This window comes from Peromyscus maniculatus, chromosome 2, assembly GCF_049852395.1.
Source record: "Peromyscus maniculatus bairdii isolate BWxNUB_F1_BW_parent chromosome 2, HU_Pman_BW_mat_3.1, whole genome shotgun sequence".
Taxonomy (NCBI): domain Eukaryota; kingdom Metazoa; phylum Chordata; class Mammalia; order Rodentia; family Cricetidae; genus Peromyscus; species Peromyscus maniculatus.
Window position 1 is genome coordinate 64,740,350 of NC_134853.1, and position 72,089 is coordinate 64,812,438.

Below are 72,089 nucleotides of genomic sequence, written 5' to 3' on the forward strand. Positions count from 1 at the left end.
AAACAACTACTTTATAACTGGTTAAATATTCAGAAAAAAAAATATAACACAGAACAGAATGAGGTAGAACCATGGGCCCTAGCCCTTCACTTTTCCAATTCATGCCAACAAAAGTGAAAAGACTCCTAAGTTGGCATAAACAGAAGAGTTAGAAACCCCTCATCAACCCTGACCTGGGAGTGACAGGTGTGGAAGGCCAGAATCCCTGGCAGCCATCCTCCCTGTGACGTGGAAAACCTGAGAAAATGACATCAGTGCTTGCTTGGCATTTGCCTTCTCTACTAGGACTTTTCATATTCTTAGTAGCTCATACTTTTATGAATTAGAAAACAGAATTTTAAGGAGGCTAAACAGTATCTGACATTCACAGAAGTATGAAGGTATTGTTTAACTCCATCTCTTTGTTTCAATTTTTTACTTAAAAATATCCTTATACTACCTCTTGCTTTGGTTCCACGGCATGGCTCTTTCTTAAGAGAGTTTGTTTCTCTATGCATTACTTACCAAGAACATACAAGTACAGAGGAGTATACACCTCTTCCCTGAGCTAAATACTTAGATGCACCTCGTTATTCTATGTCTAACTCAGTACAACAATCCCAGACTTACTGCATGATTGACAGAAAACATATCTAACCTTAACTCAACATAACTGGTGCATTTTCATTTCCTGACTTGACACCAATTACTATCCACCCACTAGGCATGCCATTCTGGTTCGTATTTCACCTACCTTTCACTTACAAACCCAAATACTAACTTGTTACTAACAGAGTAACTTGAAAATGGGTTATTAGAGAACATTTTGCCCCATATCTTACTACATCAATTGTGGGAGGGAATCAAGTGAAAATCCCCAGCTGGGGAGTTTTCAAAGCTAAATGGAACTAGAGAACAGTATTGCCTGTGCATTTGGAGTCTTCTAGTATCATGATTAAAGTGCACCCTTTACTAGGTTCTAAATTAAAGCAATACTACTTTGCTTCAAATAATTTAATCATGTGACCCTTTCCTCCCCTCACCATACTAGGAAAATCCAGAGTAACAAAAGATCTGTGAGATTATCTTGTCTGTTACTGTATTTCTGCAGTAGTGCATATGAAATAGTAGCTTTTCAATAAGTATGTACCTGTTGAGTCCAAGAAACACAATGGGCTGCTATTCTAGAGAATTCTTTAGTCACACATACAAGATATTCTAAACTTATAAAATTTCCTTCAATAGTTACAAAGTCATTACACTTGTCACTGGTGCTTTGTGTGCATATAAATAAAAAAGTTCCATGAGCAATGAAAAGCTTTGTTCACTTTAATTTACTGCTAACCTATTGTGGGATAGAAGAAATCTTCATTTCTAGTATTTTCTTTGTACTTCAACACAGGTTGAGTATCTGCTTTGGTAATGTCTTTACACACTTACAATTAGCAAGCTACCAAATTCTAAGAAGCCCAATAAGTTGATTTCTTTACCTCACTTTTGCCCAAACCATCCTCTTTTTCCAGAGTTTTGGTCATTTCCTATTTCTCCTTGAGGAGTTTTGTTCAACTATAGTTTTTGAGGAATTTGTCTTTTTATCTAAGTTGCAAAATTTATGTGTTTGAAGTTATTTTAGGACTGTTTTATTATCATTTCAACATCTGCATGATAGAAAGTGATGTAATCCGTATGGATTTTCACGCTGTTGTGTTGTATATTTCCCCATGAGTTTTGGTAAACATTTATCACTATTTTTAGTGAATGAGATTTTGTGTTTATTGATTCTTTTTCTATTTTCAAATGTTTAGATTATGAATCTGCTCTTAATTTATTAGTTCCTTCCTTCTACTTGATTTGGAATATTTTTTTCCCTTTTTCATGCTCTAATTCCTTTAAATGAAAATGTGGGTTATTTATTTGAGAGCTTTTAGTGTGTGGGCAGTTAAAGCTCTGCATTTTACTATAAATGTTCATCTGACTCCTGCAAATTTTGGCATGCTGTGTTTTTTCATTTTGATTCAGTTGAAAATCCTTTCCCCTCCATTCCTGGAAAGACGCCTCCGTGGTTGAGAGCACTGGTTGCTCTTACAGATGGCCCGGGTTCAATTCCTAGTTCCCACGTGGTGGCTCACAACTGTCTGACTGCCAGGGAATCCAATGCCCTCTTCTGGCCTCAGTGGGCACCAAATACACTTGTGGTGCACAGACCACACATGCAGACGACAAAACAGCCACGTAGAAAAAATAAAAGTAAAATTAAAAATCAACCTCGACTATGAATTGAGCCAATCTCAAAGGGGGGGGGGCGTGCTTTCTCCCTTAGATTTCCTCTTGGACCTACATAACATTTAGAACTGTGAACTGTGCTGCTTAAATTCTCTATTGTTTGGACATTTTTCTGTTACTGATTTCTAGTTTGGTTCCATTATCATTAAAAAAATTCTTGGTGAATGCTTTTAAAGATGTTAGGCTTTTGTGTGGCAAAAGGTTTGGTCCACCTGCTTAAAAATTTCAGGTACACTGAGAAATTCTGCCTTGGTTATGTAAAATGTTACATGGCTGTAATTTAATGGAATTGGTTGTAATCTTGGTTTTTCTTTATTGATTTTCTGCTTCCTATTCCATGTGTTCCCTAGATAAAAGAGTGCTGACATATGGAGCTAGGAACAATTTGTCTTCCTCTCTGGCAGCTTTTACTTCCCTTAACTTGAAGCCTTCCTTCCAAAGTTGTATTCACAACTGGAACAAAGACTCTCCTTAGTGAGTCAGGCCTTCCATTGTTATGTCATTTCCTCCCTTTCCACTAACATTCTATGTGGGCTATTCATGGTCTGCTTTGTTAGATATTACAAGACCTACTTCACCCTCTGTCCATTAGGGATTGTTCCATCTATTCATTTCTATTTCTTCTCTTTGTAGAAATATCTTATAATTGAAGCAAATTTCTCATAGATAGCATATAGTTGGCTAATGTTTTATGCTTAGCTCTTTCAGAAAATAATTGTCTCTTTATTGAGTACTCAGATATCTTGAGTTTAATGTAATTATTGATTTTTTAAACAAATCTACCATTTTGCTTGTTATCTGATTTCCCGTTTACTTAAACTTCCTATTTCTTTTTATTGAATTTTATAGATTGCTTAAAGAATTATAATTTAAAAAGTACTTCTTTTTATTCTCTCCTAGAATTGTTCTTACTCTCAGTCAGCATATTTTTAATGATTTCCCCCTCCCCATGGCATTATAATAATATACTTATTTACTTTTCACAGTATTGCAAGCATAAAATTATTTTTAGTTTTATTAATCTTATTTCTAGTTGAATATAGAAAGCTTACCACTATATATCAGTGCTTTTAACTTCCTCTCTTTCTGTTACATTACTATATTACATATACTGCATTTTTCATTAGTTCTACTAGAAAAAAATAAACTGAACATAAATGCAATCTATAGCTCAAAAAAATCTATTCTTACAAAAGGATGAGATCTTAGTATTTACAATAGTAACACTGATGAAGCTGAAGATCATTATGTTAAGTGGATAAGCGAAGCAGAGAAAGACAAATGCTGTGTGATCTCACTCATACTGAATCTAAAATGATGGTCCCTTAGAAGTTAAGAGCAACAGCGTGGTATTTAGAAACAAGAAATGGTTCCAGGAAGGTGTGACTGGAATCGTCAATCACTGGGTCATAAGTTATTGTTAGATAAAAACAAAATATCCTGGTGTGGTATTGTGCACTGTGGTGATGGTAGGTAAGAGTATATCTATTTTTTTTTTTTTTTTTTTTTTTTTTTGGTTTTTCGAGACAGGGTTTCTCTGTGTAGCTTTGCGCCTTTTCCTGGAGCTCGCTTGGTAGCCCAGGCTGGCCTCGAACTCACAGAGATCCGCCTGGCTCTGCCTCCCGAGTGCTGGGATTAAAGGCGTGCGCCACCACCGCCCGGCTGAGTATATCTATTTTTAAAAGGCTAACATAGTGATCTTAAATATCACACCATAATGAAATCATGTGGATAAGTCTGTTTACTCGGATTTTAATATTGCATAATGTATTGCATGATCATGTGGCATCCTGTTAATAGGTACCATGTTTATGATCAGTTTTTAAACAGAGTCAATAACTAAAGAAAAGTCCATATCCAGACATAACATAATCACACTACTGAAAACCAAACATAATCTGCCTAACCCCCCAAAAAAAATACTAAAGAAAAAGTCAGAGGAAAAAAATAACACATTATAGGTGAAGAAGCCATGCCATGCATGGATGACAACATGATTTCCAGACAGCAGATTTCCTAAGTGGGTCAGAAAAGCTCAGGACAAAAGTTTCAAAGAGCTTAAAGGAATGAATTATCAAACCAGAAATGTGTGCTGGTCAAAACCGTTCCTGGGGAGCGAGGGTGAAATAAAGACATTCTCAGATGGAGCAAGGCGAAGATAACTGACCACCAGCTGGGCCACTGCAAACCAAACATTAGAGCATAAACACATGAGGAAAATTGTATCACAGAGAAAACTGGGTCAGGAGAAACGAGGAAGATCAAAGTTGGTAGACATCTTGCAGGATGTATTTTGTCATGTCGTCCTGTTTAAAATACATGTGAAAGGTGAAACAATGAGTTCAAATACGGCTGGAGAGATGGCTTGGCACTGAAGAACACTGAAGGCCCGGTGTGGTCCCAGCACCTACATCAGACGGCTCACAATTGGCTATGATTACAGCTCCAGGAGATCTGACTTCCTCTTCTAGACGCAGGGGCCCAGGCAGACACACAGTGCACATCGTACAATAAGTCTTTTAAAAAATAAATAAATCTTTAAAAAAGAGTCTGGTACATTATGCCCCCTGTTTTATTGACCTATAATTCATTAATTAAAGAAATGCATATAGTTACAGTGTACAACATGTTTTGATGAACATACACACTGTGAAATAATTATCACAAAGCTAATTGGCATATCTATAATATCACTTAGTATCCTTGCTTTTATTTTTATGAGAACATTTAAGATCTCAGAAAACTTTCGAGTATGAGAAAACGTTATTAATCACAGTTGCCACGCTCTGTGTTCGACCTGCCGAACCTCTTCATGGTGTTTCATTGACGTCCCCTGCCTGCACCTCTCCACTTTCCCATAGCCAGTCCTGGACAGCGGCCACTCTGCTGTATAATTACTGGGGCCCAGAGCGTAAAGCCTGGCTATTATTCTGAAAGTTCATTTTCATGAAGAGAAAGTGTCAGAGTATAGAGAGAAATTGAAAAAAAAATAAGTTTGGGCCAAAACTAGAGACAGAAGTTCTCAGCCTTTACCTTGCTTATGGCAGTGTCAACTTATGGAAAAATTTTTCAAAAGCCAGGAAATATGTATATGGGGAAAGACGTAGTCTCCTGGAAGATGTGTCTTTCTTCTATTGCTTATGGGATGCATTCTCTTGCTCCTCAGTATTACAGCACACAAACACACACACATACGTACATCACACACATACAACACATACATACACACACATACGTACATCACACACATACACCACATACATACACACACATACGTACATCACACACATACACCACATACATACACACAGATTTTCTTTTTATGGTGCCACAAAATTGTCTTCCAAACACTTGTATGCATTGCATTCCCATAGCCAATCTTTAAGAATTCATTTTTCTCCATATCCTTAGCAACTTTTGTTGTCTTTTGGTTTTTCATAGTAGTCATTCGACGTAAAGGGAGGTGACATCTCATTGTGGCTTTGGTTTGCATTCCCTGGTGATATTAAGTACTGTACCTTATTTCTATTGGCCAGTTGTCTATCATCTTGTTAGAAATATCTGTTCACACATTTTGCTTATTTTAATATGGCAGTTTTCTTGCTATCAAGTTGTTCAGGTGTGTGTGTGTGTGTGTGTGTGTGTGTGTGTGTGTGTGTGTGTGTGTGTAAAACACTCTATGGACTCAGAGTTCTTCACTCTATTGATTATTTTGTTGTGAAGATGCATTTTCATTTGCTATAATCTCACTTATCTATTTTTTATTTTGCTCCCCACAATTTAAGAATCATTTTTTAAAAATTTCTGTCCAAACCAGCATCAAGAAAAATTTCCTTGAAGTCTGGGAGCTAGGCCAAGCTCTACTCTGGTCTCGGTGATCAGACCTCCAGTATTTGTCTATAGTCACATCCGGTCGTGTCCAGCTCTCCTCGAGGTCTCTAACACTCTCTGTTTCCCACGGATCTGTCTTCCAGTTTCTAGGGCTAGAATCCTGGGGCCTTGGCTTTGCTTCCCTCTGTGTTCTTAGAAAACCAACCACTGGTAACACAGAGATACAAGAAGCCTCATAAATGTTTCCAATGAATGGAACTAGAGCCACTGAATATTCACACGAAAAAGAGTTCATTGGACACCACCACACATTATAGATAAAAACTAACTAAAAACAGGGAGAGAGCTCGGTGGTTCAGCATGTGTGAGGTCTCAAGTTCAGTTTCCACCCTAGAGAAGCCATTGGTCATTCGGTAGCTCCAGGGAAGTGAAGTAAGGTGTGTGTGTGTGTGTGTGTGTGTGTGTGTGTGTGTGTGTGTGTGTGTGATTTTTAATTATATTTTCTTTCCCTTTCCCTTTAAGACTAAAAGAATTTTAAATGTGTAGATTTCTGTAGTGGGCTTAGTTTTGGCAGAACTAGTTTAAGTTAGTTTAACTGAAAAGACTGATGGACCAAGTGAATTCTGAATATCATACCAAAATCATTTCTCATGTAATGGATAGCTATAATATATAATTCTGCAATTGTATGTTATTAAGACAAAATGGATTTTTGCTTCTTCTGGCACTCAGTTTCAGGACTAATATGATGTTAAATCCACATTTATAATTGGCAATTTTATAAGCAACAACTAAGATATGAGAGACAAGTAAAGATATAAATCCCAAAATGCTTAAATATTCTATTTAACTGTTGAGGGTGTCACCAGGTTTAAGGTTAAAATTTTGCATATAAATTTATTTATTCCAGCTCTATTTAGAAAAAACAAAAATAATTGAAATGGCATCAAAGGCCTAAATTCAAGAGCTGAAACTATAAAACTGTTAAAACATAGATTTAAATCATTACAGTTTTGGATTATGCAATTGTTTTTTGATATGATAAACAAGTAATACCCCTCAAAATGAAATTTATCAGTATTAAAATGTTTGTGCTTCAGCAGTGAATGATAATGTGGACATGATTGCTCCTAGGTCTGGTTGAGGAGAGGACTTTATTGTAGACATGAGGGAGAGCACAGCCAGAGGCATCTGGAAGGGTCCCGACTGAACATGGCGGGCAGAATGGGCTGGTCCACAAGAGGAAGCAAGGGAGAGTGAGAAAGGAAGGGCAGAGAGAAGGAAGCAAGCAGACTATGAGGCACTGAAGCCCACAAGAACCAAGAGCAAGCCAAGAGATGAGAAAAACCCAGAGGGCAAAGAGCCAAAACTGTGGAGTTATGTAGGAATCAGAACCTAGGGAAAGGGAAGAGGAAGCAGAGGGAGGGGTTTAGGGTGGAATGGGGGTCAGAAGTGCTGGGAGGAGCCACAGACACTGAGTGAGACTTGTCCCAGGTTTCTTTTGGACCTGTGAAACAAACATGTTGAGAATGTGGAAAGACAGTCCACGGGATCGGAGAAAAGATTTGTATTTTGTAAGGTGATTGAGAGTTTATACCGAGATGCTGTGTACCAGTTTCCTCCAAGGTTAAAACCTTCCAACTCTGAGAGACACTTTTTAAGACACAGGAAGGAAAAAGTGGATGAAACAACAGGGTATTTTAAAACAGATGTTTACATGGAGATGAACCATTCTATCTGGGAAGAGGAGCTCTTTAAGACCGGAAGTAAACGACTCAAAATCGCTTTAGGAAGTCCCTGGAACTGACCATATTCACTAGGCTCCTTTCTCCCTAACAGTATGCAAGCAAGACTGCTGGAAGTTACTCTCAGGCAAGCTCAGCTGCCTAAAAGCAACAGAGTTCAGCCTCACAGCTGTGAGGAAACAGAGTAGTTGAGCTGCCTAGAAAATGCTCAGACCAACTGATCTACCTGAAAAGGACACTCTCCAGCCTGTTGAGCTACCTACCTGCAGGCACAGTGTGCTCCCAGTTTCCAGCTTCTGTTAATTGTCACCCATGCTAGATTGGACTTTGCTGTGCAGTTGTCTTTGAGTTATTTCTGCTCCTGTAAGTGACCCCTCACCCATATTCCTTTAACACCAATGACACTCACCAGTTAGCCAAGTTGGACTTTGGTACTGTCCACACTTAGATCTGTCATCAGTTCTCTATCTAGGGTGAGTAGACATTTGCCCATGTTTCCCCAGGAATAGTATCACACAACACAGAACACAAAGAGCACTGCTTAACTCAACAATAAAAATCAAGCAGGTTAAATGAGCAGCATAGTTAAAGAGACTTCTCTCCAAAGAAAAATTTATAAGTGATTAAAGCAACATGTGAGTTTGTCCTCTCTCGCAATGTGTCTGCACCCCTGAAATCCCATTTCTGGTTAGACAGTTGCAGAAGAATAGGGAATGTTGCTCTACATTAGCATTACCTGAGAAATGCAACTCACACCCACAGGAAGACAACGGTCAGACCTACTAAAAAAACTGTAAACCTAAAGGTTAACAAGTATTGGTGAGGATGTGGTAAAATGGAATCCTTCACCACATCAGTATTGGATGAACACAGACTAGCCAGACCCTTTGTAAAATTAATTGACAAGCTCTTTGAAAGCTAAATATAGAGTTAACATGAAACTGAGCAAAACTACTCTTTGTTTTATGTATTCACAAGGATTAAAAATGTGCATTACATACACAAACACAATGTGTACACATGTGTTCCACAGAATTTTTCACGGAAAAAGACAGTACAAACCACCAAATACTTACCAGCTTATGAACAGGTTGAATAAAATGCAAGAGAGCTATTTATGTTACAACATGGGTGAACCTTGTGAATATTACTCACTGAAGAAGCCTTTGGCAAATTTTCATATACCATTCCATCTATATGAAAATCCAGCAGAGACTAACATAGACACAGAAGGCAGATTAGTGATTGAAGAGGCTTAGTTGAAAGGAAAATAATGATTCTTAGTCTGAGAGGGCTTGGGAAAGAGAACTGCAGCTTTAAAACTGGTGAACACCTGGAACCCAAAAAGAAAGAAACAAAACCACAAATCCACAAGGATTTGCCCGATGTCTCAGGCTCTTGAGAGTGTTTCTTTCTGGTACAAAGATGAAAAGCAGTTTGGTGGCTCTTCATATATATATATATATATAGTTTCTAATATAAAGTTCCAGGGTTTGATTGATTGTATATATGACTGGATGATAAGGAAGGAAGGGAAGGAAGAAATATGAAACATGATTAGTCGGCCAGCATTTCCAGTTTGGCCCTTACAGTCCTGTTTCCCAGATTCTTTGGTTTTACCAAGTTATTCCTTTCTCAAATCCCCCTCAAGAGATCTCTTGTGAATAAAGCATTGCTTTGTCTCTAGAAATTTCAACTTGAAGGTTATATTTTCAGTTTTTCAAACGTGACATCCTTTGTTCTCTTTGTTTGGTTTTTCTTTGTTTAAAAGGTATTCCTCAAATGTCTGGTGATTCCTTGATTGTCCACTTTTGTTCACTGAAATTTACTAGCTGCAAGCTTTATGAAGCAGCCAATCCACTGAAGGAAGTCTCAATTGTAGATATGTGAAAATCTTTCCAAGCCTGGAGGTAGAGTGGATAAAAAAAATTTCTGGGATCTGGTTAGATGAGAAGCACTGGAACAGAACCTCTCACTCCATGCTGGACAAAGACATGCTGGACTGCCACGGCCCTTTGTATGTCCCTCTATGTTGGGTGTCATGTTGGAGCTGTTCATACCTTCATCTGGGTTTGGCGCACTGGTCTTTATCCATGCCTTCTTGATACCTTTCTAGAACATCAAGAAGTTCATTGATCTAAGAGAGTTCCTGTTTCACAAAGAGACTATCTAAGTGATCTTTAGAAGGAAGAACCATCAAGGACTCTGCCCTGCTTTTAATGATGTTTTCATCAAGTTTATCCTCAATTAGTAGAGCACGTGGACCTCCAAGTCCTGGGAGCACATCCACTATGAACTCTCTCACATGTCATTAGTAGCCCAGTCTTCACTTCCATTAGCTTTAGTTGTTCCTGCCTTGATAAATCAGTTGCAGCTTTGCATTTGCCCCACTCCAAATGTCTTCTGTCCTGCCATCTTATTTTCTTCTGTGTTTCCCCATGTGGATTTGAGACCTTATTTTCATCCCTGTAATAGCATTTAATGTGGTCTTCTAAGACAAAGGAAATAGGATTTTTCAGTGGGCCATTTTTAACTAGAAGCTTAATGTATCGTTTTATTTCAATAAATGGGAGATAACAGACCTGACACAGACCAACAAAATGCCTCGACTCTTAGTATCAAAATGTATCTTTCCACGTTAAATGATGCAATCAAGACAACATGATAAATAACAACCCTGCCCCAGTTCTCTGAGGAAGTTCAAGCAGCAATGGAGTCAGTCAAAGATAAGTCTCCCCGTTTAATGCATTATTTAAGGTGACAAGATCCTGTGGGAAACTGGCCCTGTTTTAACTGATACAATATGTGAGAATGAGTTCCTGAAAGGACTGACTTATTGTTACAGAGAAGATTGCTAAACTCCGCACATCCTTTCTACTTGAGAGATACCTTTGTGCTCAGCCTGACCCAGTGGACTTCGCTTGGATGAAAACCTTGGCAGGTATCCAGCACAGGTAATTTGTGGTCTAAGAGAGATAATTTCTATCACATCCATCATTTTCTACTTTGTTCCATGAAAAGAATGCCCTGACCACGGGAGACTCTTGGCACAGGAGCAGGGTGAAATAAAAAGTGAGAGGAGCTGGTGTGAGTGGGTCAGCTTCAAGTTGAATATGTAATGTGTATTTGGTGATTTTAGGAGGCATCTGCAAGCCTAAAATAACACAGACAGTCTTGGTGGTCCTTCCTCTGACACTCCATTAACTTGTTAATAGAGTTGCTGTGCGACTTGTTTGTGGGGCTTTAAACAAAACATTTCACTTCCAGTCACCAAAAGGAGTGTGCTTGAATGTTAGTCTCTAAGATTGATGACCGTGGAGGTCATGAACTTCAGCAGGGGAATTAGCAAGCACTCGGAAGACTGTCAGGCTTGCAGAACATTTATCTCTGAGATAAAACCTTGTATTTTATTTTCAAGGATATCCAGGAGTAGGCAAAGGTAACGTAATTATTCTCTGAGGAAGTACACAGCCATAGAACAATGGAAACACTTAAAAGGTGCCCTTAGCCATTTTACAAACCAAAGGCTGAAAAGGCTCTGTTCATTCCTTTATGATGTCATTACAAAAACACCATGGAAACCAGGTTCATGAATGTAAATTGCCGGGGAAGCAATCGACATAATTAATGGAGGAGAAAGTGTTCTTTTAAAAATGTTCTTTACAGTCTGAACTTGAATATAGCATTGTTTAAAATGTGTGAATAATGGCATTCAGATTTGGCTTGGATATATTTTTCTCTCTCTTAGGTATCTATGGAACTTGAATGAGAATTAGGCTCTGAACCTATCTTGTTATTCAAGAACAATATGGTGCATATGACAACAGAGGTGCCTGAACACTTAGGAATCTTGATCCCATTCTTGTAGATATACCATATTCCAGAATTTCTCAATACTTTTCAAATAAATTTCTAAACTTAAATGACATGATCTAAAATATCAATTTTAAAATTGATATTTTATCTTCTTAATATCCATGCTTTTTATCTGGTGAACAAGAATGACCACAGGCATATATGTCAGTTTTGTCTACAAAGGTTTGAAGTCATACTCTAGTACTGATTATTAAAACTAATCAGTTTTCATTGATAACTTAAATAGCATTGACAAGTATAATCTCAAAACAGTTTCCCATTGTGATTCAGTATATAAGTGAAGCTCAATTGGCTTTGGATTATGTCTATCAATTTTGTGTTCCCAAACCTTGTAGCTGGAGAGTTTGCTTAATGGCGGTATCTAGTTTACCAGGTTATTACAATAGTTTGGTGACGTGGTATATATAAAAAGGCTAACAGTTGTCCCTGAGATCTAGTAAAATTCAATAACTTATTGCTATTAATAATGTAATTTTCAGTGAGACTAGCATATAGTTGAATACAATTTTGTACTCTTGAAATCTTTCTAGTTATTTGTTCAACTTTCCTATGTTTAGATGAAGCTCTTCAAAAATCTGGAGTTATATTTTGCATCCCAACAATTGTAGCTGGAGAGTTTTCTCTCCAGGTCCCACCAAGCCCCGGCAGTCTGACTGACCACTTATAAAATAAACACACAGAGGCTTATATTATTTAAACTGTTTGGCCTAATGGCTCAGGCTTCTAGCTATCTAGTTTTTACATCTCAAATTAACCCATTGCTATAAATCTATATATTGCCATGTGGCTCATGGCTTATCGGCATCTTCACATGCTGCTTGTCATGGCGGTGGCTGGCAGTGTCTCCCTCCACCTTCCTGTTCTCTCAATTCTCCTCTCTGTTAGTCCCATCTATACTTCCTGCCTGGCTACTGGCCAATCAGTGTTTTATTTATTGACAAATCAGAGCAACACATTTGACATACAGACCATCCCACAGCAAACAAGTTCTTCCTTCACTTATACAACTATAGGCAATGCCTTGTGAACCTAATATTCTCCACAATGATTTTATAACTGGGACTCATAAATACAAATAAAAAAATAAAAGAAAATGTAGAAAATCAGAAAAGACCAATGAGATGGTATATCAGATAAAAACACTGACCACCAAGCCCTTGATTCCCACAACCCACTCCCAAAAGTTCTCCTTTGACCTACACACACACACACACACACACACAATTAATTCATAGGTTAATTGATTTAAAAAGTACTACAGAAAATCACCAGTGGGACACACAGTCATTACCAAATGAAGGCACACTTTTTGATGGAAATAAACGCGGTGAACAGGGATTTAAAATGCAGCTTCACCATAGCAGTTTTTATAAAGTTTCTACACCGTAAACATTAAATAGAAATCTCATCAATGTGGGACTGTTACAAAGAAAACTCATTGGTAAATACCAAATGGCACCAAAACCTATGAAAAGCTTTATTAGGTGCTTTATCCCTGAAAATTGCAGCATGTCACAGGAGACTTGGTTTTTATACTTGTCCCAAGTAGTGAGATCAGTGAGACTTAATCCTGGAGACCAAGGTCATATTGAATTTGGGAGACAGTAAAACCAAGCCTGGCAGACTCCATCTCTGCAGGCTGTCTCAGTCTGTATGTAGGCCAGTTCTCATTGGACCCCTCATCTCAGTGAGTGACAACAGAGGCTGGGTTGAGGACTAGGTCTGGGAACACTGTATTAAACCTAAAACACAGCAGGGTTTCATTTTGACTCTCCAGCTGTACCTACACCTGGTACTTCCTTTACAAAAAGTTACAGAGTTCAAAGTTGTGTGTATATGCATGTACATATATCCATAAACCATGTGACCTCAGTCATAAGACATGTTTACTGGAAGGTCCCACTAAGAGGGAAGAGAGCTGTTGAAACATCACGTCAATATCCATGTCCTAATTTTTTTTTTTACAAGTTTAGGAAGAATGGGTCTATTAAACATGAAGCAGGACTCAGATAAAGCTAAAGGGCATAGAGTCTATTGTTTAGGAAGGAATTCTGTCAGGCTCAGAATGGGCTGTTAAGATCTTCCCCAAGGAAGGTTTTAAGTCTCTTGCAGGGAACCAGATCTGCATCATAAGTGATAGGAGAGCCCTGTTTGTATAGACTGAGAATGCCTGAAGAGATGCCACAGGGGCTCATGCCTGGTATGCAAGACGTACATTATAAACCCAATCCTAGGTGACACCATTTCTATCTACCCCAAATAAGGTTGAGCCTCTAATACATCACCAGACACAGGCTCACCCAGTTCCCTAGCAACAGCTAAAGTGAAGGTCGCTAATCTGTCCAACTCATCAGTAAAAGGGATTGATGGAAAGCCTTAAATAAGTCACCTCACTAGAAACCTCAGTGTGCTTAAGAGTCCTTTAGGCCAAGGTAATCCTGTCATCTCTTTTGGAATAAGAGATTTTAATTAATTAACTGCTTTAAAATGAATCCACACTGTCTTGCTGGGACAGTGGGGTTTAGAGAACTTGGTCATGTTCCTCAAATGTACTGTGCTCCTTACAGTAGCTTCACTGACTAGCAGTTCATTCATTTTCCTGGGGACAGCAATATTCATATTGCACAACTAACCTCATTCAGAAATGTGATGACTAATTTATAATTAGTCAGTATTCAATTTTTAAAAATATGATTCTTTCCATCTTTGGGCTATTCCAGGGTTCATCAAGTTGTCCTTTAATTGAATTTCCTCTTTGGCTGAGAATCTATTCTCATCTTTTCCAGGAAAGCAAATGAAACTATAGTGGAATGCTTAACATCCCTGGATCCTAACCACAATCTTATTCTTCATAGAAAGCAGGCTTTTGCATGCTGCTGCTTTGACAGTCAATAGGGTGTCCCTTAAACAACTAAAAAAAAAAAAATCGGAAATTATGGCAGGCCACCTTTGTTCATGGATACACAGTTTACTGATTCCTTGTAGCACTCACAGCATCCCTTTGTTTTAAGCTGCCTACTATGTTTCTAGGGTAATCATGTCCAGGAGGCACTCTCTGTGGAAAGGAATCTTTTAGCTGTGGCAAGGAAGCATTTCATGGAAATCTTGCTGGCAACCTGCCGCAAAAGATAGAAAGAATTGAAACTCTAAAGACCCAGTCATTGGCCAAGACCCCTTTCCTTGTCTCTGTACCTACCTAGGGTAGTACAGACTGTGGCATCTTTTTTTCTTTTTCTATGTTGAGAATTGAACTCAAGACCTTGTGCGTTCCTGGCCAGGGCTCTACCCAATCACATGTCTGTCCAGGCTTACATTGTTTTACATTGTTTTCCTTGGTTTAAGGTCCAGGCCTCACAAAACCTAGACCCACTCCTGCTTTTGGAACTGCCTATTCATTTGGAAGCCAGCAGCACTCCTGGCCTTGTTAATGGTGGTAGAACAATAGGCATCACCTGTCTTCCTGTTAGTCTGTTCACACCTGGGGATATATTAGTGGTGCAAGAACCAGTGCTATTTGTCTGCACTTGACCTCCAATTGTTTTTGTCTTGGGCATCCTGCTGAGGACTACTCCTTAATTGGCTCACTGGTGTCTTCAAACATCTAGTTCCTCACATCCCTATTTCTTCTGATTCTCCCAGCTTCCTGGCCTGCTTAGGTTTTATTTCTTCCCCATGGAACACACTTTGACTAGAAATGTTACAGGGGAATTTCGGTGACTCTCCTAATCTGTAAAACAATTAATTAACATTCTCAGAGCATTCCCTGTGGGCACACCTTGGCATGTAAGAGGCTCCTAGCTCTCCTGCCTTGAGGATTCCTTCATCTTCAGAACAGATCTGCTTGAATATGCAGGGCATTTTCCCTTCCTTTCTCTGGTTCATTTTGAAAACTGAATCCGTCTGGAAAAGACCAAAGCTGTCAAATTGGGTTAAAAAAAAAAAAAAAAAAAAAAGAGCAATGTGCTATTCACAAGAACCTTCCTCAGATCAACTGATGAGGAGCAATTGACAATAAAGAAACAGAAAAGGCAAATGTGAATGTTAGCAGAGGCCAGAGTGTTCGTATTTTGTCAGAAAAGCTTAGATATTAAAAGTGGTACAAAAGGGAGAGTATGTGTAAAATATATTAGAAATGTAAGAAAAAAATTGATAAAAATCAAATGATCCCATAAATGTAATGGAATCACTAAGGCTTAATGCTCAAAATCAAATAATGAAAATGAAATAATAGTGCTGGAAAAACTTCTGTATATATAGTGACAGCAGGACATCATCACAGCCTATATCTAACGCCACCATGAATCCTGTACTCTCCCTATGCCCATGAGCTATACCCCCTTATAAAAAGCAAGAGCCTTCTTTCCTTGTTGTCTTTTCCTTCCACTTTCACTCAAAGGCAGCCTCTGTGCACCCCCTAATAAGCCTCTCCCATGAGCTCTGTTGTGTGGTATGACTTTGTGGCTCCCTTTTGCTCCAACCCACCAAGGTACCTTCCACCATTAAATCATTACAAGCTTCCACCCTTTTCTGCTGTGTCTACAGTGCTCAACTGATCAGTGGTAGGATTTCCTTTAGTCCATTCTGTAACTGTGCTCATGTAAACCACTAGTGGTGCTCTTTGGACAGCTTAGTGAGAAGTTAAAGGAACAGCTGCTATTTGGGGGACCTTGTGCAGTTCTAAACACAATGTCAGAAGAATTATAATATTCCATAAAGGGCTGGCTTACCTCTCTGGACAAAAGATTTCTGCTCACAGATACATTTCCAGGGGAATTTCCTCACTGCCAGTTTCCTCTCAGCTGCAATAGTTATCACTTATATAATCTTAGGAAGGAGCTTGTGACTCTTGTAAGTTTCAGGAATGTACTGAGACTTGTCAGATGTGTTAACTTCTGGAGACTTATGAAGTTAATTTACTTCTGGAGCCTTTTAACATTCTTTACTGTCTGAGATGAAAAGAGACTTCCTCTGGGTGGAAATGTTTGAATTCAGAGGAAATAGCTGCTCAACACAAACACTTCATGAAGAACATAAGTCACAGAGAACATAAATCACAGAGAGTTTATTAGGTCGTTAATGAGTACAACTGAAAAGAAATTGCAAAGGATTTATAGTGTGGGGGCCTTTCATCATCCTTGTAAACTTTCTTAGTCTTTATACTCTATAATTGTTATAAATCATTTTGGATACAGATCTTTACTAGTGTACTGATTTATTCCAAGAGAAGCCTTGCCCCCTACTGTGAAGCATGGCCTGTATAATGTCTAATCAGTTTTAAAACTCCAGTAGTTCCCTGTGTCTCCCGTGTTCCCTCGAAGTGCTCAGGACAGTTCCATACTTCCTGCTTCTCTTTTCTACATGTACTAGTGTGACTGGAAATAACCTGATTGTATTTAGAAAAATACTAAAGATTAATTTCTCCATAGACTGAAACATGGACATCATTTTGATTGTGGGGACTAAACTAGCCTCTCCATCTGATGTGTCCTGCTGAGCAGGCTGGTGGTCATGCCTAGGTTCTTCAGCCTGTTGCTCAGCTCAACAAGCTCTCCCTGGGGCCCTACCTTTAGTGATACCTAACAGCAGTGAGACTGCATGCTGTCCTGATGATTAGCACATAAGCCTGACTGGGACCACCACCTCCTGACTTCAAAGCACAGTTGGACAGGTATCCCCATAGAAAGATGTCCTTGTGCAATCTCATCCATGTAGTAGATTATGAGGCACACAAATAAGAGAAAAAGCTAGAAAAAACCTATTGTTGCAGTTCAAGAATGTTTCTCACCCTTTGGTAACAGAGGAGAGGTTGCAGTTGCTTCTATAAAGTAGTACCTTGACAAGATATTCCTAACAGGAAGAGCAGCACTTGCATTTTTGGGCAACCAGCCATCTTAATGAAACCAGTTGGCTCATGGTCAGGATCAACTTAGCAGGAGCAAATTGGAAATGGAAACCAACAGCACCATCATGTGGAAAAGCTGGTGACAGTGGAAATTTTGAAGGCTTCTACAGTTTGTCCACAAAACCTAAAGAAAATCAGAGCCTTGAAGATAATTCCTAAATCTTCTGTCCAAATTCCCTTTGCAGAATTAGTCCATCATAAGGTACTATAAAAAGGGCTATCTAACTGATATAGCCCACAGTATGCAGGGGTCCAAGGAGAGCACCATCAGTGGATAACAGATGACTGATAGCTTCCTGGGGAGACAGGGAAGCTACAAGAGACACAGTCATGTGTAAACTCACACTACAAATCCTTCCCCTCTGCTCAGGCTTTATGGGCACTCAATGGCCAAACACAAATTCAAAGATAACTTATTGCAAATTTCAGAATGGAAACCGCAAATCACAATGAAGTCCTCATGAAGTCCTTTCTACCTTGGAACCCTCACTACTGCTCAAGGGGCATCCTTGACTATAAAGTACAGATTCCCATGCTTGGGGTGGGGATTACAATGCAGGTGAAGAGTGTTGGACTGAGACCAGATGGCCTTTGGCCTAGTTCTGACTTAGCCACTGATTATGATGTTACCCATCACATGACTACCCTGCTTCAAGCATCAGTTTCCTCAACTGTGTGTGCAGGGATTTTAAATTCTATTGAACTAAGTTGGACTCCCTGCAAGTGACACTTCAACATCTGTATTTTGACATGAGGTTCTGGGTTTTTGGTCATTATGAGACATAGGCCAGCAGCTTTTAGCATCACCTAGGAGTTGGTTTAAATAACCTGGGCCTCCTCCAAATTCATTTCAACAAGACCCTGGGGGAGATTATAATTCACATTAAGATCTGAGAGGAGCCTCTTTACATCAGCAGTCAGATGTAAAGATCAGAAATGTAGAGTACCTCTAAGGTCTCGTCTGCTACCAGCATTCTGTTTTTTCTATAATATCTAAACACCAATGGCAGTTTGTGTCCATACTGGAGAATAAGGGAAATTCAATTAAATAGGGTCTTATTTTCATTAATATTTTTGGCTCTAAATGTGTATTTATCTAAATGATTTTCTTCTGTTTTTAATACAGTTCTGAATGACTTGTCAATCACTTAAAAATTAGTTACTTTTCCATGGTATTTAAGAACAAGATAAATCTTACACCGGTATTTTCAGCAACTGGTATTTACAACTTAAAAATAGGACTTACTTTTAACACAAAATAGATGAATTAATTAGTCACTATTGCTATGACGATATTGTGGAAGGTTTTTTTTTTTCAAACTTCTCCTTGATCTTTGATTTCTGCATCTGTCATTATGTTCCTAGAAGCAAGGTGATTAGGTGAAATGTATCGTGAAATTTTGTCATTTATTGTACTTTACACAAATATGCTATTTCTTATGGAATCTCTGACCATTTTTACATCTTATGTATTTTGTGTCTGGTGCCCTCAGACTGCCAATGAACCCTGAATACAGGAACCCATGTGTTCTCAGCACAGCCTGAATTGTGTATGCCAACATCAAAAAGCAATTAAAATTTTTCCTCTCATCCAATTTATGTTGATTTAAGGAACAAGACATTCTTCTAAGTTATGTTGGTAAAAGGCATTGAGATGATGGGCTTTCATGAGGTGAGATTGCTGTGTCTTAGGTTCTTAATTTTCTTTCTTTTTTTAATTTTGAAGCTCCTTGGAAGCTGGGCTGTTTCTCAAGATGGGTGTAAGAGGAGGTCATAAAACAATTTAGGAAGTAGCACCACTCTGCATGAATTATTGGCTCAGATTCCAGAGAGAATGCCAGCAGGCTGGCTTACAACAAAATGAGTTTTGTTCTTTTCTCTCTTGCTCGTTTTGAAGCATCTGCTGAGAAGATTACACCTCTTCCCGTGTGCTCAGCACAGCTCCCACACTAAAAAGAAATTAGAATGGACCTACTGGGTTAAACTTGTCCTTGGTTTGGATATGTTATTTCCTTTGCCCTGTGTGGTGGTTTGAATAAGAATGGCCCCCATAGGCTCATTTGTTTGAATGCTTCATCATCAGGGTGTGGTGCTACCTCTGAGGGATTAGGAGGTGTGGCCTTGTTGGAGGAAGTGTGTCACTGGGGGTGGGCTTTGAGATTTCAAAAAGCCCATTCCAAGCCCAGAGACTTTCTCCACATGCTGCCTGTGGATCCAGATGTAGAACTCTCAGCTGCATGTCTGCCTGCATGCTGCCATGCTCCTTGGCATGAGGATAATGGACTAAACTTCTGAAACCATAAGAAGCACGCCCCAATTAAACACTTTCTTTTATAAGAGTTTCTGTGGTCACGGTGTCTCTTCACAGCAATAGAACACTGACTAAAACAACCCGTAATTTAGCTTATACATTAAGAGAAGATAGAGGAGGAAGAAGAGAAGGAGGAGCAGGAGGAGAAGAGAGGGAGAACGGCATGGGAAGGGTTAGAGATGTTCTGAGAGCCGCTCAACTGCTGCCTTCTGAGTTAAACCAAGAGTGTTGCATGAGTGAAAAGGATTGGTTTTGCAAAAGAAGGCAGATAAAGTCATTCCCATCACCAGCACTAGAAAGGCCGAATATGTACAGTGCCAGCCTTACTTACCCCAAACAATGATAACTGCCTTCCATGGGTCCTACTCTGGTAGTGCCCATTCCTAAGGGAATGAGAGGTCCACAAGATCAAAGGGGAATGGGTCATAAAGTGCACACCACCAGTCAATCCTCTTTTTCTAGAATTGATTTGGAGTACTTGATAATCTGAAATTCCCACCAAGACCCTCCTGAGACTGCTCTCAGGTTGTGAGATCTCTCTCTCTCTCTCTCTCTCTCTCTCTCTCTCTCTCTCTCTCTCTCTCTCTCTCTCATAGATATCTGATGAAGATCAACTATGTCTCCTTAGGCAAAAGGAAGCCTAGGGGCAGCAAGGAAGGGTTAGACAGAGGCTGGGTATATAGACTAGAGAGTTTCCAGTCTGTAGACTCTTTGAATGCAAGACAGAACCAGGACTGGGGAAAAGAAAAGGCATGAGATGCAGATCATGTCTCCATATGGACAGCCACACAGTTTAAGTTCTCAGCTCAAAACTGGCTTCACAAAAGTACACCTCTCAGGATACAAGTACAGAATATATTTAAAAATTTACTATATTTATTTGTTATCTAAGTACTTTAGATTCTCTGTGCGTCCAAAGCCCGCAATGTGACATGGTGAGGCATGTCTGTAAACAGATAGAGATATATTCTCCTATGAGGTCAGGCCAGGCTTACACAGATGATTTGGGAAGCATCAACCCTGTGTTTGAATAACATCTCTACAATTTAGCTTGTTAGGAACACGAGACAATTCACCAGAAATCCCCATCATATAACAAAGCATTACCTTCAGTGATTCATAGCAGTCATCTTTACTTACTCTTTATTCTCCTTCACTTTACTGTAGAAAAAAAAGCCACCTGTAAGTTCTGGAGCTTGGTTTGAAATGTTCCTTGTAATTTGCAGTTTTGCCCATTTCTGTTCTACATATTTAGCAAATTCTATGCCTGCTTCTCCTCAGGCATCCACTGGATTCAAGGGTAAATGCATGCATTCTCTTATTCTCACTCTTTTGTGATTCCACAGCTCTCGCCCTATTTACCTTTTGGGTTGGCTTGGTGAGCTGGTGTCTGCAGACTTGCCAACACTGTAAAATACTACTTTCAGAAGGCTTATTGTCACATGGTTTAGTTAGCGGTAAGCCAGTGAGGAGCCTGTCCAAGCTTCAGGCAGTGAAATTAAAGCACTGACTATTAATCTCTGGTAGTCTTTATGTTGACAGGTGTGAGCATAAGCAGATGCACACTCAGCTTGTACTGTGTTCTCAAGACAACAGTTTCTCACAAACCTCTCTACAATCTTTCTTTGCATGGTCACATTGTGCCTCTGGGTGTACTTGGCTTCTACATTGACTGGTACCTCTCCTGAAGCTCCATCCCATCCCAACCCCCAAGAAAAGCTTTCTTCTTCTCTGAAACTGGGTAAATTCAAATTCTTATAATAAATCTTTCTCTCTAGCTCCACTCCTAAAAGTGAACCCTTGCTAATGCATTGCCCTCTGAATCTTTTGCTCACTCTCTTATGTTCCTAGAAATCCAAGGCTGATTCCCTGTTCATACACTCCTTTCCCTCTATTCTTGTAATTTTCATAATTCAAAATCATAATCATTAATCACCTCGAACCCCATTTTGTTGTATTGTTGATCCTGTGACCACTTTATTTAAAAAAGCAAAACTTTCTGAAAAAAAAAAATTCAGTTTTGAAGAACTCTTTCATCTTCTTAATACTAATAAGAGAACATAATTTAAATCTGGGTAGGTATGAAACTGGTAAGTATTTCACATCATCAGGGAGATGGAATGTCATCTTAATGGTATGACATTTTTCCTCATGCCCATCCAACACCTTAAGACCATAATTTTCTAAGACAAGACCAATGTAGAGTAGCCTTTTCAATTCAGGAACTATATTACATATATAGAAAAATGATTCAATATGTTTTCATGACATGATGATGGTAAAAAATTAATGAAATCATTTTTCTCATTACTATTTATACACTTGGCAGGTGCTGTGGAGTTACTCTATTATATACACAGACACTTTATAATTATTGTAAAGGGTGAAATAAAAATATTAACTAGGCTGATTAGACACAGGTCACACCAGTCCGAATAACAGGCATAGTCCACATCAGTCAGAAGAACAGATTCTGTTCCCAAAGACCCATTCCTCAGCCCATGTCACCCTAGCTCATTGCCTGCCCTGCTTCTGGGCCCTACCCCTAACCCCAGTAGACTACCTTTGCTCAGACACAGGCCACACAAGTCAAAACACACTTTCTCCCAACTCTGGCAGACTTCAGCTGCTCAGGTGCAGACTACTTCAGTCAGAAGAACAGAGATTTCCTACTGCACCAATGACCAAGCTAACCCCAGAATGCCAGCTACCAACTTATACAGAGATCCCCTACTAGATCAGAGGTCACACCAGCCACCAGAGATCCAGGCCACAAAGATTAGAGAACCAAAGAGACAACAGAAAGCAAGAAACAAAACACCCATCCAATAAAGACAAACTCAGAAATCAGGACCTAGACCTAATTATCCCAAACCCAGAAGCCTACATGCCAATGTAAAACCACAATCAACAACATCCAGGGCAATATGGCACCACCAGAGCCCAGCTATCCCCCACAGCAAGACCTGAATATTCCAGTGCAGGCAAAGCACAAGAAAACAACCTTAAAAACAACTTTGTGAAGATGATAGAGGTCCTTACAGAGGAAATGAAAAATTCCATTAAAGAAATCAAGGAAAAGATAACCAAAAAAATTTAGAGGAAATCAACAAATATCTTAAAGAATGCCAAGAAAAAAACAAAACAAGTAAAGGCAAGTATTCATGACATGAAAATCAAAAAAAGAAGCAATAAAGAAAACATAAACTGGGGAAATTCAGGAAATGGAAATTCTGAGTAAATGAGCATGAACTACAGACACAAGCATCACCAACAGAATGCAAGAGATGGAACAGAAAACCTCAGGCATTGACAATTTGATAAAGGAAATAGATTCATCAATCAAAGAAAATGTTAAACCTAAAAACTAACACAAAAATCCAGGAGATCTGGGTCACCATGAAAAGACCAAGCCTAAGAATAATAAAAATAGAAGAAGGAGAAGAATCCTAGCTCAAAAATCCAGAAAATATATTTAACAAAATCATAGAAGAAAATTTTCCCAACCTAAAGAAGGAAATGCCTATAAAGGTACACGAAACTTACAAAATACCAAATAGATTGGTTCAGAAAAGAACGTCCCTGCATCATATAATAACTAAAATATTAAACATACAGAACAAAGAAAGAATATTAAAAACTGCAAGGGAAAAAGTCCAAGCAATATATAAAGGCAGACTTATGAGAATTATACACAACTTCTCAGTAGAGTCTCTAAAAGCCAGAGAGTCCTGGAAAGATGTCTTTCAGACTCTAAGAGATCATGGATGCCAGCCCAGAATAATACCCAGTAAAACTTTCCATTGTCATAGATGGAGAAAACAAAATATTTCATGACAAAGTCCAATTTAAACAATATCTACCTGCAAATCGAGCCCTACAGAAAGTAATAGAAGGAAAACTCCAACCCAAGAAAGCTAACTACACCAACAAAAACACAGACAGTACATAATCTCACACCAGCAAAATCCAAAGAATGGAAACACACACACACACACACACACACACACACACACACACATACACACACACACACATACTACTACTACTACTACTACTACTACTACTACTACTACAACTACCAACAACAACAAAACAACAGGAATTAACAATCATTGGTCATTAATATCTCTTAATACCAATGGACTCAGTTCCCCAATAAAAAGACACACTCTAAACAGAATGGTTATGAAAACAGAATCTAGCCTTCTGCTGCATATGAAACACAACTCAATATCAAAAATAGATGTTACCTCGGAGTAAAAGGTTGGAAAAAGATTTTCTGATCAAATGGACCTAAGAAGTAAGCTGGTGTAGCTATTTTAATATCTAACAAAATAGACTTCAAGCCAAAATCAATCCAGACAGATGGAGAAGAAAATTTATTTTCACTAAAGGAAAATTCCACCAGGATGACATCTCAGTTCTGAACACTTATGCCCCAAATGCAAAGGCATCCACGTTTGTAAAAATCATTACTAAAGCTTAAATCACACACCTAATTCCACAAATTAATAGTGGGAGACTTTAATACACCACTCACCAATAGATAGGTCATCCAGACAGAAACTAAACAGAGAAATACCAGAACTAACAGACATTTATGACTCAAATGGTACAAATTGGAAAAGTATCACTATTTTCAGATGATAAGATAGTATAGGTAAGCAAGCCCAAAAATTCTACCTAGGAACTTCTACAGCTAATAAACACCTTCAGCAAAGTGACTGGATACAAAATTAACTTAAAAAATCATTAGCCCTGATCCATCCCAGAGCTCCCATCCTGCCCAGAGGTGAGTGACTGGGTTCATCCACAGGGAGGCCTTCCTCCCTGGGCCGCAGCCATTCCTGGGGAAGACCTGCCCAACTCAGCCCCAGTTGCCAGCCAGCAGGCAGGGCTCCGGTGGGAAGATTCCCCTTCTTCAAGACCCCCCCCCAGTGGACCCTGCAATCTACATGCCCTGTCCCCACACTCATCTGCCCAAGACCCCCCTCAACTTCCTGAGACTTAGAGACCAACCCCCAGCTCCCATCCTGCACAGAGCTCCCATCTGGCCCAGAAAGCTCCCATCTGACCCAGATAGCTCCCATTGGGCCCAGAGAGCTCCCATCAAGCCCAGAGAAGTGCCATCTGGCCCAGAGAAAGAGAGAGCTCTCATTGAACAAAGAGCCATCGCTGGACCAAGAGTAAACTAAGGAGACAGGGAATCTGCCAGCCCTGATTAGACCAAGAGTGGTTTCTGAGGAGTAGAATCCACCACCTCTCATTGGACCAAGAGAGGCTTCCTGAAATAGAGAATCTGTCAGCTCTGACTGAACCAATGGCCCTGATAAGACCAAGAATGAATCCACAAGGAGATGGGCAGAGGTCAAGGCAGAAGTACATACAACAACATAAAGAGCAATACAGCATCACCAGAACCTAGCCCTCCTCCAACACCAAGAACTAAACATCACAAGGTGGAAGAAGCAGAAGAAAACAACCTTAAGAACAGCATCATGAAGATGCTAGAGGCCTTTCAAGAAAAAATGAAATTGAGGAAAAGATAAACAAAAAAGTGGAGGAAATCAATAAAGAAAATTAGAAAAAGTCAAACAAGAAATGGGAAGAAATCTATAAAGAACTACAGGAAAAGACAAATAAAATACAGTGGAAGAAAACAGTCATCCCTTAATGAAAAAGCAATGAAATAGGTAAGGAAAACAGTTCAAGACCTGAAAAGGGAAATAGAAAAAATGAAGAAGACACAAACAGAGGGAATGCTGGAAATAGAAAATCTGAGTAAATGAACAGGAAACACAGATGCAAACATAACCAACAGAATACAAGAGATGGAAGAGAGGATCTCTGGTGTAGAGGATACAATAGAGGAAATGGATTTGTCAGTCAAAGAAAATACCAATGCCAAAAAAAAAATCATAACACAAAATTTCCAAGAAATCTGGGACACCATGAAAAGACCAAACCTAAGAATAATAGAGATAGAGGAAGGAGAAGAATACCAACTCAAAGGCACAGAAAATGTATTCAACAAGATCATAGAAAAAATTTCCCAACTTAAAGAAGGAAATGCCCATGAAGATACAAGAAGCCTATAGAACACCAAAAAGACTAGACCCCGCAAAAAGTCCCCTCACCACATAATAATTAAACAACTAAATGTACAGAATAAAGAAAGAATATTAAGAGCAGCAAAGGAAAAAGGTCAAGTGACTTATAAAGTCATCAGAATAACACCCAATTTCTCAATGGAGACTTTGAAAGCCAGAAGGACCTGGAGAGATGTATTGCAAATGCTAAGAGACCATGATGCCAGCCTAGACTAATATACTCAGCAAAACTTTCAATCATCAAAGATGGAGTCAACAAGACATTCCAAGACAAAACCAGATTTAAACAATACTTACCCACAAACCCAGCCCTACAGAAAGCACTAGAAGGAAAATTCCAACCTAATTAAGTCAGATACACCCTCAAAAACACAGGCAATAGATAAAGCCACAGCAGTAAACCCCAAAGAAGAGAAGTACACACAAACTACCACCAAAAGATAACAGGAATGAACAATCACTGGTCATTAATATCCCTTAATATCAAAGGACTTAATTCATCTATAAAAAGACACAGGCTAACAGAATGGATATGAAAGCAGGACCCATCTTTCTGCTGCATACAAGAAACACACCTCAAATTCAAAGATAGACACTACCTAAGAATAAAAGGCTGGGAAAAGTTTTTCCAATCAAATGGTCTTAAGAAACAAGCTGGTGTAGCCATCCTAATATCCAGCAAAATAGACTTCAAACTAAAATCAATCAAAAGAGATCAAGAAGGGCATTACATACTAATCACAGGAAAGATCCACCAAGATGAAATTTCAATTCTGAACATTTATGCCTCAAACACAAGGGCACCCACATATGTAAAAGAAATATTACTAAAGCTTAAATCACATATAAAACCCCACACATTAATAGTAGGAGACTTCAACACCCCACTTTCACCACTGGACAGATCTCCCAAATTGAAACTTAACAGACAAATAAAGGACTTAACTGATTTTATGACTCAAATAAACTTAATTGATATCTACAGAACATTCCATTCTAACAAAAAAGAATACACCTTCTTCTCAGCACCCCATGGAATCTTCTCTAAAACTGACCACATACTTGGCCACAAAGCAAATCTCAACAGATACAACAAAGAAATTGGAATAACCTTCTGTGTTCTATCAGACTACCATGGTTTAAAGTTAGATTTCAACAACAAAAACTACAGAAAACCTACAATCGCATGGAAACTGAATAATGCTGAACTGAATCATCAATGGGTCAAGGAAGAAATAAAGAAAGAAATTAAAGATTTCCTAGAGATCAATAAAAATGAATATACCACATACCCAAACTTATGGGACACTATGAAAGCAGTGCTAAGAGGGAAATTTATAGCACTAAATGCCCACATAAAGAAGTCAGAGAAATCTCACACTAGTGAATTAACAGCACACCTGAAAGCTCTAGAACAAGAAGAAGCAAAGTCACCCAGGAGTAATAGATGCCAGTAAATAATCATATTGAGAGCTGAAATTAATAAAATAGAAACAAAGAGAACAATACAAAGAATTAATGAAACAAACAGTTGGTTCTTTGAGAAAATCAACAAGATAGACAAGCCCTTATCCAAATTAACCAAAAGGCAGAGATAGAGAGCATCCAAATTAGCAAAATCAGAAATGAAAAGGGAGACATAACCACTAACACTGAGGAAAGCCAGAGAATCATCAGGTCATACTTCAAAAACCTCTACTCCACAAAACTGGAAAATCTAAAAGAAATGGATAATTTTATGGATCGGTACCACATACCTAAGCTAAAACAAGACTAGATAAAATATTTAAATAGTTCAATAACCCCTAAGGAAATAGAATCAGTCATTAAAAGTCTCCCAACCAAAAAAAGACCAGGACCATATGGTTTCAGTTCAGAATTCTATCAGATCTTCAAAGAAGAGTTAATACCAATACTCTTTAAATGGTTCCACACAATAGAAACAGAAGGAACATTACCAAACTCCTTCTATGAAGCTACAATTACCCTGATTCCCAAGTCAAACAAAGATACAACAAAGAAAGAGAACTACAGACCAATCTCCCTCATAAACATTGATGCAAAAATACTCAATAAAAAATACTGGCAAACAGACTCCAGGAACACATCAAAACAATTATCCACCATGATCAAGCAGGCTTCATCCCAGGGATGCAAGGATGGTTCAACATACAAAAGTCTGTCAATGTAATACACCATATAAACAAACTGAAAGAAAAAAACCACATGATCATCTCACTAGATGCTGAAAAGGCATTTGACAAAATCCAACACCCCTTCATGATAAAGGTCTTCAAGAGATCAGGAATACAAGGAACGTACCTATACATAATAAAGGCAATTTACAGCAAGCCAACAGCCAACATCAAATTAAATGGAGAGAAACTCAAAGCGATTCCACTAAAATCAGGAAAAAAAGAAAGGCTGTCCACTCTCCCTATACTTATTTAATATAGTACTTGAAGTTCTAGCTAGAGCAATAAGACAACATAAGGAGATCAAGGGGATAGAAATTGGAAAGAAAGAAGTAAAGCTTTCACTATTTGCAGATGACATGATTATATATATATAAGTGACCCCAAAAATTCAACCAAGGAACTCATACAGCTTATAAACACCTTCAGCAACATAGCAGGATACAAGATCAACTCAAAAAAATCAGTAGCCCTCCTATATACAATTGACAAACAAGCTGAGAAGGAAATCAGAGATACATCACCCTTTACAATAGCCACAAATGATATAAAATATCTTGGGGTAACTCTAACTAAGCAAGCAAAGGACCTGTATGACAAGAACTTTAAGTCCCTGGGAAAAAAATTGAAGAAGATATCAGAAAATGGAAAGATCTCATCTCTCATGCTCATGGATAGGCAGGATTAACATAGTAAAAATGACAATCTCACCAAAAGAAATCTACAGATGCAATACAATCCCCATCAAAATACTAACACAATTCTTCACAGACCTGGAAAGAACAACATTCAACTTCATATGGAAAAACAAAAAACCCAGGATAGCCAAAAGGATCCTGTACAATAAAACAACCTCTGGAGGCATCACAATCCCTGACTTCAAGCTATACTAAAGAGCTACAGTAATAAAAACAGTTTGGTCCTGGCATAAAAACCAACATGTAGACCAATAGAAACGAATTGAAGACCCTGACATTAATCCGCACACCTATGAACATATAATTTTTGACAAAGAAGCCAAAAGTGTACAATGGAAAAAAGAAAGCATCTTCAACAAATGGTGCTGGCATAACTGGATGTCAACCTGTAGAAGGCTGCAAATAGATCCATATCTGTCACTGTGCACAAAACTTAAGTCCAAGTGGATCAAAGACCTCAACATAAATCCAGTTACTCTGAACCTGATAGAACAGAAAGTAGAAAGTAGTCTTGAATGCACTGGCACTGGAGATCACTTCCTAAATATAACACTAGTAGCACAGACACTGAGAGAAACAATTAATCAGAGATCTCTTGAAACTGAGAAGCTTTTGTAGAGCAAAGGATACGGTCAACCAGGCAAAGCGACAGCCTACAGAATGGGAAAAGGTCTTCACCAGCCCCACATCTGACAGAGGGCTGATATCCAGAATATATAAAGAACTCAAGAAATTAGACATCAAAATGCCCAAGAGTCCAATTAAGAAATAGGTTATAGAGTTAAGCATAGAATTCTCAATAGAGGAAGCTCAAATGGCTGAAAGACATTTAAGGAATTGCTCAACATCCTTAGTCTTCAGGGAAATGCAAATCAAAACGACTCTGAGATACCACCTTATACCCGTCAGTATGTCTAAGTTCAAAAACACTGAAGACAGCTTATTTTGGAGAGGATGTGGAGCAAGGGGAACACTCCTACACTGTTGGTGAAAATGCAAGCTTGTACAGCCACTTTGGAAATCTATATGGCGCTTTCTTAGAAAATTGGCAATCAATCTCCCCCAAGACTCCTCCACTCTTGGGCATATACCCAAGGAATTCTCAATCATACCACAAGGGCACATGTTCAGCTATGTTCATAGCAGCATTATTTGTAATAGCAAGAACCTGGGAACAACCTAGATGCCCTTCAACTGAAAAATGGATAAATAAAATGTGATACATATACAATGGAGTACTACTCAGCAGAGAAAAACAATGACATCATGAGTTTTGCAGGCAAATGGATGGATCTATGCCATGGACTGGCCCATCGGGGGTACCATGACCGTAGGAGAACCAGGACTTGGGTAGTCAGATAGGCAAGGATTCAGTGAATGACAGACCGACAACACACTCAGAAGTAGTTTAAATCTGTTGTAATTTTACTTTTTGTAAATCAGTAGTTTATATACAGAAAACTATTAAGTCATACAAGGAACAACAAGAGCTTGGCAATAATTTAATTACATCATCTTTAAAAAACAGCAAGCACACAATTATTAATCGGTGCTAGACATATCCCTTCATGCACAAGAACTTTATGACCCAAAGAGCAGTCTGTGGTTTTTAAACTTAGTACAGTCCCTAGACTTGTAAAGACTTTTTGTGGTTGCAATCTTGTCCTTTATCTTATCCCAGCAGTCATTATACATTTTTTCTTTTTTGGTTCTCCTGGCCCATTTAGCCAATTTGGATGCTGCAGACCCTCTCTAAGTCTTTCTTTAGTTCTTTCACCACACATCTCTTCTAATATAAAACCTTTTTACCTGCTGGAATATGGACTCTTGTACTTGTATCTGATTAAGATCCATGTCTAGCTTCCCCTTTCCTCCATAATTCACAACCCAAGCATTCATTAATTTTGGCTGTGCTTCATAGATTAATTAGAACATTATCAGAAAAGCAGTTATACAGAACCCATAGCCCAGGGAGGTCATGATCTGTGAAGTACATCTTCTTTGAGAAGGAGGTATAACATGGGCACTCTGCCAGGGACCTCCAGGGAGCTTAGTCCCATGGGACACTTATCTACCATCCGCTATTATTGACATAATTGTTCATGTCACACGGACGACACTAGAGTTGGTGTAGCAGATCTAGAAAAAGTCATCCTGAGTGAGGTAACCCAGACTCAGAAAGACAAACATGGTATGTACTCACTCATAGGTGGATACTAGATGTAAAGCAAAGAATGACTAGACTGCTACTCACAACTCCAGTGAGGCTACCTAGAAAACAGGACCCCAAGAAAGACACAGGGATCGCCCAATGACAGAGAAATGCTGTGATGAGCAAACTGGATGTGAAGGGGGGTAATGAAGGGCAAGGGTCAGGAGAAAGAGAGCTTAGGGGAACGGGAGATTCCAGCTGCCTTAAGAACAGAGAGGGAGAGCAAGGAAAGAGATACCATGATAAATGAAGACCCCATGGGAATAGGAAGAGGCAAAAGTGCTAGAGAGGTCCCCAGAAATCCACAAAGATACCCCTACAATAGACTACTGGCAATGGTTGAGAGAAAGCCCGAACTGACCTACTCTGGTGATAGGATGGCAAACACCCTAACTGTCATGCTAGAACTCTCATCCAATGACTGATGTAGAGATCCATGGCCAGGCCCCAGGTGGAGCTCCAGGAGTTCAAGCGGTGAGAGAAAAGAGGGATTATATGAACAAGAGATATTGAGACCATGATTGGAAAAAGCACAGGGACAAATAGCCAAACTAGTGGAAACACTATGAATCAATAGCTGAGGAGCCCCCTTGGAACTGGATCAGGCCCTCTGGATAAGTGAGCTTGAACTACTTAGGAAGCCCCCTGGCAGTAGGACTGGGACCTGACCTTAGTGCATGAGCTGGCTTTTTGGAACCTAGGGCCTATGCTGGGACACGTTGCTCAGCCTAGGTGAAGGGGGGAGGGGACTGGACCTGCCTCAGCTGAATCCACCAGGCTGAGCTGAATCCCCATGGGAGTCCTTGCCTTGGAGAAGGTGGGAATGGGGGATGTATTGGGTGGAGGGCAGGGGCGGAGGAGAGGAGGGTGGACAGGGGAATCCGTGGCTGATATGTAAAATTAATTTAATTATAAAATTTTAAAAAATCATTAGCCCTTCTATATACAATCAATAAACAGGCTAAAAGAGAAATCAGGGAAACAACACCCTTCACAATAGCTAGAAATAATATAAAATCTCTTGATATATTCTAACCAAGCAAGTGAAAGACCTGTAAGGCATGAATTTCATGTCTTTGAAGAAAGAAATTGGAGAAGATGTTAGAAGATAGAAAAATCTGACATGCTCATGGATTGATAGGATTAACATATTAAAAATGGCCATCTTACCAAAAGCAGTCTATATATTTAATGAAATCTCTATCCAAATTCCATCACATTTCTTTATAGTCCTTGAAAGAACAATACTCATCTTCATATGGAAAAACAAGAAACTCAATATTGCTAAAACATTCCTGTATAATAAAAGAACCTCTAGAGTTATCACCATCCCTGATTTCAAGCTGTACTACAGAACTCTAGTCATTAAAACCTAGTGATATTGGCCAAAAAAACCCAGACATAATGATCAATTGAATCTAATTTAAGGGCCAGACATAACTCCTCACATGTATGGACACCTGATTTATTTTATATAGAGAGAGGCCAGAAATGAACACTGGGGAAAAAAAGAAAGCATCTTCAACAAATGGTGCTGGTCTAACTGGATGTCAGCATCTAGAAGATTGCAAATAGATCCATATCTATCACCCTGCACCAAACTCAGGTCCAAGTGAACTGAAGACCTCAACAAAATTCCAGATACACTGAAAGTGACAGAAGAGAAAGTGGGAATAGCCTTGAATGTATTGGCACAGGAGACAACTGCCTGAACAGAACACCCATAGCATAGACACTAAGATTGACGATTAACAAATGGGACCTCAAGGAACTGAAAAACTTCTGTAAAGCAAAGGGGACTGTCAAAAAGACAAAAGGACAGCCCACAGAATGGGCAAAGATCATCACCAACCCTACATCTGACAGAGGGCTGATACTGAAAATATATAAAGAACTCAAGAACTCCACATCAAAAAACTAAATACTCCAATTAAAAAAATGGGGTACAGATCTAAATAGAGATTTCTCAATAGAGAAATTTCAAATGGCCAAGAATCACTTAAAGAAATGTTCAACATCCTTAGTCATCAGGGAAATGAAAATCAAAAACACTCTGAGATTCCATCTTCTACCTGTCAGAATGGCTAAGATAAAAAACATGAGTGACAGCTCATGCTAGTGAGGATGAATAGCAAGGGAAACACTCCTCCACTGCTTTTTGGGGGTGCAAACTTGCACAGCCACTTTGGAAATCAATATGGTGGTTTCTCAGAAAATTGGGAGTGAATCTACCTCAAGACCCAGGTATTCCACTCCTGGACATATACCCAAAGGACACTCAACCATGTCACAAGGACATTTGTTCAACTATGTTCATAGCAGCCTTAATCATAATAGCCAGAACCTGGAAACGAACTAGATGTCCCTCAACCAAAGAATGGATAAAGAAAATGTGGTACATTTACAAAATGGAGTATTACTCTGCTGCTAAAAAAAATGACATTATGAAATTTGCAATATATGGAACTAGAAAAAATCATTCTGAGTGAAGTAAACAAGATCCAGAAAGACAAATATGGTATGTACACACTCATAAGTGAATATTAGTCATAAAGTAAAGGATAATCATGCTACAATCCACAGACCCAGAGAAGATAAATAACAAGGAGGACACAAGACACATGAATCTCATTGTGAAGGGGAAATAGAACAGACTTTACCATTGGGGGCAGGGATCTAGATGAGGGGGTGGGATGGGAACAGGAGGGATCATATGGAGGGAGGATGGAGGGGGAAACTACTGGGAGAGAAAACTGGAATTGGGGGGGGGCATCTCTGGGGCAAACTAGAAACCTAATGCAATGAGAACTCCCAGAAATCTGTGAGGCAACTATAGCTAAGACTCCTAGCATACAGAAACCTGAACTGGCCATTTTCTGTAACTACTCCAGACTTCCTGTGGAGGAACTTGTAAACCAACCCAGCCACAAAACCCTCCACCTACAATTCGTTCTGCCTACAAGATATGCTGGAGTAAAGGTGGCACAAAAATTGTGGGAGTGACCAACCAATGACTAGCCAGCTTGAGACTCATACCATGAGAGAGAGAGCTCATACCTGAGGGCCAGGTTCCAGAGACAGGAAGTCCAGAAACCTAGGATAGAGAGAGCTCACCCCTGGGGGCTAGGATCCAGAGGTGGGATAGCCCAGAGACCTAGGATAGAACCAAATGCAACTGGCAAGAAAAAAAAGTCAACAAAATCATTCCTGATGATATTCTGCCATACTCATAGACTGGCGCCTAGCCCAACTGTCAACAGAGCAGCTTAACCCAGTAACTGATGGAAACAAATGCAGAGATCCACAGCCAAACATTAGGCTGAGCTCCAGGAATCCTGCAGAAGATGGAAAGGGAGGACTGTAGGAGCCAGAAGAGTCAAGGGCACCACAAGAAAACCTATAGAACCATCTAACCAGGGAGCCTGCATGGGACTGAACTAGGCCCTCTGCACATATGTTACAGTTGTGTAGCTTGATCTTCTTGTGGGACTCCTAATAATGGGAGCAAGGCCTGTCTCTGACTTTGTTGCCTGCTTTTGGGACCCTTTCCTCCTACCAGATTCCCTCATCCAGCCTTAATAGAAGAGGTACCTAGTCTCATTGCAACTTGGCATACTATAGCTGGCTGATATCCATGGGAGGCCTGCCTGTTTCTGAAGAGAAACAGAGGAAGAAGAGTGAATGGGAGAGGGGGAAAACGGGATGGGAGACAGACTTGAAGGAGAGAAGGGAGGAGAACTGTGGCCAGGATATAAAAACAAACAAGAACAATAAATAAACAAAAATATATTAATAAATGAATAAAGCATAAGATCCTTCTTGTGGACTTTACTTAAAGAGTTTGGTAATTTATCCAAGTTTACTTTGGTTTTAATTCTTTGTATGGAACCTGGTATTTTCATGACCACAATCTGATTGATCCTCTAAATAAATTCAGTGGACTTAATATAAAAGATATACAAGAAAATATTCCTGCAATATCTATATTTTAGACAGAAGGAAATTAGAGCTCCTGGTACATATTTACCAAAAGATATGCTACCAAGGTATTGGGAAGTCCCTACCACCTAGGGATCTATGGGGATCACTAATATGTAAATATCCATTTAGGGACATGGAAGGAACTGACATAGCACTGAATTATGACGTAGTACTTGACATTCACTTAGCCTGGTATGGAAGAAAGCTTTCAACCTGACAATCCAATGAATGGAAGATTCTGTAGATTTTTGTGTATGATTATAGCACTAAGGTATCAGTAAAGAATTCCTGAAAACTACTGAGAATCCTTAGGCAATACATATATGCTAAATAAATTGAATCAAATATTTTATAGGAAATTCATTGTACTGTCAGTGCGTTCTTTGCATGACTTGAAGCCTACTATTTCAATGGAAATGAGAGGATTTCCATATTAAAGTCTGGTTATTAAAGCAACCTGTTAAATTAAGAAAAGTTTCAACATTAATAAATACCATCATTTTATGCTATGAACATACAATTGTCTGTAGAGGCCCTTGCTAGTAAATTAATTAAATCTCTGTTCCATTATGGTGTCAGCTAATTTGGAAACTCATTATTTATTTGGCACTAATTTAGCCTAGCAAATTAATTAGAAGGAGCATGGGAAAATAGATGATTCAACATGAAAGTCCAAATCAACACAAAGAGACAGAATGAAAGACCTTATTTAGAGAAGAGGGATCACTATATCACTTTTAGGACTTTCCAGAGGACTCGCTCTCTCCCCACGAGGACTGACAGAGCAGTGCAGAGACATCCAGAAGTGGAATTTAGAAATCAAAAGTAGGAATTTTCTTCAGAAGAAAACTTCTGTTCATGCAGGGGATTTATTTCTACCAGGACTTCACTCAACAGTGTGCACAGAGCTCTTCCTAACTCTATCCCATAATAAACTCTTGAAATCCAAGGTTCCCTTTGGCCATTGATAAAAACTATTACCATTGCCACATGAAATCACCAAGATCTTTATCTCTATAAGAATTTTTAGCTTTATTTACTTATAAATATTTTTCTAATACTTTGAGAACTTCACACAATGTATCCCCCCCCCCCAATTCCTTTAGGGCCCTTACCTCCTTAACCCAACTTAATTCTCATTCTCTCTCTCTCTCTCTCTCTCTCTCTCTCTCTCTCTCTCTCTCTCTCTCTCTCTCTCTCTCTCTCTCTCTCTGTCTCTCTCTCAATAATCCATCAACTCCAAGTTGTGCTCTACATATATTCCCTAGGTGTAGAGGCAGTTCTTAACATGTGGGTAGATACCCTTTGGGGGTTACATATCAGATATTTCCATTATGATTCATAACACTAGTAAAATTGCAGTTATGAAGTAGCAATGAAATAATTTTCTGTTTGGGGTCACCACAACATGAGGAACTATATTAATGGGTAACAGCATTAAGAAGGTTGAGAACTGCTGGGATAGGGCCACCTGCTGGATCATGGTTGATTACCAAGAGTCACACCCTTAAAAAAAACTGACTCTCCTCTCCCAAAACTATTGACTATCCATGGTTTCTTAATTAAGGGTAAGGGCCCATCAACCTCTTCCCACTCCATACTAGAATGTTGACTACTCTGAATTTCTGAAGATCTTGAAAGACAACCACGGTTGCTTACAGTTTATGAATCCACTGGTCCTGTAATGTCCGGAAGACACTGTTTCATTCTGGTCTCCAGCTTCTGACTATTAAAAACTTGACATCTTCTCTTCCACTCTGGTACCTTGAGCCTTGAGTTGGTGTGATATAGATATCCCATCTGTGGATGAGCATTCCACATACTCTTATTCTCTACATTGAGATCAGTTGTTGAGTTTCTGTGTTAACCACAACCCACTGAACTTGAAGAAAGCCTGTTCATTGATGAAAATATGTTAGTACTGTAAAAACAAACAGTAGTTTTAGCACCATCAATAAGCAAAATTAAAAGGCAGCCTAAGTATTAGGTTTAGTAGGAAAGATCAGGAAAAATATTTATAAAATTTGCATCTGTTAAAGGTTTAATAGCTAAAACATAAAACACTCATACAACTCAATATCAGAAATTATAATAATGACTAGAGAATAAGCAAAGGCCCCAATGGAATACTGTCAGCTTTAAGTAAAAGAGGAAATTTCATCATTCTTTCTACAGCATAAAGGAATCTGTAGGACATTATTATAAGTCAAAAGTAGAACACACACAAAAATTAATGTATAATCTCTATTTATAGAATTTGAAAAATCCAAATTCCATAGAAGTAGAGAGTACAGTGATTGACTGAGCGGAATAAGTTCTGGGGATTATTATAGTGCATTATGACTATATGTATATATTTACATATATATCTTTAAAAATAGCTTGAAGAGAAGATTATTTTCATCAGAAAAATAAATATATGAGATAGTGGATAAAATTAATCTGATTCAATCATTTCAGAATATGTACATACATCAAAATTATATGTTATGTGTCATAAATAGAATACATATACAATTTCTATTTGCCACTTAAGCATTAATAATCTGAGGTATGGAAAAATCCAAGGGACATACATTGTTCTTTGAGCCTATGTTAAGACCTATGCCTCTGAGCTCTGGGAATATTCTAACTGATCTGTCACTAAAGTTGCTATTTTTTCATGTTGTTCCCCAAGTATACATGCATTTGACTCAATATGCTACTGCAACAAGATGGTCTTAATAACATATAGGATCTATACCACAAATGTTTATTCTCTAATGTCAAGACAAAGTCTAGCACATAGTAGGCACAAAAGGGAAACATTTTATGGAATAATTCACTCTTGCAAATTTGGCCTTTACTTCTCACTTTAGACTGGCTGTGTGCCTTCTTTCTAACATGTGTGTTCTTCCCAAACAGAAGCCAAATGATCCCAGAGATAAATCCCCCCCCCCCCTCCGTGTGGGAAGCTGCAAATTTAAAGCACTTGTCAGTAAATGCCATTGCACTGTCCTGGTTGTTTTTCTTTCAGAAATGACTTCCTGACATAAAATGATCAACACCCCAGCCTCTGGCTTCTTGCAGCTCAGAAGCAAATGATTCATGCTTCTTATTATATTAATGCACGGAGAAAGCAATAAAGAGTCCAAGAAGCCATAATATAGTCACAACACCATAACTTTCTCTCATTACCCAGAAGTCAATGCATCATTACTCCTGATGTGTATTGATCCAGGCCAACAGCACTGGAGTTTATCTTCACGATCAATCATATTCTTTAAGTCAGAGGACTGTCATAACCACACTGTGCATTCACCTATGGAGCTAGACTGGACTCTGTAAACACTGTACATTTTGTTTCATGGTGTTCTGGCTGAGAGTATGGGAAAACAAGGCTGTTGTCTGTAGCCAGAAATTTTCCACATGCTGTGTTAAGTACTTCAAAATTTCTCTATCATTTCTTCCTCACAGAAAACCTCTAAGGGAGTTAGTATCAGCATTTTACAGATGATCACACTATGGCCCTGTAGTGGTTTGAATCAGAATGTTGCCCCCCGCCACCATGTCTCATACATCACGTGCTTAGTCTCCAGTTAACTGTTTGCTTAGAAGAATTAGGAGATGTGTCCTTGGAGTAGGCCTGCCTTCTTGGAGGAGGTGTATCACTGGGGGTAGGCTTTAGGGTTTCAAAAACCCATGCCAAGCCCAGTGTCTCCCTCTCTTTGCCTGCTGGCACTCATTCTTCCTTCACTGGTATTAGAACCTACTTCTTTGGGATTCTGATGTATATTGAGACAACCAGACTTGTGGACTGAACAACTACTAGATTCTTGAACTTCCGGTCAGAAGAAAGCCATTGTTGGACTAGTTGGACAATATGTGTATACATATATGTGATTTGTTAGAGTTGCAGATATATAATTTATTAGAGATCATATATTCATTCTCTCTGTTCTCTTCCTCTAGAGAACCCTGACTAATACAGGCCCCATGACTGGTTCTTGGCGCTAACACTAGGCAGAAGTCACGAAAGCACCAGTCTGGGGTTGAGCCCTCATCTTTCTCTGGTTGTCCCTTGGAGGCTGCTTATGCTACCTAGAAACTCCTATGCACAGCATACTGGTGCTACCACTGTGCAGCCAGAGAGACAAGATGCCAGGACTTTCCTGGTTCCCTGCTGTCATCTGTGGGCTGCTGGACAAGTGCTCACCATAGCCATCATCACTGTTAGAGGTAATCGTGAATAAGCTTCTACACACCCATTCTTTTGTCAGTATGTACTGTGCCAGGTACTACAAAGGACACACAAAATGTCTTACCGTGGATTTTGTTCCAACAACACAGCTCTGCCTTTGGTCCACAGCTCATGACCTCTTAAGTTAGCAGAGCTCTGTGGACACCAGGAAGTGAACTATGCCTACTTCCTCCCTCACAGCGAGTACCCCCAGGCTTCTCACAGCATCATCAAAAGAATTTTACAGGCCTGGCTACTAGTCAGTAACTCCCCATGTTCTTGTGCCCGCAGAGTGGGCTGCAGGAACTTTGAACACAGTGTGACTCACGGAAAAGATTCTGTCCTGATCTCAGGGCCATCCACAGCATATTTTCTCTCCCTCTTTCCCTTTCTCCCTCCCTCCCTCCCCACTCTCTACCTCCTTAAACCAACAACTCACTGTTAAATCCAGAGCTCTCCAAGTATCCTTTAGGTTGGTCATTTCAGGAAACTCAAATGCCAGCATGCAAATGGCTTCGAAGAGTATGCAGGACACCCAAATATTTACATGGGTCTGCACAGACATTCAAATGACAATACTTCAAGTATTCATGCTGGAGGAGAGGCTACCTGGGGAGAGTAAACATGGCCTGTCTTCTCCTTTCTTTCTAATGCCGACTGATACACTTGGGCTCGTAACTTTATACTCAGCCACCTGAAGGCACAAGCTGTTGCTAACCTGCTCTCACACCAGCCTCCCTCCAGCCTTATTCTTCATCTCTGTGTGTTCATACATTAAGAAAGAAAAACTTGTCCAAATGGAGCATTCCCATGCCTTACTGTTTTTTGTGGGTTTTTTTTTTTCTTCAAATTTGCTTCTTTCATGATTGGTCTTCTCTCAGTGTGTCTCCCATCCTACGGACTTCATAGATGGGGCGAATCACAGAAATCAGCTTGCTCTCTCCCCATCCCACCTGACTCGGATCCTTTTAAGGACTCCAATCCCATTGGTGCTGATTTAAAAAGGCTCTTCTAGATCGTTTTATGTCTTGGACATTCTGCAGGTAACTGAGCACTCTTTCATGTCTTTCCTGGCTCCCTGTCCATTGTCCCACAGTCACTACCACACTCTTTAAGTCTTGCCATGGGGCCCTGTGCTGTGAACCTGTCACCCTGACCCTGGTGTCTGCTGTGTCCTGCCTCTCCCCTGGCCTGTTTTCCACCACTCTTGGCTGTTTTGCCGCCTGCTTTTCAGCCTCCCTGTAACATCTATGGAATTGGCCTTCCCCCAGTCCTCCCATTCTCGTTCCAGAATATTATTTTCAGCTACTATGCACCTGGCATTTTTCTCTTCTACTTACGTCCAGTAGCAAATTGTCTTACACAGAGGATATGCCTCCATTGCATGGTTTTGTGTTGGGCAAAGTGTTTTTAGTGAATACAAGCAGAGAATTCCTCATCCAAAAATATGAATTGAAAACACTCAGAGTGCTTGTCTAGCATGCTGCAGACCCTAGAGGAATGCTGAAAAAAGGCCCCCAAATTGGAAACATTTCAAATACAAACATAATGCCCTGAGAGGAATCTTCCACACCTGACCCGCTGTAATGAGCCACATCACACAGGCACTAAAAATACTGTATGAAGCCACCTTTGGGGTTTGTATATAAAGTGTCAATGAAACCTTATGAAACAATGAATTTCATATTTAGATTTAGGTCCCATTCCCAGTATAACTCATTATGCATATTTAAATATTAATAGGTCCAAACTAAACTAAAATACTTCTGGTCCTAAGAAATTCAAATAAGAAATACTCAACCTAGTGTAACTTTTAAGATTTGTTGTGGTTTTACTGTTTCATAAAAACACACCTGTATGCAAGATGTTTTATGCTAATCATCATTGAGATTTATTGTGAATAACCCAGTGTGTTGTGATATGACAGGATTATTGATATATAATTCTCAATTTGAGCCTATTTGTTCAGAAAAAAAATTATGACACCCATTCAGTTTTAGTTCACCTCCCCGTCTTAGTTCAGTACATGGTATCCCATGGTGTAAACATAAAAGAAGATAAACCATGGCTTGCTGTAGAAACTGTCATGAACAAGAGTCTGCTTTATTTACATCCATTTTTACTACCTTTTCTATCTTTCAAAGCTCTCTCCCTCTCTCTCCATTTTTCCTCCTTCTTCTCTTTTCCTCTCTACCTCATTCTTTTGATATTTTTATTTTCTTTTAAAGCCTTTACAATGTTTTTCAAGACAGAATGTTGTAGAATATTATTTTAAGTTTATGTTGCATTTGTTAAACTCTGTGAAGCTGTGGTACTGTGCCTGTCTAAAACACCTAATGGTCTAATAAAGAACTGAATGGCCAATAGCAAGGCAGGAGAAAGGATAGGCGTGGCTGGCAGGCAGAGAGTATATATAGAAGGAGAAATCTGGGAGGAAAGAGAAAGAAGGAGCAAGACAACAAGGAGAGAAGGATGCAAGGGGCCAGCCACCCAGCCACAGCCAGCCACAAAGTAAGAGTGAAAGTAAGATTACAGAGTTAAGAAAAGGAAAAAGCCCAGAGGCAAAAGGTAAATGGGATAAGTTAAGAAAAGCTGGCTAGAAACAAGCCAAACCAAGGTCAGTCATTCATGATTAGGAATATGCCTCCATGTGTGATTGATTTGGGAGTTGGGTGCCAGGCTCCCCAAAAGAACAAGAACAACCAACAACAGGGTTTCTCTGTGTAGCCTTTGCTGCCCTGGAACTCACTCTGTAGACCAAGCTGGCCTTGAACTCAAAGACCCACCTGCTTCTTCCCCCAGAGTGCTGGGATTAAAGGTGTGTGCCACCACAGCCTGGCTTACAAATATATCTGCTTGGCTGTTTTAACAAAATATTTTTAATTTACTTTGTATATTGTATATATGCATGTTGCATTTGTATCTTTACTCCTTCCTTTCTCTCCTCCCTCCAAACTTCCTGCCCTACCCTGCTCTCTCTCAAATTCGTGGACTTTAAAAATTATTGTTACACATACATTAATGAATAAATATATAGATACAATCTGCTGCTGTGTTCATTTACTGTTGCTTCTATGTGTAGCCACTTAATAGAAAAATAATGTTAGGTTCTCCCCTAGGGCCTATGACCCATCTAGCAACAGCTTCTTGGCCCTTTTAACAATGTCAGGTTTGGGTTCCATCTCAAGAATGGGGATTAAAGCCAATCAGAAAATGGTTGATTACCCCCATCACATTCATGCCACTGTTACACAAATGGGCATATCCTGTTTGGATAGCTTTTGTTACAATTGGATAAGGCTGATGATTGTTTTTTCCCTTCAGTAGGTGCATAGTACCTTCCAGCACTATGAAGGACAGCTAGCAGGAATGAGCTTCCAGGTGAATACATGCTTCGTTTCTCCCTGTTCTGTGATGCTCAACTATGTGGTACCATCAGAATTGGGTTTTACTATCAAGCTGGAGGATAACCAAGAACATTGACAATAGCCTTTAATATTTCAGAGTATCTATGGGACTCCACTGGCCAACAACTCAAAAAGAGGTGACCCATTCCTGCTGATAGGATTTCTATTTGCTGGCACATAGTATGTATTTGGGATATTGTTCCTCCATTATAGAGTAAGACCATTTAAACTTTTTATAGGTGTTTATGTATGTGTTTAAGAAGCTTCTACAGTAATAGATTTCCATGTGGCTTTTTCAAAAGGCCTTTAATGTTCATTGTCCCTCTCCATATTTCCTCCTCTATCCTGCCCTCCTTCCCAATACTCACCCCATTTAATCCTTTGTCTTCCATTGCCTTCCTACTCCATAGCTCTGTATTCTATGTCCCTTTCCTTGAAAGAAAAGCCCCTTAAAAGTTTCTAACCTCTGTGAATTCCAAAATAAGCATACATCTAAAGATCCAAAACTAACAACCATATATGAGAAAAATGTGATATTTATCTTTCTGTGTCTGGGTAACCTCAGTTAGAGTAATTATTTACAATTCCGTCCATTTACCTGAAAATGTCATAATTTCATTTTTAACAGATGAATAACATTCCATTGTGTAAATGTACCATTTTCTAGCTATTGAAAATAGAGCAGCAATAACATGGAAGAGCAAGTATTTCTGAAGTAAGATACAGAGTCTTTAAGGTATATACTTGAGTGGTATAGCTAGATTGGATGATATAGCTCTATTTCCAGCCTTTGAGGAACCTCCACACTGATTTCCATAGTGGTTGCACAAATTTGCTCTCCTACCAGTAGTGAGTAACTGTCTGTCCCCACATCCACACCAGCATCTGCTGTAATTTTTTTTTTAATCATGGCAGTTCTGATTGGGACAAGATGAAATCTCAGAGTAACTTACTTGATGGTTAAGGATGTTGAACATTTTATTTCTATTTAGTCCTTTGAGAACTCTCTATTTAGCTCCCTGTGACATTTTTAAATTAGGTTGTTTTCTTGGTGTTTAGTTTCCTGAGTTTTTCATATATTCTAGATGCTAACTCTCCATCAGATGTATAGGATGCCTATTCACTCAAATAATGGTGTCTGATGCTACTCATGTCCTACTCAGAAACTCCTTTCCTGTGCCTATTAGTACAGGCATATACCCTGATTTCTTCCCTGCTAGATTCAGGATATCAGGTCATGCATCAAAGTCCTTGATCCACTTGGGGTTGAGTTTTGTTCAAGATTAGAGACAAGGATCTAGTTTCATTCTTCTACACATAGCTGCACAGTTTAACTAGCACCATTTGTTGAGATGCTGTCTTTTCTTTGGTGCATATTTTTGGCCTCTTGAAAATCAGGAGGCTATAATAATGTGGGTTTACAAGTGGGTCCTCAATTCTATTCCATTGATCAATGTGTGTGTGTGTGTGTGTGTGTGTGTGTGTGTGTGTGTGTGTGTGTGTGTGTTTTGTGCTAGTGCCATGATTCTTTTTGTGGTGTAACTTAAAATCAGGGATGAGGATACCCCCAGAAGTTGAAATTTATATTCCACAAGAAAAATGAAAAATCAACCTACTAAGATTAAGTTGAGATGAAGTAATTTAAATAGACCTGTAAAACCAATGAGATAAAATTATCATTTTAAATCTCTCAACTCAAAAATGTGCAGGATCCTGTGGATAAGGTGCAGAATTCTAACAGATCTTCAAACAAGAAGTCACTCAGAATTTTCTAAAATACAGAAAAGAATACATGAAGAATCCACCCCCATATCTGAAGCCACTGTTACAGGCCCCTCTGCCTCCTCAGAAACAACATAATTTACTAGTTCTTGGGTCTCTTCCTAGATGATATGTGCAGATGCAAATGGCCAGCCCATCTAATATCTTTCCAGACAACTTGGATCTCATTGGAAGCTACTGGCCATTTTTCTCTTCAAATACTTGAGTGTTTTCCATTATCCCAGACTCTATGTCTGACCCCAATCAAACAGCTCTTCAGGAGCCTCCTTCAGCCTCTGCCGCTACACATCACTTCCACACCCACTTGCACATCTGCTGGGACTTCTGGTTTTCTACTTCTGAGAAAGAGCTCTTTGCTTTACTTCCCTCTTTGATTTGTGGGCCAGCTCCTGCTTTGAAATTTGGTTGTGTGTTTCTGTCTTTTCTATGCCCTCTGGTTCTGGATTTAATAGTCAGTTGGCCCTCCTCCACACTCAGCTGCCTTCCTCTCCATAGTCAATACCACTTAACCTAGAAATAAGACCCAGAGAATAAAGACTACTGTCCACTGAGTTATGGTTCCTTGACAATGAGATGTTGAACTTCTAATCCCCAGTGTGAAGGTATTTGGAGATTGGACCCTTGAGAGAAAATTTGGGCTAGATGAGGTCCTAAGACTAATAAAAGTAACTGTGTGTTGCTTAATCGATTCAGTCCATTATATTTATTAGACTGTTTGAGCAACAAAGGCTTTCAAGTCCTAATGGTCTTGGCAGTTTCTATCAGAGGGCTTGTCCCTGCAGAAGACTGGTTCTACCTCTCCCAGCAGCCACTGACTGACTATAGTCCTTCATGTTGGCATGTAAATTGATGTTGTCTTTGAGCAGGTCTTCTTTAGTCAACCACATTGTTGAAGCTATACTCATCTGTGGACATGAGGACACATATTTTGAATGCAATTAGAAATTATTGTCATTTCATAAAGTGATGGCAGTACCTCTCACCTCTCATCAGAGAAGTTTCTCTTTGTAGCAGATAGAGATCATTTAGGAAGTCACAACTGATCAAATTGCAAAGGAAAACTGACTGCAAGATGTCTAGCCCTCCGAACTGATACAACTACAACACAACCCCTCCACCTAGTGCTCAGGGAATATTGCATAAGTAACAGCAGAAAGAGTGTAAGAGCCAAAAGACAATGCTCTGCTGTGATTTCACTTCTAGATATGACAGGAAAGCTATAGCCATGAAATCTCAACAGTATGGCTTCCTAAATAAAACCTGAACAATGGCACCACCAACTGAGATGCCAATATGGATGGGTAAAATCTCAAGGAGCCCCATCCTTATATGAAGAACTAGAGGCAATTAATGGCTGCTGAGGATGGAGAATTAGTCTACCACAGGGATGAGGCCCTCTAAATGGTTATCACAATACCAATGCTCATCCCTAAAACATATACGTAAGCAACAATAAACAGATATATCAGACTGCATTTAATATATTTACACACATACATACACACACCAATGATAATTAAAGAAAAAGAGTCCATAAATTTAAAAGGGACTGTAGGAGTGCATGGGAAGAGTTAGAGGAAAGAGATGGAGAAAATGATGTAATTATGTTTTAATTAAATTTTTCAAATAAAAAAATACATGTAGTCCTCTTGTTGGTATCTAAGAGAAATAAGAACACTTGTCTGTACATGAATAGAAAGTACACTGATAATCATGTTAACATTATTCATAGATAAAGAGTGTGTCTCTGAATGACAGAAAAATCTCATTTCTGTCAACTGATAGATGTGTAGACAAAATGCGATACAATACAATGAATTGCTGCTATTCATCAATAGTAAGATTTTAACACTGATATGAGCTATTGCACAGGTTTGCTTTGTAATGATAAATATTAACTTAAAAAATTTAGTCAAAAAGACCATGTATGCTTCCATCTCAATAACAAGTCCAGCAGAGAAGCATTTCCTAGGTTTGAGCTAGGACAGGAAAATTGGGAGTGGTTGCTAATGAACAGGAAGTGTCTTTGTAAGATGACAGAATTGTCCTAAAATTAGTGGTGATGATGGCACATGTCTATTGAAATCCTGAAACCCATTGAATTATACATTCTGAGTGAATTTTATGCTTTATGAATTATTCTTTAATAAAGATGTTATTAAAATGCATACAAGCTGCCCCTTCAAGAAGTCACAAAGGAAAATCTTCTCATTTATTTAATCTAAAGGATAATAATTTCAGTAATATATCACAAAGTATTTTATCTAAGCAAGGTTAGCTGTTACACTGCATTTGAATGTCAAGGCTTATCTCAAACATAGAAACAAGCCTAGGGAAGGCAGATAGGCTTGCTCTGTCATTAGATAATACAGGAAGAAAGCACTTCACACTCTTGGCACTGAATTTTCTTAACTCCATCTTCTCAATAATTTGAAAAATAGACCGCCTTTATTCCCAAGCCTTAATGCTAAATAGTGAATAAGCTCTAAACTTCCACATTTCCCATGTTTCCTTATTCCCAGTGGCTGATATTGAGGAGGTCTGGGTTTTGTTGGATAATTTGGTACAAAGGTGGAAACACTTTAAACCAGGGTCAGCCTTGCCATCCCTGTGACCAGATAGATGCTTGAGATACCATTTAAAATGGAAACACTTATTTTGGCTCATGGTCTCAGTTTGGACCACAGGTGGATTGTTCCTTTGCTTCAGGCCTTTCACTAATACTGTCAAGCTATAAACACATCAATGAATTAGTCTGTTGATTACGTCAGCACCCTCATGTGACAATCATTTCTCATGACTGGATCTACCAGCTTGGGACAAAATCTTAGAGACATAAACCATTGGAAGAACATTGCATCATCAGTCTGAAATGTAGAGAAGGGGACTAATATTGGCAGAGAAAACCCTGGAGGTCAAAACCCTTAAAATACAGCATTAGTGAGAGAGGCTGGGAACCTTTGTCAGTAGGGCTCAGTTGGAAAGCAGGTCACCATAGACACATGCTTGGAGACTCTATTTGATCCTCACTTCTGTTTCCCAATTACCTTGAGGCAACATCATTGCCCTCCAAGCCCTTTCACTCTGCCGGCCTTACCTTGCCTTCCTGAGACAGCTAGAATAATAACAATACTACTTTGAACATGTCAGGACGCTGGTAAATGTTTCCCTTAAAGTCATCCGTTGATCTTTCAAAGTCACCATAAAAGACGTTATTTTATGAACACTTTGGAACTGAAGACACGATGTTGAAAAGAGGATAATTAACTTCCCCAACGTCCTACTTATAATATATGACAGGGCCAGTCTGGGCTTCAAATTCAGTTAGACCCCTGAAATCTGAGCCCTCAATTATCACAGTACATAGCTCTTACACAGGAATCATTTTCCATTCTAAAATAAACCTTATTTTGTTGGAGAAATGTAGTGCATCTATCTTATAGGGGAGAGGATAATTCAGTTAAGATCCAGATTGAGTCCAAGTAAGCAACATTTTAAAAGCATTTTTATCCTGTGATAGCGCTCTCTCTCTCTCTGTCTCTCTCTGTCTCTCTGTCTCTCTCTGTCTCTGTCTCTCTCTCTTTGTCTCTCTCTCTGTCTCTGTCTCTGTCTCTCTCTCTTTCTCTCTCTCTGTGTGTGTGTGTGTGTGTGTGTGTGTCTTCTTTTTAGAAAATCCGTTCTTCAGATTCCACCAGGATTAAGACTTATTTGCTCCCACAAAACAAGCTGCTTCTCCAGCACTGCTTAATATGATGGGCACCCTCTTCCTTAGGACATGAGCTCCGCACTGCTGAAAACGGCCAGGGAGAACTTCCGCCGGCTCACTTCTCAGGTCTCAGAGCTCACAGCACTCCTGTAGCTCGCTCCCTGTGCTTCATGGCCCACTGTGGAAGTAGGATGGCTAGCGACTGCGCTGGGAGTGAGAGGCTTCAGAATTCAGTAAGCACAATCACCGACTAAAAAGCCAAGTAGGAGGAAAACACATCCTCCAGGTCACAATGTGGGATATCTCGCAATGAGGACAAGCAGATTCTAAGGGGTTGCTACTTAGCAGAGAGAAAAAAAAAATAGCAGATCAAAGTCCAGGATACTGGACCAACATCAACGTGGTCCTGTGGAGAGACTCATGACTACAGACTTGACTTGGACTCGGTATGTCAGACATGATGGCTAAATGCATGAACCAATTGTCTGGATTGATTTCCCTGTTGGTCAGCCAGATGCCAAGCTAAGTATGGTGGTATTGTTTGGATATGATTAACACATAAATAAGAATTCCTTGAAAAATGCAGATTGCCTTCCAAAAGTGGGCTCCATTAAATCAACGGAAGGCCTTATAGAAAACCTTATATAAACTCAGCAATATTTGAATTTCTCAAAGAAATTTTTTTAACTTATTTACTTATTTTAGGGTGGGCACACACACATGTGCCATAACAGGAGTATGGGGTCAGAGGACACTGGTTTAAAATGGTTCCCTCCTTTCATCGTGTGGATTCCAGGAATTGAGCTCAAGTCACCAGCCTTGACCACAAGCACCTTTTCCTACTGAGCCAAATCTTGCTAAGCCCTAAATAAGGAATTCTCTCTATGACTGTCATATTGAAGTCCCACCTGAATTGCTTGCCTACTTCCCTAAGGAATTTTGATTCAAGACCTCAGCATGAACACAGCTGGATTTCCAAATCATCAGCTTACCTATGAATTTTTTATTTACCCACCCCTGCCAACACTAGACAATTCCTTAAATCAACCTCTCAATGTCTTTTCACTCAACGGATAGATGTGTATGTGTGTGTGTGTGTGTGTGTGTGTGTGTGTGTGTGTGTGTGTGTGTGTATGTGTGTGTGTGTGTGTGTGTCTGTCTGTCTGTCTGTCTCTGTGTCTGTGTGTATTAGAGCACATGCCTTCATTTCTTAATAACCCGACAAAAGCAACATAAGAGGAAAGGGGTTTATTCTGGCTCACGGCTCAAATCTGAAGTCCATAATGGCAGGGAAATCACGTGACGGGAGCTAGAGGCAGCTGGTGACACTGCGTCTGCATTCAAGAAGCAGAGAGGGATTAATCCAGCCGTCAGCTCACATTCTCTGACTCATGTCGTCCAGGATTCCTGCTTAGAGAATGGTCCCGCCCGAAGTTAACACATCAAATAACCTCATCTAGATAACCCCTCAAGGGCATGTCCAAAGGCTTGTTGCCTAGGTGGTTCTCGGCCCTGTCAGGGTGACAATTAAGAGTGACCACCACAGCATCCTACTGCTCATTTTTCCTCTGAAGAACCTTGACTGAAACAGGCTGACCCCATAGCCCAGTGGATGTCATAGAACTTTTCTGATGCTCCACTTCCTCACTTGACAACAGATGCAATGGTACACAGATGAACAGGCGTGTGAGAATCCCCTGTGATCCAGCCCAGCACAAGTGACACTCAGTAGGTAACAGTTGTTATTGTAACTAAATCAGTGCTTTGATGATTTATTAAGAGAAGGTTTTTCTTAGCATAGAATAGACCAATATTTTAAGTATCTTTAAACTATTGCTTCACGTGGTATCTCTGGTATTTTTAGTTCATCTTAGCAAGCAATTCAAATGATTGTTTCTACTATGTTGGACCAATAGTAACAAATGGTGTGACTATGAATAAGTATCATCACAGACCAGGGGGCGAGGCAGACACAGATGCCAGCTAATGACTCTCTATTGGTGTTAGACATACAATTCTTTGCAATGGAAAACGCCACTCATTCTGTGAGAGCTCAAAACGAGGGAGAAGAGAAGAAGTGCTTGGGAAAGGTGAACAAAGGAAGCAAAATTTATTCATTTAAAAAACAAAAGACTGATGGAGGGTGGACTTGTGGGGCGGAATGTAGGTGTGGGGTCAGTAAGGGTCAAGGAAGGTTTTTCTTGAAAGAAAATATTGCCACCACTTACCGTTAACAGAAAACTGACTGTGACCATCCCCATGGCAGGAGGCTCCGTTTTCTCCTCTGATTGGAAGGAAAGAGGGCATCGTCACCCAAGGAATTCATAAGAGAGAGGGAGCTGGTGTATTACTTTTTATTCGGGGTAAATTTGTCAAGCTGACATGCCTAGAAATTTAGACAAACCGGAGCCTGGGGGCCCCAGCAATCATTGAAATCCCCTTCTGCAGACTTGGGAAGTGACAGCAGGTACCCACATTGAAAAAGACCACAGAGAAGCTGGAGGAGTTATTAAACCCCCCCAAAAGGCATTTTGAAACAGTCTCACACATTTCAATGCCTCTAAAACAAAATAAAAATAAAGCGTGTTGTAATTTGAATGTTAATATCTCATCAAGTTTTATGTGTGTGTGTTGGGGGTGGCTCCATAGTCTGTTTTCCAGAAGCAGATAATGGAGCAATAAACAGCTGGCTGCCCTCCATGCAGACGGTAATGCTGCCTTTGTGATCCATCTTCTCCACCATGTGCTAGTGTGAAGTGAAAAGAGGCAGGCTCAGGGGCTCTTTATTCTGAGGCCAGATCACAGCACGTGGAGAAACATGGTTCTGGGAAACAATAGTGCTTCTCCAGTGCCCAGGGTGGATCTGGCAAGGCAGCAGGAGGGCACCTGGGTGTTTCCTGGCATTGTGTGGCACAATGAAGCTGTTACTGCAGATAGAACAGTCCATCAGCATGGAGTCCATAAATGCTCAGGTGTCCAATCAAGCCACTCTGGAGGCATGTCAGCATGCTTCTCAAAGAGCAATTGAAGAAGGATCAATTATGTTGGAGCATTAAAATGCTGGTGGGTCTGCAAGAAGAAGTGACTAATGAGTGCCTATCACATGCGACTCCTGGCAGGATGTCAGTCCGGGTAACAGAGTGCCTGCAAAGGAAGAGGATTCACTAATGCGATTAGTGTGTTCTGTGTGTGTGTGTGTGTGTGTGTGTTTGTGTGTGTGTGTGTGTGTGTGTGTGTGTGTGTGTGTGTGTGTGTGTGCACATGCATAAGCGTTCCATTAGCTCTCTCTAGGACTTCTATGCTTTTAATTCTTTGTGAGGTTTTAGTTGGTGGCATAGCAGTTCTAAGCATTCTCCTTGAACACTTCACTGAATCATCACTTGGCTAAAGTAAAGATATATATATATATATATATATATAGATATAGATATAGATATAGATATAGATATAGATATAGATATATTAGAATAGACCAATATTTTAAGTATCTTTAAACTATGCTGCTTCACATAGTATCTCTGTTATTTTTAGTTCATCTTAGCAAGCAATTCAAGCAAACTACATTGCAAATACTGTTACCTACAGATGAAAAAATATAGACATATAGATATCTAGTGTGTCCAAGATAATACAGCTACTAACAATGAAGTCAGAACTGGAACTCTGGGCATCTGGCCTTGGAATAATAGCTATCATTGATAAGATCTTCTTCCTTCCCAGGCAGACCAGAAGCCCCATCTGTTACCCTTATGATAGAAATGAATAGCCTGTATCCACCACCCCTTCCAATGTACCCTATTTACTTTCCTGGTTTCTGAAGAGAACCCAGGTTAAATACATCCAAACATTTGGGTCTAGTATCAACAAATAAGAATGAACATTCACATTGGTTGTCTGGGTTACTTCACTCAGTGTATCTTCTAGTTCCATTCATTTTTGTACAGATTTCATTTTTCTTTGCAGCTGAACAGCTTTCCATGGTGTATATGCAGCACAGTTTCATTAGCCATGCATCAGTCGAAGGACTTGAGGTTGTTTCCCTTTCCTAGATATGGTGAAGCAAGCAGGGGTGAACACAGCTCAATGAGTGTCAGTAGACCAGTTGTCACTTTGGAGTCACGAAGGGTGAGTAAAGGGGTTGTAGGATCTTCCTCCAGGCTTAAGCCAATGAGCCCAGGCAAGTGACCACCGAGTCTCTACATGAGTTTCCAAGAGGCCATTGCATGAAGCTGTGGAAGTAGAACCTAGATTGCACTGCGGTCCCCTAAGATGTTAGAAAGCCAGAGTCACATGGTATCTTCCCAGAAGGGCTGCATACAAGGAGGAGAGCCAGCCCAAGGGAGAAGTCTGCTGTGGGCAGCAAAGCTGAAAGGGAAGAGCCACTGAAGTCCTTTGGCATCAGAAGAGAGATACACGGTCTAAATTTCTCTCTGCTGCGTTTCAGTCTGGCTTTGGTCCACTATTTCTTCTTTGTGCTCCCAATGGTAATGTATATGCTGTGCCATCACATATTGGAAGTTTATACTTTTCTTTCTGATTTTACTGGGGGTCACAATTAAGTGATTGCCTTGAATCTCAGAAGAGACTTTAGACCTTTAATCTTTCTTGAGACTGAAAGATTATGGGGACTTTTGAATTTGGGCTATGTGCATTTTACATTATGATATAATCACAAGCTTATGAGGGCCAGTGAGTAGAATGTCATGTTTTGAATAAGAATGGCCACTATTGCCGGGCGGTGGTGGCGCACGCCTTTAATCCCAGCACTCGGGAGGCAGAGCCAGGCGGATCTCTGTGAGTTCAAGGCCAGTCTGGTCTCCAAAGAGAGTTCCAGGAAAGGCGCAAAGCTACACAGAGAAACCCTGTCTCGAAAAACCAAAAAAAAAAAAAAAAAAAAAAAAGAATGGCCACTATAGGCTCATATATTTGAATGCTTGGTCCCCAGTTGATGGAACTATTTGGGAAGGATTAGAAGGTGTGTCCTTGTTGAAGTAAATGTGTCATTGGGATCGATCTTGAAGGTTTCAAAAGAAATTTCAACAATTTGGTCACCTAAGTAAGACCTGCAGATGATAACACCAGTTGATACCAACATGAATGGGGGAAATCTCACAAGGCCTCACCCCTAGGTGAAAAGATACAGGTGATCAATGGCTTCTGCAAGATGGAGAATCAGACTTCTCAGTGATAAGCCCCTAATAGGATATCCAATCCAAAGTAGTCAACCCTAAACAAAGAAATATGAGCAGCACTAAATGGACTCAATGGGTCACACACACACACACACACACACACACACACACACACACGTGTGTGTGTGTGTGTATAACATAAGTGTATAGGTAATAATAATTAAAGAAGATGTTGTGAGTTTGAAAGGGAATAGGGCGATGGGAAGAGTTGAAAGGATGAAAGGCAAGGGCAGAAGTGAAGCAACTACAGTAATCTTGTATGATATTCTCAAATCTATAAAATTAACAGAAAAAGTGGGTGTAGCCTTTCTGTTCCTCTAAATACTCCTGTGTTGCTTTAGTAAAGCACAGATCTCCCATTCCATAAGCAGAGGCATTTGCATAGTGGCTACATTGGAGCATGTCAACAACCAGTGGAAAAGTTGAAGCCCAAAGCCTTCTCAGGGGTGTAGAATGGCCACTGTTGACAACACAATGCACCACTGCACTGGAGTCAGCTGAGACACTCATTTGTGTTGGGGTCAGATGTTCAAGACCTTTGGCTTTTTTTTACCTTGTTTATATCATTCTTGGGCTTCAGGTATACTTTCACCAGGGCCTTCCTACTGAGCTCAGACTCTTACCTACCTCAGAGACCAGGCCCCAAGAGCCTATCCTTGGTGCTTACATTTCTAAGGTATGCCTCCCAGGTCCTTGCAAAAGGCAATCGTGGACAGTAAATAGACATGAGGCTTTTAAAGGGTGTTTCTGCTTTGTTTATTTTTAAATTTTTATGTGCATGTGCTTTCCTGAGCTTATGTGCATCACATGAGTGCAAGAGATGGTGGAGGCCAGAAGAGGGCGTTAGAGCCCCTGGAACTGGAGTTAGAGGTGGTTGTGAGCTATAATACAGGTGCTGGCAACTGAGCTCAGATCTTCTAGAAAAGCAATAAGCTATCTCAACCACTGAGCTAATTCTCTATCCCTGCAAGAGGTTTTTAAAAAATGCATCTCTATGTCTGTAAAGGCTACATTTGTAAATAGGATGAAGTTTTGTATAAAAAAAAAATGTCATCTTAACACTGAGGCAGTATTTACTGCTGTTCAAATATAACCATTGTGTAGCTGTGGTATGAACAAGGAAGAGTGAACAGGTGGCATTAAAGATGACAAGAATTCATTTTTTTATAAGCCAAATTATTCTTTCCCACTTTTCTCTCATGGCTCTCCAAATTGGTTATTTAGCAGTTAGCATCACGAGTGAAATTCTTCATCTCCTAATTTTAATTTGACTATGGAAACATATGGTTGGAGCAGTTCATAAACATATAAAGACTCAAAATCTTAAAGGAAGAGATGCTAATGTGCAGTAGTCTCAAAGCATGCTAGCTCTTGTGATCTGTCCTAGACACAACTGTTAGAAAAGTGATTACATAGACAATGGCATGATCTGTCATGGGTGACTTCAGTTTTGTGACATAGTAAAATCCATCAATTGAAAAGAATACTTGAATGTCAAAGAATAGGAAAAGTATTCATAATGGCAAATTTCCTAGATAAAGCCCCTGTTCTGGGGAAGAAGTCTGCTTAATATGTGGTCAGCAAGAAGCAAGGGTTTCTGTTTAATGGACAGGCTTCGTTTCAAGGGTTACAGTTTCTTTGTTTAAGGGATTTTGTTTCTCTTTATAGAATGAAACATTTAAATTCGCTGCAGACCATCCATTTGCTTATTGGTTCTTTTTGAGAGAACTAGATATGCTTTTTCTAAACAAAAAGGTGCAACTAGTCTAGTAAGACACATGAGAAAGAGCTTTGTGCAGTATTCATGACTAAGCCACGGTCCCAGGAAGAATCATGTGTGCCTGCTCACCTGTATTGAAGAGCTGGACCCTGTGCTTTAGGGCATCTACCGCAGCTTTCAATGTAACTGCTTATGTTAAATTTCTTTCAATGTTTAGCAGTAAGTCCAGTGTGTGGGGTGTGGGTAATGTATTCTAATGGAATTAATCAATTCTGGAAATCCAAGGGGAGAGGTGGAAATCAGGCAGGTATGGAAGAATCTCCTTCCAGACACGCCATTTATTCTATTGAGGTACCAGAAATTTCCATCATATTTATTCCTGGGGAACTGACAAATTTCATGGCTGCTAACTCCTCTGATGAAAGCATAAGAGAAAATAAAATAATTTGATCTGTGCTGGTCTAGCCGAGCCAGTGCAACAGTGTGGCTCCTATGAAATGTGGCCAAGCGACAGGGAAGAGAGGGGGCAGGCAAAACAGCAACAAAATAAAAATGACTCTCCACACACACTCGAAAATATTATTATCCGGAGAGTGATATTGGAATTGGCTGTGTGGCTCCTGGGAAATAGAGGTGTACTTGAAAGCTATCTTCAAATCTAAAGGACTTCATCAGGAAAACAAGGAGCATCAATGGGCCAACAAATAGACTACAGCCACAGACCCCTCCCACCCTCCTTCCATCATTCATTCAGTCCCACATCCCTTGAGATCACCAAGTGAAGAGATAGAGGAAAACGCAACAAAACCCAACTCAGACCGAGGGTGTATGTGAACATATAATAAGAAAAAAGGACGGGGGGGGGGGTGGTGCACACCTTTAATCTAAACACTAGGGAGGCAGAGGCAAGTGGATCTCTGTGAGTTCAAGGCCAGCCTAGGCTACAGAGTGAGTTCCAGGAAAGGCTCCAAAGCTACACAGAGAAACCCTGACTCGAAAAACCAAAAAGAAAAAGAAAAAAGTCAGAGGCAAAATCTTTTCATCTACAGTCTAGAGGGCACCAAACGAAATAGGAAAAGAAGACAGATGGAAAGAAGAGGCAGAGACATGGCAAGTCAGAAGCATACTGAAAGAAGACGTATCATCTGAGAAGGTCTGAGCCCCAACAAGGTTGTGTCTGAGTAAGCAGAAAAAGGAACTTCTGAAAATACATATTAGAACAATGCAATGCCCTTCTAGATTTGTCCATTTTTAATGAAAATCTGTATATCTGACATGAAAGTTCCAAGCCTGAAGGAAGAGACAATTCAGGGCTAGCCCTCCAGCAGCCTGAGGAACACACAGTTCAGGGCTAGCCCTCAGCAGCCCGAAGGTCCACCTCATCCTGTGCTTTTCTGTGTATAGCTTGAACACTTAACCAGTCCTGTTGTCATTTGTCCTTCAGTAGAATCACAGTTCTGTAGTTCAACAAAACAACACTTCAGTCTTTTCCTCTCTCCCTCCCCCTCCCTCTCTCTCTACTCCCCCCTCTCTCTTTCACACACACACACACACACACACACACACACACACACACACACACACACTGCCTTGGTGTGAAATCACTCTTAGCAATCAGCCATAGCTGTGAGGCTAGTACAGCCCTGGTACATAGTACTTTTCAACTTTTTCTCCTTACACAAGTTACCAGAGTCCCTTTAGAACTAGAAAGAGATGTACTCTCCGACCCCCAGACTATAATGTATTTTTTTAATCCCTGAGGAAGACTGTTTCTCCTGCTCTCAGTGTTCCTTAGTGGCTGTAGTTCTTCATCTATGGATGGGGCACTGTGAGAGTCCCCTTTCATGTTAGCACAGCTGTTGGTGTTGAACTTGTTGAGGTCTTGCTGAGGTAGCCATATTGTTGAAATATCAAGAGTGAGGTTCCCTGACAATTTTAGGAGATACAATCTCACCAGATTTCCTAGTCTTCTGACAGGGTTTCTCTCTGTAACAGCCCTGGCTGTCCTAGAACTCTCTTTGTAGACCAGGCTAGCCTCAAACTCATAGAGATCCATCTGCCTCTGCCTCCCAAGTGCTGGGATTAAAGGCACTCACCACCACACCCAGCTCTAACAATACAATTCTTATGAGTCATTCATTTAATTTTATGGAGGATTTATGTACATCCCTTAGATAGTTTGCAGTATAATGTTATTAGCACTAAGTTGTTGCTTGTATTTCTCACTAATACCTATTTTTTAAGAATGATTTTATATTACATACAACATCTACATAGAGCTGATAATAGATACATTATCTTCTATTCACTGGCTTTGCCAAAAAAAAAAAAGACAATTATAGAAACTACTGACTGAATCAAACGAGAGACTAGAAGGATTGAGATCGGTGGAGAACTGGACTATTTTCCAGTGTGGGACTCAGAGACTGCTCAGATAATCTGAACAGAGTATGAGAGAAAGAATTTTTAAAGGAGCTTTACAATTTTAAAGTTTTGTCAGGCTAATGTTATGAGCTTTCGGGATGAAAATGTCTTTTTGACATAGCAAACTATCAAATGAAAATCTCTTCATAGAAGATGAATAGCATTTTATTAAAAGTGGCATGTGTGACAGAGATCGCAAACTGCAGCGGAAATGAGATGAACACATATTTCTGATTTCTGGTGCTTTCTCTTGGGCACTTTTTTTCTGTTTGTTTGGTACCATTCTGATTTGTTTGTTTTTGTAGCAGCAGCAGCAGTAGTAGTAATCGTAATCATCATAGATCCCTATTTGTTTTCTAATGAGAGAAAAAAAGGAAGGATATGGATTTGGGTGGGTGGGAAGTGGGGAGGATCAGGAAGGAGCTGAGGGAGGAGAAATTGTAATCAGAATATATTGTATGAAAAAAATCTACTTTCAATTAAAAAAATAAATAATAAGAATAATGCAAAAAATATATCACATAGCTAGCTCAAAATTATAATAGCGATAAAGGTCCAGTTCAATTTAAAAAATTAAATAAATAAAAGATTAATCATGACAAGCACACAGCAGTTGTTTGTGGCTTTTAACATCTAGGGAAGAGAAGGAGACCTGTTTGAACAGTACTCACCAAGAATGTCTAGGGAGGAGAAGGGGGCCCATTTGAACAGTACTCACCAAGAACTTCAGAGTCTTTGTGAAATGAGTCGTTTTAGTGGCCATCTTATCAGAGCATGCCTGAAGGTTGATACCAGATGTGGTCATCAGAGATATCATAACATAACACGTTGCTGGGAGCACATGTGTTACCTGACTCTTTCTAAGAAAAAAAATGATTTAATTAAAAAGCACAAAAAACTCTCCATAGGTGAGTCATTTTTAAACTACATATTGATGAAAAAATGTAAACCTTATTGCCATGATTGAGAAATCTGTTTACTTAACAGTTAGATAACTTTAAGTATTTAAGGTCATAATTTCACCTACCAAATCAGAAAATTGGAACACAGAGAAAATAAAAAGATAAGTAAAGACAAATCACACATGACACACAAGACATTATCCTGAAGGATAAACCTAGAAGCCATTGACTGACAGTAAGAAATAAAATATAAACTGGGCATGGTGGCGCACTCCTTAAATCCCAGCACTCGGGAGGCAGAGGCACTCGGAACTCTATGAGTTTGGGGCCAGCCTGTTCTACGAATCGAGTTCCAGGATAACCAGGGCTGTTACACAGAGAGAACTCTCTTGAGAAACAAAACAAACAAAAACAAAGAAATAAAAATAATAATACTAGCGTAACTACGCTACTGAAGCCACCTACTGTGTGGAGCACTGGAAACCAGCAAAAGAGAAAGGTACCCGTGTCTGTTGTCAAGTGACTCAGACTGAGATGAGAACGGCTGTTGGTACAAAGATAACTGAACAGAACTGGAGAGGGGGATCCGGGAACTTGGTAACTGGTGTACTCCGTGGGACGACTCAGGAGCCAAAGAAAGGTTAACGAGGATAAGTTTACATGGGAGGGGATGCACTTCTTCCAGTACAGCAGGGAAGATGCAGGAGGCATTTCCATGGATTAATCTGTAGCTTTGATACTAACATGTAAGGAAAGTCGTGATTACTCCAGTTACATGCAGAATAGAGTCAAGGTCTCTGGACAACACCTGAGGAGTGGGGTGGGTAGAATAAAGAATCAAAAGATAGACAAGGTGGTTCATGCCTTTAATCTCTGTATTCAGGAGGCAGAGGCTGATGGATCCCAGTGAGATTGAGGCCAAGATGGTCTACATAGTGAGTTCCAGGAAGGCCAGGGCTACATAGACAGACTCTGTCTCAAAGAAGGGGGTGGTTATACATGCCTTTAGCTTGGCTGTTAGGGAGTCTAAGCCCATAGTTTGAGTTCAGCCTATAAACATGATGAAATCTGGTCTCAAAAATAAACAAATATAGAAAATATAGTCACAGAAAACTGATGTATTAGTCAAGCTTCTGAAGAGTGAATACCTAACTGTTAAAGGGGTTTATGAGGTGAGCTTATGGAATCCCAGGATAACAGTTTCACAATGGCCATCTGCAAGCCTGACATCATGGGAAAGCAGTATCTGTTCAGTCTAAGAAGCTGGGAATCATGTAGATGTAACCAACTGTCTTATTAAATAAGAAACACAGAACCAATGTAAAAGAGAAAACCAAGAGGTCAGAGCTCAGAGCTAAAACCTTACCCTTCCTCCTGCAGTGGTCCTACCTCTCTGAAAGAGACCTATTTCCTATTTGTTTGTCTTTACATAGTCTTTCTGTTCTGCCTTCTCATTGGTTGTAAACCCAAACACATGACTGCCTCATCACTGCCTGTAAGTACAGCCCTCCAGGTCTTAAAGGCATATGTCTCCAATGCTGGCTGTTTCCCTGAACACACAGAGACTTACCTAGCTCTGTCTACCAAGTGCTGGGATTAAAGGCATGCACCACCACTGCCACGCTCTTGCTATGGCTCTAATAGCTCTGACCACCGGGCAACTTTATTTATTAACATACAATTAAAATCACATTTCAGTACAAATAAAATACCACCGTAGAATCACCTTAAGCTGTCTGGAGAGTGTCTGCTGCAAGTCTGCTTCTAAAGACTGAAGACAAAGGGGGTCTGACAACCCTGGTTGATGGCATCAAAAAAATTCTACTGGCTCAAAAAGAGACTAACATGCATATTTGTGGCTTCTGTGACATCTGGAGTCCCAGCTCTCGGACAGTGTCACTTACAATCAAGGAGAACCATATTAATTAGACTTTTCATCACTGAATGAATACATGATGGAAATGTTTTGATTCATGGGTTCAGAGATTTTGATCCAAGGTTTGCTGGACCCATTGCTTTGGCTTGAAGAAAGGAAGTTTTCTGGAGGCAGAAGTATATGGTGGAAGCTGCTCACTTCCAGAAGCCTGGAAAGCAGAGAGCACCAGGTGAGGTCAGGGCAGATAGACTCTGCAGAAGCAAACGACCCATTTCCTCCAAGAAATAAACATTTCCCTTCTAGTCCACCATTCTCCAATGTTCTATTCAAGTTTTGAACCCACCACAGGATTAACGCATTAAGTCCTGACTTAATTGTCTCTGGAAAAGTCTTCACCAACACACCCAGGGGCAGGGGGCGGGGTGAACTTTACCAATCACCTGTGTGTATCTCAGTCCAATCAAGCTGATGATCAAGATTAATCATTGTAATGTATTCCCTCTCTGTTCACTGAGCCACTTGGCCAAACCTTTCTAGAAATACCTTCTCAGGCACACTGGGAAGAATATTTCATCAGTTTGCTCCTGTGTTGATTATACCAAGCTGACAAACAAAGCTGAATATCACAGCTAGAACGGCCATCCCAAATGGTAAAATGGAGGTTACTGTGTTGTGCCCTAGGCACAAGATCCCTGAAGAGACCACCAGAGACATGACCTCACCGAAATGCAAAAGCAAGGTTTATTTTAATTCAAGCCATGGCAGGGACCTCAGTTGAGCACCCCGACACAGCAGAGTCTAGAGGAGGTGTCCGCCCCTCTGCAAGCTCAGTTTTTAAAGGCAAAAACCACAAGGTTACATCATTTAGGCATGCAAGTATGGGTACAATTCTGATTGGCTCAAGTTTTAGGGACTTTTCAGAATTTCTGTGTTATCTTACTTTGTAGTTTTAACCGGTTGTTTGTTAAACTTTATAGACTACCTCCGGGAATGGGGCATTCTGTGGTTAACTAATTGCTATCAGATAGTCCTTCAAACATCCTGACTTTGTACTTTGACCTATGTCAGCAGCTCTGAGAATTTTGAAACTCAGGCCTGTTTCAAGCTGGGGTGAGGGGGTGCTTTGGTTCTTCAACTGAAAAGATCAAAGCCCTGAAACAAAAACAAGAATGAAATAAGAATAAGTAAGATAATTTATCGCATATCTCATGTCAGAAGCAGCATTATCCATAATAGCTAAAAGCTACAAACATCCACGTGTCAATGAGTGGGTAAGTGTGGATAAGCAACATAAAGTAGATAATACAATGGCTACTATTCAGCATCTTAAACAGAAAAAAAAAAGTCTGGCCATTCTGGGTGTGGCAGTGCGCCCCCATAATAGCAACGCTTGAGAGTCTCAACCATCAGGATGATGAGTTCTGGTCCAGCCTGGGCTACATAGCGGGTATAAAAACAGCCTTGACTGCATAGAAAAACCTGTCTCAAAAAAAGTTTGCAGAGAGCCGGGCGTGGTGGCGCACGCCTTTAATCCCAGCACTCGGGAGGCAGAGGCAGGCGGATCTTTGTGAGTTCGAGGCCAGCCTGGGCTACCAAGTGAGCTCCAGGAAAGGCGCAAAGCTACACAGAGAAACCCTGTCTCGAAAAAACCAAAAAAAAAAAAAAAAAAAAAAAAAAAAAAAAAAAAAAAAAAAAAAAAAAAAAAAAAAAGTTTGCAGAAGAAAATTCCAATATTTGCTTCAACTTGAATTATTATTAAGGATATTATGCTAAGTAAAATATGCACATCAAAACAGCCAAATATTCAGTACTTCAGTGATGTGATGAACTTAGAGTAGTCAAAACTATGAACTCCAAAAGGAAAATGGTGGTTTCCAGAGACTGAGAGGAGAGAGGAATGGGGAGTTACAATTTAATGAGCGTGTAATCTCAGCTTCACAAGATCAGAACAGTCCTAGCGATGGATGGTGGGGTGGTTCAAGACCAAGACATTCTTGTGAATATGCTTAACTGAGCTGTACACATAAAAATGGCTAAGATACACAGATTTTATGCTGTGTGGATATTGCCACAATAAAAAAAAAATAAAACACACAAAATAAGTAGGGCAAAGATATGCATTATGAATGCAGAGGAAAGAGAAGCAAGGGAGAGTGAATTAATATCAAATGAAGTAGAGCTGTATTAACATTTGAGACAGGGAGAAAAACAACTCTTTTAAATTTCTGAATAAAAGTTACCATTTCTAATCTCAAAACATAGAACATGTTTGGGCACACTTCCCTGGGTGCAGCCAGGAGCCCTTCCCAGGCCATCACTCTAGCCAGCAGAATCACTAGCATCTACTGATCTTTCAACCTTTCTGTTAGCTGACACATCCTGACTCTGATAGGCTATGCTTATAAAGCTGGGATTGTTTCCATAATGTGACCTTTAAAGTTTAAAAACTACAAATGGCCAACCCATGAATGAGAACTGGGAGACTCCTCGGAAGACAAGTTCATGAAACAGGTATCCTGAGAAACTAGCAAGAGGATCACTGACACTGAGATGTTCTACCACTGTGAATGAGAAGTGAATACCATCACTCTGGTGCCAGCTGCTACCTGCAAGACTGAGGCTTTAAGACGTGTGGACCCCCTGGCTCATCACAAAGTTAGTGTAAAACATTAGTACAGCTATCACTGGTGAACAAACAAAACAGACTTAACTGAGGAGCACAGCTAAGATGCACCCAGCTGAACTGGAAGCCACTGTCTCCAGAGCCAGAGCCCAAGACTGGAGACTAGGCGGTCCTGGTACTGAGTTCACCAACAGTGAGATGCCACAGACTCCATTAAACGCCAATGCAGAATTGAAGTAAGTAAAGCGTTCTAATTACTGTGTTGGCAGCGAGTGAGAAGGCAGGGTGTGATCCCACTGTGCCGCTTGCAGTGAACACGAAGCCTTTTCTTAGGAGACGCCCACTTCTCATCCAGATGGCTCAGACGCGCCATTTACATGTGCTCTCACAAGCAGGTACGTGCCCTTTACTCTGCTGGAAATCACAGCTTCTGGCTTTTGACAGACTTCACTTGTACTTCCCTACAACATGCATTTATTTCTGTAAAATTTCACGTTTGCTTTAAAAATGGGTCTTTGAATTCATCTGGTGTTTCTTCAGAGTAAAATAAATTTTTTAGTTGGCTTGATAATTAAATATATAAGTAAATAAAATGCAATATTTTTGTGAAAAGATATGTTGTCTTCTTTTTTTTTTTTTTTTTTTTTTTTTGAGACTGGGTTTCTCTGTGTAGCTTCGGAGCCTATCCTGGAACTCACTCTGTAGACCAGGCTGGCCTTAAACTCACAGAGATCTGCCTGCATCTGCCTCCCGAGTTCTGGGATTAAAGGCGTGTGCCGCCGCTGCCGCCGCCGCCGCCGCCGCCGCCGCCGCCGCCGCCGCCGCCGCCGCCGCCGCCGCCACCGCCGCCGCCGCCACCACCACCCCCTGGCAAACGGTATGTCTCTTAAGTCTGAACTGGATGTGTCTGTTGCACCTAACACATTTGAAGCACTTGGTTAGCATTTAACGTATGCCACAAAAGAACATGTTAAACTACAAACTCAGATTCCGTTAACAGTGCTGGCAGGCTTGGTACTTGCTTTCTCAGTAGGAACAGGTGTGTGCACACACTGGTTGATTTCCGATGCTGAAGCACGGTTAGAGTGTGGGGTCAATCCTGCTTGCTAGTGACAGGGAAGTCATTTCTTTGTTGCTACAGTCTTTCTTCTGGTTAGGCAATGGGTAATTATTGACTTTCAACATAATACAAGAAGCATCTATCCCTCTTCTATTCTCTATGAGACATGTGCAAAATTATATTAACTCTTCTGCAAATGTGGAACAGAATTCTCCAGTAAAACCATGTGTGCCAAGTCACTTATTTTTTAAACGTTTACAGTTTCAGATAATTTTAATGGTGTGTCACAAGAGGGGTCTAGTTACCCATTTTATCTTGGATGTGTGAGTGTAGTTTATAGATTCACTTTGAGCTGCTGAATTTAAGAACATAACCGTCTGTGGCGTGTGTCCCCTCACTACCCTGGGGGCTGAGGGGTGTACACTGGCAGACATTCTCTGGCTCGCTCCTCCTGTGCTGGCTCAAGCTTTTGTAATCTCCGTCTTCATCGCTCTTATTAAAGGTGTATCCAAATTACAAATGACTGGGGTTTTGTTGGTATTTTTCAGGGGGAAAACAGCTTTTGGTTTCAGCTTCTCTACTATCCATTTTATTTTCATTACTTCTATTCTTATTATCATTCTCTGCTACAGACTGCTTTGGACTAATTTTGTTCTGTTTTACTGTTTTTTAAGGTAAAATTTTGGATGATTGATCTAAAGACTTCTCTCTTTTCTTTATTTAAATTTTTTTTTTTTTTATTTTTCGAGACAGGGTTTTTCTGTGTAACAGCCCTGCCTATCCTGGAATTCACTTTGTAGACCAGGCTGGCCTCAAACTCACAGAGATCCACCTGCCTCTGCCTCCCGAGTGCTGGGATTAAAGGTGCGCGCCACCGCTTGCCCCGCCAACTTCTCTCTTTTCTAATGTGATCATTTACTGCTGTGTACTACCCTCTCAGCACAGTTTCCACTGCCTGCGACAGACTCTCTGTTTGTTGGATTTTTATTTACATAAATGTATTTTAAATATTTTAAGAATGTCCTTTTGAATCAGGGATTATTTAAGGGGTCTTGTTCTGTTTGTTTTCTGTTGTTGTTGTTGTTGTTGTTGTTGTTGTTGTTGATGATGATGTCATTATGCTCCAGAAGGTTCAGAGTCAAAGCTGCATATGATAAAAGCCACTGCTCAGAATGAACACAACATATCAAATGTATTTGTAGATCCACAGAAAAGACTGGGGAAGAGAGTGACTGTGTTATACATGAGGTAAAATTGGTTGCATTTTACAAAGACATTAAAAGAGAAAGCGTATTAGGGGGGAAATGTCTGATTCAAGTGGAAGGAAAGTCTTGGGAAGAAGACCCGTCTGCTTCACCACAGATTATTAGAACATCAAAGACTGTGGAAAGGTTGGAATGTTGCAGGTCCAGATCCTAATTATAAATTATGTTGGGCTATTTGGGCCCTTTCATTTCACCTCTGTGTGCAAGCGAACATCTTTGTAACTATTGGAGAAATAGAGTGGAATGTAGAAACAAACACTAGCTGCCACCAACCAAATAGCTAAGAATGCCATTGGACAACATCTGAAGTCTGCAGCTCAGCTGTCTTGCTCTTCTGGAATCTGCCTACCTGCTGTTTCAATGAATGCACTCAAACAGTGTATTGATTTATTATGTTTTTAGTTCTCTAAAAACTTGCAGAAATTGTTAGCCTGGTTGGAACATAGAATTCTGGGCAACCTGAATCTGTGTGCCCAGATCATGGCTCAGGAGTAAAGTCTGTGTTATCCCCTTTGAGGTGAGAATTGCGTGTTTGCATGTTTGCTAGCAGAAATGAGGCTCGAAGCTCAGAAACTTTCCCATCCTTCACTGGTAAAAGCTAACAGTGAGCAGGCAGGCATATGGGCAACAAAGGCTCATTACTATTCTGCCTTGAGGCAGGAATGCGCTCAACAATGTGGCCGGCATATCTGTTGTCAGAACCTCTAAACTGATTAAGTTGTCAAAGAGGAAGGAAGCAATTAAGGTTTTGGCTCCACAAGCCCTTGCAACTGGACAAAGTGGCTTCATAGACGTGACAGATACTGCAAATAAATCCCAGCTCCTTTTCCCCAGTGAGCCCCAAGCAGTTGAACATATTTGCATGTGCAGCAAAGCCAGCACGGCCCATTGGTTGGTCTTGCTGGTCTTCTTTCTCTTTTCTGCCTCCCATAGTCTCCTGTTGGTCATAAACCTTTTGGCTTCACAGTTTCCCATCCTACCGGTTGACCTAAGAGTGATAAAGGAAAAAAACTTGACATAATCTGAATTTTACTACAGGGGTTAAGAGAGAACAGGGAACACATAAGGGAAGTTACATATACTGGTGAAACCGACAAAAGACCATCACATGTTCCTAAATGTATGTTGAAACTTTGACCTAAATCCCATCATTGATGCCAGATGATTAATCCAACCAATCAGAAGCAGCAGTTACTTCTTAAGGACAGTCATCAGCAAGTCCATTGTTTGAATCACTCTCACACATCTTCTCCGGCCCGTGTAGATTCAGTAGAAGCACTGTGTTTTCTTTCCCTGATTCACTACAAAAATGTTCTTGGGGATGGAAGTGTAACTCTGTTTTTGAGTGATTGCATGGCACATATGAGCCCTGGGTTCTGTTCTCAGCACTGCCAAACAAATACAAAAAAAAACAAAACACCAGGAATGGTCTCACTTAAGGCCCAGCATTTTCCAAACTGGCCTTGCTCTTGAGAATTTCTCCCAGGTCCTTGTGTTTCCATGGCTAACATCTGCAATGGCTCAGCTTCTAGAGTTTCACAAGGAAACAGAAAGGAGTGTGGGAGGAAAGGCAGCACATGACATGGCAAAGAGAGAGACACAGTAAACTGTACCAGCTGGAGGGGAGAGGGAAGGCTCCTGCATAAAGATGGTGCTCATCTCCCACGTGACACAGCAATTACTGTGATGGTTACTTTTAAATGTCAACTTGCCACAACAACCTAACATCACTTGGAAAGATAACCTCTGTCAAGGAATTACGTAGATTAGGTTGGCCTGTGGGCAGGTTGGGAGGAGAATAGTCATGACTGCTAACTGATGTCTGAAGAGCCAGCTTACTATACTCAGTGTATTCATTGGGCAGAGGCCCTGAACTGTGTGGAAGTGAAGAAAGCTAGCTGAGCATGAGCAACCACATACACAGTTTCCACAACCACCACAGTGAAAGTACTCTGCTCTTGGTGTTTGGGGCTGTTTCCACTCCAAAGCCCATCACATGTGCACAACCCCAAAGCCAGCCATCCTGGACATTTTGAATATCTGAGCAGTGAATAGAACCTAACTGTGGGATATTTATCATCATGGGAGAATATCAGGTTCAAAAGAAATTCCATACAAAAGGCCATGCTCTCTTTCTCTTTCTTTCTCTTTCTCTATCTCTTTCTCTTTCTTTTTCTTCCTCTCTTTATCTTCCTCTCTCTCTCTTTCTCTCTCTCTCTTTTTCTCTCTCTCTCTCTTTCTCTCTCTCTCTCTTTCTCTCTCTCTCTCCTTTCTCTTTCTCTTTTGTCTTCCTCTCTCGACCTTCTCTCTCTTACCCTCCTCTCTCTCTTGGTCTCCTTTGCCTTAGCTGGACCCTCTTTGTCTTTTCCTTTGCTCCCCCCCACACACACACACAAACACACACACACACACACACACACACACACACACACACACACTCATCTCATGGCCAAGTCCAGTCTGCTGGCAATGTTCTGTGTATTACTTTCTGTCCGTGGTCTGGACTCTTCCAGATGATGCTGACTGTACTCTCCCTCATATATACAATAAAATCTTTCCCTCAACCATACCTTAGAGCAGTCAAGTCCTCAGTTTATACAGAGAAGAGGGAGGAGAGCAAAGGAAGAAGAAGAGGGAGGAAAAGTCCAAGAGTAAGCAAGTATTCGCTTGACAGAAGTTGGAAGGCAGAGTGGAGAAAACACAGTGCCACCCCACAAAAAAAAAGAATAAAACATAAACTAACAAATATCTAGGGACTGCTACAGCTCAGCTATCAATCTTTGCATTTAGGAACTAACAGACATGCAAATATTTGTTGAATTATCATGCACATTCACTGCACTGGGAATGGCATAAACACTACTAGAAACATGAGGTGTCACCAAATGTGATGAGATCACACAGTGAGAGCAAAGCAAAACTGAACAACCTAAAGATAGATGAAGACATCTATCTGATAGGTAGGGAGAGCTCTAGGGTCAACTCCAAAACAACAGTCTCCCAGGAAAAAGGAAGCATGCGAAATTTATTCAGGATACATGTCCACAGTTATTTAAGAAAGAATATTAAGGATGCAGCTGTTCCCAGCATGCTCAGGAAAGTGTACTTTCTGAACATAGTTTGAGATCATAGTGAAAAGAAATATATGCTCATCTTAAGGCCATAAAGCACAGATTCAAAGGGGAAGGTGACAGTCATAATGCTTCTGGTTGGGTCACTTCAGTCTAGTACTAAGCCAAGTTTCTTCTAGACTCCCTGCAAAGAAGCCTACACAGGTCCTTTGATCATTTGTAAATGAGGTAGCTTCCCAAAGGTTTCTGTTCATCATCCTGCTTTCTCAACGTTTACTGCTTCCACTTAAGTTTTCTCTGATCATTGGTTCCACGTTGTTTATTTGTTAATTCGGCATTTCTTTGAACCAGGAGAGAGTTTCAATTCTCTCCTAAACATACTTTCATGAGAACTCCCTTGCATTTTGTTTTTCATTGATTAATTTTTTACAGATCTTTCACAATTGTTTCTTCTTGTTAAAGAAGATATACAATGGCCAAGAGTAATCCGGAATGTTCCTTGACAAGTCTAATCATCAGAAAAATAAAGATCAGATTCCTAATCGAGTATACCTTACTCATTCCTGTTAAAATGACCTTTATCAAAAAGACAAGCTAGCCGGGCGGTGGTGGCACACGCCTTTAATCCCAGCACTCGGGAGGCAGAGGCAGGCGGATCTCTGTGAGTTCGAGGCCAGCCTGGGCTACCAAGTGAGTTCCAGGAAAGGCGCAAAGCTACACAAGAGAAACCCTGTCTCAAAAAACAAACAAACAAAACAAAACAAAAAGACAAGCTATAAGTGTTGGCATGGGGATTGGGGAAAAGGAGCGCTTATATACTGTATATACTTATATATAATGGGAACGTAAATTCAAACAACCATTATGGAAAGTGTATACCTCAAAATCTATAAAGCCTAGCTGTCTATGATCTAGCAATTCCACTTTGGCTGTATACCTAAAAGAGACAAAAATCTGTTTCTCAAGGAGCTTCTTTCATCATCCTATACTACTACAGTACAGTAGTAACCTAAATGTCAATGGGTGGATAATATATGCTGTGCATGTACAATAGAATATTACTCGATCACAAAAATGAAAACCTGTTATTTCCAATAACTTGGATGGAACTTGAAGATATTATACTATGTGAACTAAGCAGATGCAGAAAGAAAAATGCTGTATGATGGCTTGATGTGTAATCTACAGTAGTCAGCAGAGGGAAGGCTAGTGACTACAAAGGCTGAGAGAAGGATGATCTCAGCTGTGACTTTGCTGGTGATGAAGTATACAGAATAGGTGAAGATAAAGGTGTTAATTTGTGTTGATCATCATCACACAATGTGTTTGGTATCAAATCATGCTGAACAACTCACACATATTTGTATATTTATTTGTTCAGCATTTACAGAGAAGCTTCTCAGTCTTGCATCATTGAGCTGTAGAAATAATAGAATCGAGTTCTTGTTATCCCAGCTAGAAAAGATGAAAAAGCAGAAATATTGTGAGCACTAGTGAACAGTATACAAAATATTGATTTCTTTATATGTTTTAGTTGTAACATATCTGGACAACACAAAATGAAGAGGAGCATATGAGCGCAATAACTGCTCCATATTTCCCCATATAAGCAGTGAGTGTTTTAGAATTGTATTACTTTTTTTCATGTACATAATATTGAAGTAACATGGAGGTCATACCATATCCATTCTGTGTGGTGCCATAGTCTTCAATAATAATACCTCCAAACACTGACTATTCAAGTGTGCATCACAATACAAAAAAGCCATGATTCACTAAGCATCTCCCTTTGTATATTTTGAGAGTTTTAGATGTGTTTTGCTATTGAAAATCTTTCTATTTGCCCATTATTATTTCCCAGATGAAAATGGTAGATTACCACATTAACTAAGAGTGCATTGATTACTATATTCAAACATAGAACATTCTAGAAAGACAGTTTCCACTGAAAGTTCCATACAAAATATGGTAACATTAATCTCATAAAAACTGGGTAAAATTTGACATCATATTAATTTTTAATCTTTGTTAATTTTATTTTATTTTCTTGCATTTTTGTGATGGTGTGCATGTATCCCAGAGTCTTGTGCATGCTACTGAAATGCTCTGCCACTGAGCCACACCCTAGTCCCTTAAGTTGCTAATTTTAGCAACATAAATAAAATCTTAATTTAAATTCACTTTATTAAGAAACAGGTTTGACACTTGTTTATATGTTTCTTGGATTTTTGTTTTCTTGGCCTCTCATAGTTCATGATTTTATTAAGTTTATTTCTGTAGTTGCACATAATTTTCTTTTAAATTGTTCAACTGTGTCTTGTCTTTGTATGTTAAATAGGAGACTGTCTTCAATTTTACGAGACAATGCCAAATTGTCTTATTTTCCAAATATTTCATATCTTCATCCAAACCTAATATTGTCAGACTTTTAAATTGTGTTCAAAAAGGTGGTGAGTTTTTATTATAATTTTAATTTGCATCTTTCCAGCTGTTAATGAAATTAACCAATTAGTGATATATTTATCGCTGGGCTGAATTTCATGAAGCTTTTTTATTTTTTAAATGACTTGATTATCTTATTGGCATTCTTCTATATGTTTTGTGACTACATGCTATATATTCCATGGATAATTATGCATTTTAAGCTATCTATGTGTGGATAGATAATACTAATCTCTCTTTTCCCATTTTAAAATTCTGTTTATTCATTCACAGCTTCACATTCCACTTAGAACCTGAATCCACTGAACATGAGGTGAGTTTACAGCCATCGTTCCTTCTCTAAGGCAAGGTTTTGTAGTTTCTCTTGGTGATAGCTCTTCTGCCCCTTGCTTTGTGCTATGTCTTGAGTAAACTTCTCACTTAAGTTTCAGCTCACAGATTCAACTGTGTTCTCTCAGAGCTACCATGTTCAATGTCTCAGTTCATATGTGTGAAACACACCAGAGAGACCAGAGAGAGAGAGAGAGAGAGAGAGAGAGAGAGAGAGAGAGAGAGAGAGAGAGAGAGACTAAAGGACAACAAAGGAGATATATTCAGTTTGACCACCCTGTGAAGAAAGACAGAGATCCAGAAATGTTGTGTTCCTTTTTATTTCTAACATTGACTGTTCACTAAAACCCATGGTACCCTCTGAGGATCTGTTTCTCATATGGTCTTGTTTATTTTGTTTATTTTGACATAAAGACACATTTCATAGTCTATGTGCAATTGCTCTTAATTCAGATCCTGTGGTGAACTTTTGATGTTTCTAACTTCTCTTTCAGGATGGCATATTCTCTTATTCATCCTGACATGTGTGAATTCATTTTCTTCTAGAAGACTTAAGTTTCTACAAATTCCCGAGGCCTAAATCTAGCCCTTCCCTACACCCGAGAGATATTTCTGGTGTTGGTAGTGGTAGTTGGTTGCACTTGGGTTTATGGTAGAAACTATTGTACAAAATAATACATTTCATCAGTTTTCACCCATCTTCTCATCTAGTCAGCTGGGTTTAATAGTCAAGCTCTGGTCTTCAGCACTTCTTTGCACTACCATCAGATGTAAATTTAGTTCCCATCCTTGTGAGGACTGGTTTATTTGGGAAGGACCAAGGGGTGCTTCCTTCCTCCCTCCAGAGCCAGAGCTCAGGAAGGAGAGCTCAGGCCACAGCTCTCCTCGTGTTACTTTTCCTTCTGTGGCCTTATTTTTGCCTTCCTATGTTTACTATCATCACT

General features: G+C 39.8%; 2 long non-coding RNA genes across 2 annotated transcripts; one reads left to right on the top strand and one right to left on the bottom strand.

Moving 5' to 3' along the window:
* Positions 1-21,053: 21,053 nt before the first annotated feature.
* LOC143271645 (uncharacterized) lies at positions 21,054-37,016 on the bottom strand. Its single transcript, XR_013048851.1, has 2 exons — positions 36,786-37,016; positions 21,054-21,088 (listed from the first exon to the last, which is right to left on the bottom strand). It is a non-coding gene; the product is annotated as an uncharacterized LOC143271645 (long non-coding RNA).
* An 11,591-nt stretch (positions 37,017-48,607) lies between these two features.
* LOC143271646 (uncharacterized) lies at positions 48,608-49,283 on the top strand. The gene is made up of 2 exons (XR_013048852.1): positions 48,608-48,686; positions 48,946-49,283. It is a non-coding gene; the product is annotated as an uncharacterized LOC143271646 (long non-coding RNA).
* Positions 49,284-72,089: the final 22,806 nt, after the last annotated feature.